The sequence below is a fragment of the Perognathus longimembris genome, chromosome 16 (genome assembly GCF_023159225.1).
Source record: "Perognathus longimembris pacificus isolate PPM17 chromosome 16, ASM2315922v1, whole genome shotgun sequence".
Taxonomy (NCBI): domain Eukaryota; kingdom Metazoa; phylum Chordata; class Mammalia; order Rodentia; family Heteromyidae; genus Perognathus; species Perognathus longimembris.
The window spans coordinates 36465508-36537440 of NC_063176.1; the positions used below are offsets into that span (position 1 = coordinate 36465508).

Sequence of the window (71933 nt, forward strand, 5' to 3'; positions counted from 1 at the left end):
AGTAACTGGAGATTATTTATGGGGCTAGAACATGCTTTGCTGCCAATGCAAGGATTTTCTGCTCAGATAGTCTAGGCTCTTACTGTATAGATCTGAAAAATTATTTGTGTAAATTAAATAAATCCTGTACTATATCACTGTACTATTCAACAGTCTCTTATCCAATGATCCTTTATGATGATTACATTAGAGGCCATAACATTGTTAAAGGACATCATTTCATTACATAATCCAATACTGACTGCTTGAATTCTTCCTGTACATCTCAACCTGGTGTTCAGTTTCTTGAAATTATATACCCAATTCTTCATTGTATTAAGAAAGAGGTAACATAACACAGGTAAGTTAAATCCTAAACAAATAAGTACCATGTAGTAAAGATTTTTCTTGCTGTGGTCCACTTGTAAGATCTCTGGTTCTGTAGCTGCTGAAGAATTTAAAGCAGAAGCTGTACATGATGGCTCATGCCCTTGACTACCAGAAAGCTCCCAGAGGGTCCAGAATTCAAGGATGGCTTAGGTCAGGTAGTGAGTTCCAGACACTATCCATAGAGCCTCTACTCCTCCAGAGGAGGGAGGAGAAAAGAATTCTTTACAGTAGAACACTGGAATGGATTATATGGAGCTAAATCCTTATAGTATTCCTTTTCCTGCCCTCCTCCTTGAACTTGGAAATTTGTGCACATATCGTGATAGCCTGCTGTCTACCCAGGTCGAACACCAATCCCTGGCAGAGATACCCATGTATGTACTGCATCTGTGCTCACAAATAATGGAGAATTGGCATTTTCTGAAGAAGGGATGAGACTGAGGATATGGCTCATTGCTAGATCACTTGCTTGTTGAAAAAAAAGGAGAAAGAAAAGAAAGGACTATATTCTGGCCATAGACTATCTAGTCTTAGAGACCTGAAAATTCCTATTCTTATGTCTTGTTCTTCATTTTTGTTTTTCTTTTGAGACAGAATCTCACTACTAGCCCAGGCTAGCCTCAAACTTTTTTTTTTTTTTTTTTTAATTTTTTTTTTTTTTTTGGCCAGTCCTGGGCCTTGGACTCAGGGCCTGAGCACTGTCCCTGGCTTCTTTTTGCTCAAGGCTAGCACTCTGCCACTTGAGCCATAGCGCCGCTTCTGGCCGTTTTCTGTATATGTGGTGCTGGGGAATCGAACCTAGGGCCTCGTGTATCCGAGGCAGGCACTCTTGCCACTAGGCTATATCCCCAGCCCCTAGCCTCAAACTTTTGATCCTCCTGTCTTAGCCCCTCTAGTGCTACAATTATGTGCATGTGCCACCACACTGACCTAGTTCATTTCTGTCACATATTTGACATTAATATTTGACATCTAAATATATTAGCCTTATATGAAACTTCTACAGTGAAGTACTGACCCTTTTTGGGGGGTTTGAGTCTTGGGGCTTGAGCTCAGCCTCCATGTCCCTGAGCTTTTTAAAAAGGTCAAAGTTGGCACTCTACCACTTGAGCTACAGATTCACTTGTGTTATTTTTTCTTTTTTGGTAGTTAATAAAAGAAGAGTCTCAAGGATTTACCTGCCCAAGCTGGCTTCAAACCTCGATCCTCAAATCTTAAGCCTCCTGAGTAGGATTATAGGCCTGAGCCACCAGTGCCCAGCTCTTCTTTTTGTTGTTGGTTATAGGGCTTGAACTCAGGGCCTTGGTACTGTCCCTGAGCTCTTTCCCTCAAGGCTAGCAATCTACCACTTTGATCCACGGTGCCATTTACGGTTTACTGGTGGTTAATTGGAGATAGGAGTCTCATAGACTTTACTGCCCTGGCTGGCTTCAATCCATGATCCTCAGATCTCAGCCTTTTGAGTAGCTAGAAATAAAAGTGTGAGCCACTGACACCCAGCTTACTCTCGGTTTTCTTGCTTATAAAATTTCCCTCCATTTCTGAAAGTATAAGTGTACTGCACAAAAAATTCCTATTAATGTAACTAGTAATTTATATTCTATTCTTCAAGCATCTACATGTGGCCTTTTAACTGAGCACATTCTTAAAGTGTTACTTGGCTTGTAAAACATTCACTTGAACTGTGGCTTTGATCCTTTTTAAATATTATAGGTAAAAGTGAGCTTATGTTTTTATCATTTTAGGGTATTAAGCATTCCATAAATGCTATTGAATTTGTTTTAGTCACTTAATGTTCTTTTATACAGAGTAATGGTAGTTTCATTTTATATGGAAAAGGTTAACGTGGGAATTGTTTATAATAAAAGATTTAATGATGTATCTAAGCACTGTTGGATGGTCAGCAAGTTCGGTATAGATGTTCTATGGTTACATTCAGTGTTTTATGATATGTGATATGATTGGTGTTTATTAATTTCCTAATATTTTAAAGAACCTTGGAAATTCTAAATGAAAATCCAATACTCTAAATAAGCAAATTTTGGCCCACTCAGTTAAAGACACAGAACAATGACTTTGAAGGAAGAGAAACGAGTTTGCAGGTCATGGGTAAATTTTGGTTGCTGTAATAGTAGGGTTAGTTTAATATTTCCCAGTGAAAAAATCCTTATGTATTTGTTATGTCTGAAGATTACTTTGTTAAAAGCAAAAGTGGTCATGTGATGTAGTAAATGTAAATTGCTGTTTTTAAATGTTTAAATCATGCCAAACAAATCATGTCTGTGCCATCCAAAGTTAATTGTTAATCTTTTACTGAGTGATTGGATTGGGATAAAGGGCTTGTACTATGCACTTTTTATTAATAAATAGAAAACGTTAGTAACACTTTTGCTTTCTACTTGGCTTTTGTGGGGAAAGAAGCAAATAAGCATCTTTTACCTAATAAAATGTTAAGGTTCCCTGTTAAAATTTCTATGTAAGACATCTTACCCCTAACCAAAGGCATTCCCTAAGAGAGACAGTTAAATAAGAAAAAAATTTTTTTTTGCCACTCCTGGTGCTTGAACTCAGGGCCTGAGCACTGTCCCTGGCTTCTTTTTGCTCAAGGCTAGCACTCTACCTCTTGAGCCACAGCACCACTTCCAGCTTTTTCTATATGTGTGGTGCTGAGGAATCGAACCCAGGGCTTCATGTATACGATGGGAGCACTTTATCACTAGGCCATATTTCTAGCTCAAGAAAAATATTTTTATGATAGCAGTTAGGGGGCCAGTATATGGAAGGAAATACCCTGAAGACCTTTAGGAAACTCGGTTGAAATTGCATGTCTTCTTAGAGGCCAAGTAAGACATTGCCCGATAGTGTTTACTTGAGCAGTTATGTCACCCCAAAGCAGCTGAATGTGTAACTGACCCAAGAGCACACAAAAATGAACACATTTGCTTTTGCTCTGACATAGAGCATATCCAGTCACTAAAGATTATTAATAGTCAGAATTGATACAAATACCTGAGTTAAAAGCAAAACTTTGGGCTGGGATTGTGGTTTAGTGGTAGAGTGCTTGCCTAACTTGCATGAAGCCCTGGCTTCGATTCTTCATCACCACATAAACAGAAAAAGCCGGAAGTGGGGCTGTGGCTCAAGAGGTAGAGTGCTAGCCTTGAGCAAAAAAGAAGCCAGGGACAGCACTCAGGCCCTGAGTCCAAGCCCCAGGACTAGTAAAAAAAAAAAAAAAAAAAAAAAAAAAGCAAAACTTCAAGGAGGATTGTGTCACATTCCTGTTAAATCATTAGGACAAAGAATCTAGCATTTTGGTCAGAAAGATACATTGAAAATCATGGATTAGTGCAGATGAAAATCCACTGAAATAGGAATTGTTAGTCTTGAGAATAAGGAAAGAGAAACAGTACAAGTAACTATGGAAGAATTTTATGATTATGAGCAGAGAATCACAAGTAGGATATGAATTAGGGGAGCAAGGACTTCACTATACTAATCCGCCTTAGAAATATTATGACTAAGCCTGCCATATCCCATATCCATTTATATCAACATCCATGAGAAGCCCCAAATTCAGTATTCCTACAAGATCCTCTACATCCCCTAAGATGAGTGATAGTCAAACCCTTCCCCATGTCCCACATCTCTTAAATTCAAGGTCATCTTCGGTAAAACCTCTATATCAACTCGATTTTTTTGTTGTTTTGTTTTTGTGGGTGTGAGTGGGTGTCAGTCCTGGGCATTGAACTCAAGACTTGAGGACTATCATGAACTTTTAGTGTTCAAGCCTAGGGTTCTACCAGTTGAGCCACAGCTCCACATCCAGCTTTTTCTGGTAGTTAATTGAAAACAAGCATCTCATGGACTTTCTTGTCCTGTCTGGCTTCTAACTGCCATCCTCAGTTCTCAGCCTCCCAAGTAGCTAGGATTAGAGGGCAAGCCAGCAGCACTGTTTAAATTCCCTTCAATGAAACCTGGCATTTCATGCATTGCATGCTCACATGGAACACACAGAGAGATGGAGTGTGAATAGAGTGGAAGCTGGTAGTTCATTGGCTACTTCTTGCTGACCTAAGATGTTCAGGTCCTCTAAAATGTGGATAGTAGGTGATGGTAGAGACCAGGTAGAGAAAGGATTGAGCTGATGTGCTTTTGGGTAGTATGTCCATGTACCTAAAGAATTAACAGTCTAGCCAGCTCTGGTGGCCAGATCTCAGAAGGCTGAGATTTGAGGATTATGGTTGGAAGCCAGCCTGGGCAAGAAAGCTCATGAGAGACTCTCATCTCCAATTAACCACCAGAAGTGGCCTTGTGATACAAAGTGGTAAAGCATTAGCCTTGAGCAAAAGAGCTCAGAGACCAGTGTCCAGGTCCGGAGTTCAAGCCCCACCACCAACAAAAAACAGTTGAAGGGAAGGTAATAGGGCAAGTTCCTGTCTAATTGGACGATACACAGGCATGAACATAAGGTAGTCATGTTTATGGCATGTGTGCTGGTATTGGAACTTGAATTCAGGGTTTAGTACTCGTTTGGCTTTTTCTGCTTGAGGCTGGAGCTCTACCATTTGAGCCACACCCCTACTTCCAGCTTTTTGTTTCTTTCTTTTTTTTTTTTTTGGCCAGTCCTGGGCCTTGGACTCAGGGCCTGAGCACTGTCCCTGGCTTCTTCCCACTCAAGGCCAGCACTCTGCCACCTGAGCCACAGCGCCTCTTCTGGCCGTTTTCCATATATGTGGTGCTGGGGAATCGAACCTAGAGCTTCATGTGTAGGAGGCAAGCACTCTTGCCACTAGGCCATATTCCCAGCCCAGCTTTTTGTTTCTTAACTGGAGCTCATCACTTCGTCTGCCTGGGCTGGCTTCAAATTTGGACTTTCAGATCTCAGCCTCTTGAATAGCTAGGATCATGGGCCTAAGCCACTTACCCTGGTGTATCACATTTTCTACAATCCTCAGCAAAGTCTATTAAATTATTCAAATTTTCCTAAGGTTGAATTATGATCTTATTAGGAAAGTAATATTCCATATGGTATTTTAATATGCCTTTGCAAATTCCTAATCACTTTACTAATAATGTATAGTCTTGAACCACATAATGTCATTTTGGTTGGGGGACTGACCTCACATCAAATGGTGGTCCTATGGTACATTGTCTACTGACGTTTTAGGCAGCTTAGGATAATTAAGCTCCATGATGTTCACACACATTTCTCAAAACACATTCCCATCGTTAAGGAACGAACGCATGACGCTATAAAAATGACCTAATTTCAAATACAGATTATGCCACTTGATGTAATTCATTTAATGGGGGAAGTAAAAAAGCTGTGACTGTGCCTGGCTTGTTCCCTCCTAAGATTGGAGACCCATGATGATCTCAAAAGAAACACAACTGTTATTCACGCTAAAAGTGGTCAGGCGCCACATCCTCATCACATTTATAGGCGCATACTCCCTGCACAGATATTCTATATCCCGACAATTTGGCGGGGGGAGATCTGGAAAATACACCCAGGGGATGCAGATGCTCCCGAAGTGCGGGAGGGGCCTTCGGTCAGGGCCCCACGGGACTTGACTAACGCAGGACCGCAGGGCGTGGCGGGCGGGGCCAGCCGACTAGGAGCGGAGCGGGCCCACCGCCAGGACCAACCCGCCGCCGCCGTAGAGTGCACGGCGCTCCAGGCTGCTGGAGGACCGGAATGGGGGCGGGACCTTCCGGTCCTCTCGGCCCGCAGCCCGCCCAGCACACCGCACCCCACCCAGCACACCGCACCCTAACTCCAGCACAGACGACCTGCCGGGATAACGTGGCAGGGAAGGAGCCACAGTTACGCGACGAGAGCAGGCCACGCCGCAGACCACGCACACTGGAAGCGGCCTCGATCCACTCCACGCACTGCCTCGGGGACCTAGCGGACCCACTCGGCACCGCCCCGCGCCGCTCGCGGAAGGGGCGGGGCCTCCTAGGTGGCTGCAGCGGATTGGTCCCTCTCGGTCATGGGCGTGGCCCCACCTCTAGGCCTTGCCCTGGGAGGCCACGCCCCTCCCGAGTCCTGCAGCCGACGGGCCTGCCCCGGGCCTTGCACGGCGGGAGGTGGGGCTGGGGGCCGAGTCCGGGGGGGCCTGGTTGCGGGGGAATGAAGCCTCCGCCTTCTGGGGCAAAAGCCTTTAAATACGAGCGCGGGCTGGGGGCTCGTGGTGCGGCCTTGGGCAGCCTGAGCGAGGTACGTGCTTCCCGTTCCCCTCCTGCGGAGCCCGGTGGTTGTGGGTGCAGAAACTGCTGCAGCGGAGTCAGGAGGGAAACGCTGTCTGGGATCGAGGTTGCCCCCGCGTCGGGACTGAAGAGCGGGTAAGCGCCGCACCCCGGCCGGCCCTGGGGCTGCGAAGCGGGGAAGCGCCACGGGGTCGGGATGCTCGGGCCGCGGCGACGTGGACGCGGCGGGCGGGGAGCGCGCGCCTCACGGAGGGTCTCTTCGGGGCATCGGGGCGCGAATCGCGTTTGCTGTCCTGCTGATGGGGTGGTCTTGGCTTCTAAATCAAGCCTCACGAAGCCCTTTCCAGTCAGCTTTCGCCCCAGCATTTTGTGGGATAAATGTCATTCTCCTCTGCTTCCGAAAGCGAATGCCTGCCCACCGAAGGAAGCGATCCTTTCCACGCGACCTCACTGAAGTCTCGGGGCCCGGGTCTTTTGTTTGGGGTTAGAGCCTGCCTGGGGGAGGGGGGGCGGCGCTTTTCTCTGACCTATCCCCTCCTAGCAAATCCCCTTTGAGGACGAAATCCTAACTCTTGTGTATGTGCTGCCCAGCAATCCTTTTCGGGGGACTGCCCCATAGATCTGTTCACTTCAGGGCTGGAAAAGACTTACTTGGAGGCTTGTGTGAGGTCTTGAAAAATTGTACTTTCTACTCAGATAATTTAGGGTTAGGCATTCTGGTATGTAGAATAGGGGTTTAGTGGGATTCAAATATGTAGAATAGGGGTTCAGTGGCAGGGAGCTGTTCATGGATATAGAGGAGTGGCTGCCAGTCCACTACCTTCAGAGACACAGGGAGTCTTTGAATTTCTTCAAATCCCCTATGAAATGGAGAACAGTAGTGTGGTGTTTCTTCAGAAGGGTTCTGGAGAGGTAAAATGAAAGAGTTGACTGTCCGCTCTGAGGTGTGCTTTCTACTACCTAGCATCTGGTCTTAAGTGCTAGACAACCTAACCTTGGTTTTCTCTCACTGTGCATTTGTGCAAGCTCTCTCCCCTCCTCCCCCCTTCCCCCTCTTTCACTCTGCTAGGGACTCAACCCAAAGTTTTGCACTGGAGCTCTACACACTGAGCTGTATCTCCAGCTGTGTATTTCTTTCTCCCCTCTTGATATTTCATTGCTTTATTTATTTAATTTATTCTGGGGGCAGGTACTGGGGCTTGAACTCAGAGCCTGGGCATTGTTCCTTAGCTTTTTGCCCAAGGCTTGCACTTTACCCCTTGACCCACACCTTCATTTCTGGCTTTTTCCTGGTTAATTGGAGATAAGAGTCTCATGGACTTTTCCTGCCCAGACTGGCTTCAGACAACAATGTTCAGGGCTGGGAATGTGGCTTAGTGGTAGAGTGCTTGCCTAGCATGCATGAAGCCCTGGGTTCAATACCTCAGTGCCACAGAAAAAGGCCAGAAGTGGCACTGTGGCTCAAGTGGTAGCATGATAGCCTTGAGCAAAAGAAGCTCAAGGACAGTGCCCAGGCCTTGAGTTCAAGCCCCAGGACTAGCACACACACACACACACACACTGAGCTCAGATCTTACTCTCCTGAATAGTGAAGATTACAGGTGTGAGTCACTGGTGCCTGTTTTCACAGCTTTATGTTATGGTCTTTGGATGTAAAGCTAACACACCCTTTCTCAGGAATTTGATACTGTCCTTGGAATATTTACTTTGTAGAAATGGCCAAAATCATGTATGAACTTGATGGGTAAAGTTCCTGGGTACTTAAGAAGAGTATGCTGAAGAGATTGTTGTACAGGGTACTTGTCATTTGTTAGTGACATCTTCTAAACTGAAATGTTTTTCTGAGTTTATAACATTTTACATGAAGAGTACTTTTAGAATGGCTTGGTTTGTGCTGATTCCAAATGCCCCCTTGGTAATCCAACACTTCCATTTTTCTGACAGAACTGTGGACAGTCAGGAATACCTAAAAGAAATAGAAGCTGGGTGTCCATGGCCCATGCCTGTAATCCTAATCACTTAGGAGCTGAGATCTGAGGATCGCAGTTCAAAGCCAGCCTGGGCAGGAATGTCTAGGAGACTCTTATCCCCAGCAGACTACCAAAAAGGCCAAAAGTGGAGCTGTGGCTCAGGTGGTAGAGTGCTAGCCTTGAGCAAAAGAAACTCAAGAACATTGCCTAGGTCCTGTGTTCAAGCCCCAGGACAGGTACCAAAACAAGAAACAACAAAAAGCCCCCCAAAATGAAAGTAGAAATAGAAAATGGAATCAGAAAACATCTGTTGTGTATGTTTCATCTTCATCTTCAAGTTTCTTGTTGAAACTTCCACATGACTGCTTATTTGGCTTTGCACAGAAGGGTTACGTTAGCTAAGTCAGGTAAAGCGTACATTCCTTTTTAAACAATATCACCCCTCCCCTGGCTCTCTCCACTGTAGTCTTTTTCTACCTGTATAGTTTTCTCTTTCTCCATGTGTAGGCACCTGAAGTCTGGAAGTGGTAAGGGGTAAAATGGAAAACTAGAAGATAACAGAAGTAAAGCTGAATGGTTGCCACAAGTAAAGTTGTTCACAAGTGATTTTGGAGAACTTAAAATGAAAACCTATGTGAAATCTTTGGTAACTACAGAAACCCTTTCCCCTTTTTTTTAAAAAAAATAGTGTTGGGGTGGAGTTTAAGATTGCCCTATACCTAAAAGAAATCTGCTGAAGCAAAATTAAGCATGTAGGGAGCATTTAAGTGTGTCTTCTATTGTATAACAATTCCTGAGACATAACAAACTGCTTGGCTCATGGTTCTAGACATTGGCAAATCCAAGACAGAAGGGCTGACATTGGCAAGGGCCTTTTTGCTATGTCATTCCCTAGAGGGAGGGCAAAGAGAAATAGAGCAAACGAATCTGTAAGCTCTTTTTTTTTTTTTTTTTTTTTTGGCCAGTCCTGGGCCTTGGACTCAGGGCCTGAGCACCTTGGCCCTGGCTTCTTCCAGCTCAAGGCTAGCACTCTGCCACCTGAGCCACAGCTCCCCTTCTGGCCGTTTCCCATATATGTGGTGCTGGGGAATCAAACCTAGAGCTTCCTGTGTAGGAGGCAAGCACTCTTGCCACTAGGCCATATTCCCAGCCCCCTGTAAGCTCTTTTTTAACTTGAACATTTGAGCTCTATATACATGGGTAGTTTGGGTAGGCCCCAAACTCCCAACAATTTACATTAGGAATTAAGTTTCTAAACACATTCTTTGGGGTAAACATTCTTTTTTGGAGGGAAGAGTATTGGGGTTTGAACTCAAGGCCTTGAGCTCCCTAGGCAGGCACTTTACCACTTGAGCTGTGCTCTGCCTCTTGCTCTTAGAGTATACATTCAAACCATACCAGACAGTCCAATCTCAAGAGACCAGTTCTGGACTATGGAATTACTCACCCCCTTGTCCCCCAGTCCTGGGGCTTGAACTGAGGGCCTGGGCCCTGCCCCTGAGCTCTTTTGCTGAAGGCTAGTGCTCTACCACTTTGACCCATAGCTCCACTTCTGGTTTTCTGGTGGTTAATTGGAAATAAAAGTCTCACAGACTTTCCTTTGTGAGCTGGCTTCGAACCATGATCCTCAGATCTCAGCCTCCTGAATAGCTAGAATTACATAAACCACCAGTGCCCAGTTACTTCTGCTGCTCCTTCTCCCTTCCCTCTCTCCCTCCCTCCCTTCCTCTCTCCTGCCTTCCCTCCCTCCCTCTTTCTTTCTTTCTTTCTTTCTTTCTTTCTTTCTCTCTCTCTTTTTCATATTCTCTCTCTCTCTCTCTCTCTTCTACTTCTTCTTCCTTCTTCTGTGCCAGCACTGGCACTTGAACTCAGGGCCTGAGCACTGCTCCTGAGCTCTTTTTCTCAAGGCTAGCAGTCTACTTGTGGCTTTTTTTGTCGTTAATTGGAGGTGAGAGTCTCATGGACTTTTCCGCTCCAGCATAGCTTCAAATCACGATTCTCAGATCTCAGCCTTTTGAGCAGCTAGGATTATAGGCATGAGCCACTCGTGCCTGGCTCAGGGAACTACTCTTAGTAGTTATCACAGTTAAAACGGGATGGAAAACTGACCTTTATACCTTTAAACAAGACTTATACTGGACCTTTCCCTCAGAGATTGAAGTTGTCCTAGTTTATTAGATTAGAACTGTAGTTTGCTTCTTGACTTTCTAAGTATTAAGTCATTCTAATTCTTGGGGTTCTCTGCCAGTGGCTATAATTTTTTCCATCTGTTTCATGCTAGTGCAGCAGAGAACAAGTTAGGCCATCCCATTGGAATGTTGTTTTTTAATCACTATTTCAATACTTTTGAGGTGAGCATTCTACCACTAGGCCATATTCCCAGCCCCTATTTACGTAATTTCTATGAGTGACTGTAAGGAATCTTCCCAGATATACTGTCACTTTGGCAACATTTGTAAAGTATGATGAATGTGTTATGTGATTTCTTCAACTTTGTGTTTTAATACTGATACTTTATTCTTACTGTCTCCCCTTTAGTCATGTTTGAAATTAAGAAGATCTGTTGCATTGGTGCGGGCTATGTTGGAGGACCCACATGCAGTGTCATTGCGCACATGTGCCCTGAAATCAGGGTCACAGTTGTTGATGTTAATGAATCAAGAATCAATGCATGGAATTCTCCAACCCTCCCTATTTATGAGGTAACTACATCAGGCCACTGTTGTTGTTATTCTTTATTTTGTCTTTGTTAAATGTTATATGTACTATTACCGTGAAGGCTACAACTGATAAGAAATTTGATTTAAAAAAAAAGTCTAGATAAAAAATGTTGTTGACATTGGTTGAGGATGTAGCTCAATGATAGAACACATGACTAGGCCCTCCCCTGCATTACAGATGTAAATGAAGTTAGAGACTAAAATGAACATTTAAAAAATATCAAGGGGCTGGGGATGTGGCTTAAAAATAGAGTGCATGCCTAGCATGCATGAAGCCCTGGGTTCAATTCCTCAGCACTATATAAACAGAAAATAAACCTCGAAGTGTCCCTGTGGCTCAAGAGGTAGAGTGCTAGCCTTGAGTAAAAAGAAGCTCAGGGACAGTGTTCAGGCCCTGAGTCCCAAGTTACAGGACTGGCCAAAAAAAAAAAAAAGTCAAGTATGTGCACAAATAAATGATTCTCAACATCAGAAAATTAATAACCAGGCACCGGTGGCTCATGCTCGTCTTCTCAAGAGGGTGAGATCTGAGGACTGAGGTTTGAAGACAGCCTAACAGACATCTCTGAAGGATTCTTTTTTTTTTTTTTGGCCAGTCCTGGGCCTTGGACTCAGGGCTTGAGCACTGTCCCTGGCTTCTTTTTGCTCAAGGCTAGCACTCTGCCACTTGAGCCACAGCGCCACTTCTGGCTGTTTTCTGTATATGTGGTGCTGGGGAATCGAACCCAGGGCCTCATGTATACGAGGCAAGCTCTCTTGCCACTAGGCCATATCCCCAGCCCCATCTGAAGGATTCTTATCTCTAGTTAAACATTAAAAATTAGAAGTAGATTGGGTGCTGGTGGCTCATGCCTGTAATCCTAGCTACTCTTGAGGCTGAGATCTGAGGATCACAATTCAAAGCCAGCCAAGGCACGAAAAGCTGTGAAAATCATCTCCAGTTAACCGCCAGAAAACTGGAAGTGGCGCAATGGCTCAAAGTAGTAGAGTGCTAGCCTTTCGTAGAAGAGCTCAAGGACAGCACTGGGGCCCTGAGTTCAAGCTCTACCACTTTAAGCCACTGCTCCACTCTGGTTTCTTTGGTGGTTCATTGAGATGGTCTCAAGGACTTTCTTGCCCTGGCTATCTTGGAAATGAGATCCTCAGATCTCAGCCTCCTGATTAGTTAGGATTACAGGCGTGAGTCACTGGTGTCTGGCCAACATTTACTCAATATCTCAATTAGATTTACATTTAAAAACAATCCTTTATGTACATACTTTTACCCTTTTATCTTTATCTGTTTCTTTGTACTTTGCCCCTTGTTCTACCAGATGACCGGGTTGTAATAGTTCTTTAATCCCTCTCTGTGAAGCCATTCTTTCCCTGTTCTGAGTACAGCATGGCCATTATATTATAAAAGACTCCCACCAAAGTGGTTTACATTAACAGTATTGACTATACCAAGTAGTGACAAGGACTTATAGTAATTGGAATTTTGTACCCACCTGGTGAAAATTTACATAATTGCATCAACTTTCTAAAACTTTTTTTTTTTTTTTCAAGTCTGTTGTAGGGATTGAACTCTGGGCCTGGGCCCTGTCTATGAGCCTCAGCATCACGTCCGGTTTTCTGGTGCTTAATTGAAGAGTCTCAAGGACTTTCCTGCCCAGGCTTGCTTTGAACCACGATCCTCAGATCTCAGCCTCCTGAGTAGCTAGGATTACAGGTGTGAGCCACTGGCACCTGGCTACTTTGTAAAACTAATGATCTACCAAAGTAGACACATTGTATATGATGACATGTTTCACTCCTTAGTGTATATCCAACATATATCAAGAGATGTGAGAAACAACCTATCAATTTGCAGTACAGTATGTACATAAATTATGGTATAATCCTGTAATGAAATAATTATACAGAGTTCTAATGATCTGGGTGTTTGTGAGTCGTGTTTGCAGTCTTTAGCTTGTCTCAGGAGGCTGAGGTCTGAGGATGGTGGTCTGAAGTCAGCCCCAACAGAAAAGTTTGTGAGACTTTTTTGTATCCTCTAACAAGCAAAAAGCTGGACATAGAGGTGTGGCTCAAGTGATAAAGCACCAGCCTTAAGCAAAAAAGCCAAGTGAAGGTGCAAGGCCCAGAATTCAAACCCCAGTGGCTAGGACCAAAGAGGGTGTATAGGGGTAAATATTGTTAAGGTAGTTTATTTAAACGTATGGAGGGGGAGGGAAAATGGGAGAAAACTGTTACAGGATTAGAAATGTTATAGGGTTTGAGGGAGGGGATTCACTGTCTCTCCAAGAGTCCCCCACTCAGACAGTCTCAGGCAAAAAGATGGATTTATTAGGGAAGCAAAAAGTGAACTGACCAGCCAGGAATGCAACACAGACTTGGGAACTGAAACTGGGACAGTGAAAAGCGGGCTGACTGGCCAGGGACACAGTGCAGACTCGGGTGCTGCCACCGTGACCCCCAGCAGTCCTCAAATTGGGGTTTATAAAAGTAAAAGCATAGCACGGATGTCGGGGCTTGACACAGGGAGTGGAGCAAATAACAATTGTTAAGTATTTACAGAAGCAGAATTTTGGGGTCATGTTGACCTAATCTGCTCTCCCCAGCATTTCCTACGATGTTGCCCTAGTCAAGATGGAGTCAGCTGTACTCCCTACAACAAAAACAAGGGGGATGGTAACACTGTTCAACAAGAAATGTACTCATTACCTTACTTAGGTAACTCTAACCCCTCTGTACATTACCTTTATTACAATAAAATAAAATATTATAAAAAATAAATGTATGGAAATAAAACAATAACTTTTTTCTTTGCCAGTCCTGGGGCTTGGACTCAGGGCCTGAGCACTGTCCGTGGCTTCTTTTTGCTCAAGGCTAGCACTCTACCACTTGAGCCTCAGTGCCACTTCTGGCTTTTTCGATATATGTGGTGCTGAGGAATTGAACCCAGGGCTTCATGCTTGCTAGGCAAGCATTCCCAGCCCAGAACAATCAATAACTTTTGATTTTTGTTGTTGTTGTTCATTGTTTCTTTTTTTTTTTTTCTTTCTTACTTCCTTTTTTTTTTTTTTGTGCCCATCCTGTGGCTTGAACTCAGGGCTTGGGTGCTGTCCTTGAGCCTCTTTGTGTTCAAGACTAGCACTACCAGTTGAGCTACAGCTCCACTTCCAGCTTTTTCTGAGTAGTTTTCTGGAGATAAGAGTCTCACGAGTCGGTGCTGGTTCCTCACACCTGTAATCCTAACTACTTAGAAGACTCAGGAGACTGAGATCTGAGGATCCCAGTTCAAAGCGGATTCAAAACCAGCCTGGGCAGAAAAGTACGTGAGACTCTTATCTTCAAGTAACTACCAGAAAAGCAGAAGTGATGCTGGGGCTCAAGTGGTAGAGTGCCAGCCTTGAGCTGAAGAGCTCAGGGACAGCGTCCAGGCCCAGTGTTCAAGCCCCATGATCAACAAGAAAAAAATGAACTTTCCTGCCCAGGCTGGCTTTGAGCCACGATTCTTAGATCTCAGCTTCCTGAGTAGCTAGGATTACAGGTGTCAGCCACTGGTGCCCAGTTTGTTTCTTTCTTTTTTATTTTTATTATACAATTTTTATTAATTTTATTTAAAAAAATTTTCATAGAATACATTTCCCATTAGCATTCTCCGCAGTAGAAAACTATTTTGCTCCTTATTTTTGAAGATGAGATGTGTTTGGAATCTGAAATATTTTAGTACATCTACAGGGGAAATCTTGTTCCTAAATTTTAGTACATCTGTTGGGGAAGCTCTCAGTTTCCCTTCTAGGATCTAGAAATCTGTACTGTGAGATAAAGCACCTTCAAATTTTAAAGTTCCCATAGGACTGTGACCATCAATTCCAGTATCAACAGAACTGAGGGATACTTCCAAAACTGAAATACCGACCAATTTTCTGCAGTCTTTACTCACAATTGAATAAGCTTTTCCTCTATCCATTAGTTCCAGGACAAAAACATAAGTATTATCCTGTATTGATAGCAATAAAGCTGAATTTTTTTAAAGAGATTGATAAGTTAAAAGGCAAAGAAACTAAAACAATAACACAAAAACAAACCAACCGTATATACTGTTGACACCACTGGTTTGGTGAGGTGGGAAGACAATGATTCACTCACCACAACACAGAACTCAGTCTCAGTAGATCTATTAATTCCTCTCAAATTTTCCCTCCACATTACATTCTGAAAATAACCATGTAATCAGGAGAAGGTTTCAGTGTACTCATCTGTTAAATCTTTTTTTTACTATAAGCTGAATGGCATGACAGAGCAGAGACAAAGGTGCATACAATCAATTCTTAATGGGTGAAGTCAGAGCTTCCACAACATGGCCACGGCCCTGCAGATGCCCACATCGTGATAGCTGAAATAACAAAGCCCAGCAAAGGTTACAGATGAGAAGAGCACCAGGGCTGCTCTGGCAACCTTTGGCAACGTGTCCCTGTGAACATAATCAATAACAACTTGTCCAAGGCCCCAGTAACTATGGAGTTTGAGGGCTGCAGCCAGACAGTAGTCCACTGCAGTGCAAAGATTCAAATATGCAGTTGGAAGCAGGCCCAAGAGGCCAACAGCGAGAACCTTCTCAGAAGTCCAGTGGAGAGATGCCGCTGTGGATCCGGCATGTTGGCTTGGTGACAGGTGAATATGCTGTGTTCCACACCAGCCTGGGGTACGTGAATCCTGGAGAAATGCTGAGACACAAGTAGGTCTCACCCTGGGGGTTCCGAGGAACAGAGCTCAGCCTCCTCACGCACTGCGGACGACACTCGGCCTTATCAGAGCGGCCATCTTCCTTCTAAGGAATCCCCAGCTTGTTTCTTGCACTGGGGCTTGCTGGTGCTCTATCATTTGATCCATGCCTCGATTTCTGCCTCTTTTGCTGGCTAATGAGAGATAATTCTAGAATTTGTCAGTATAGGCTGGCTCTGAACCTTGATCCTTCAATCTCAGCTTCCAGTGTATCTAAGATTATAGGTGTGAGTCACTGGAATCTGGCTTGAAAGTGTTTTAAATTGGGTGCCAGTGGCTTACACCTATAATCCTAGCTACTCAGGAGGCTGGGATCTGAGGATTGCCATTAGAAGCCAGCTGAGCAACAGTCTGTGAGACTCATCTCTGGCTTTTTCTATATATGTGGTGTTGAGGAATCAAACTCAGGCCTTCAAGTATACAGAAAAAGCACTTTACCACTAGGCCATATCCCCAGCCCCGTGACTCTATTTTTATAAAGTTCAAAAATAGGCCAGCTCGTGGCTGGGGATATGGCCTAGTGGCAAGAGTGCTTGCCTCATATACATGAGGCCCTGGGTTCAATTCCCCAGCATCACATATACAGAAAACGGCCACAAGTGGCGCTGTGGCTCAAGTGGCAGAGTGCTATGCTAGCCTTGAGCAAAAAGAAGCCAGGGACAGTATTCAGGCCCTGAGTCCAATGCCCAGGACTGGCCAAAAACAAAAAACAAACAAACAAAAAATAGGCCAGCTAATGCATGATGAGTAGGATCAACAGGATGGCAATTTGGACAAGAAATGAGTAAGAAAGCTCTGATTTAATGTGGTGTTCAGTCACATTACAGGAAATAGTATAGTAATATGGTCAATATTTAACAATTAAATTCTTCATTGGTCTACTGCCAGGCCCATCTACCAGGCTCTGGACATGATCCCCAGCACTGCAAACAGAACTCTACCTTAAAACTCTTACTTGGATATTGCCATATTTTTTGAATAATCACATCCAAGCACTAGTGGCTCACATCTGTAATCCTAGCTATGCAGGAGGTGAAGGTCTGAGGTTTACAGTTTGAAGCCAGGAAAGTCCATAAGACTCTCCATTAACCACTAAAACAAAGCTGGAAGTGGAGCTGTCACTCAAGTGGTAGAGTGCTAACCTTGAGCTAAAAAACTTAGGGACAGCATCCAGGCTCTGAGTTCAACCTCTCCATCACCCCCACCTGTTTTTTTTTTTACTGCACATATTCCAAAGTTTATTAGAAGAAATGACAGGTAAACAGTACAAAACAGGCCACAGAGAACCCCAGCTCGGGTTGCTCTAGAGTCTTTAGCCACAATTTCCACAAAAGGTTCTCTTGACAAATGCAACAGCACTATGAAGACATAATTACTAAGCTTATAGTCAGTAAGCCAATTATAATCCTTCAAAATAGGGCCAGGTACAGTAGAGATACATATCTGTAATTCTGGCCACTCAGGAGATACAAGTAGGAAGCTCTTGATTCGAGGACAGCCCAAGCAAAGTTATTTACAAACCTTATCTCAAGTAAGACAAGATGGTGGTATGTGTTTATAGGCCCAGGTAGCTGGGTAAAAGAGAAGAGAATCAAGGTTTGATGCTGGCCCAGGCAAAACCAAAATGCCTTGGTATATGGTTACATGATGGAGAACCAGCCTAACAAGCCTGAGTTCAAATCTCAGTGCCACCAAAGAAAAAAAATCTCCAAAATAAATTTCAGACCTGATTCTAGCCCTAAGAGCCATTCTGACAGGTATGGCCACCCCCCTTTTTTTGAAGAAAGGCCTCACTACTCAGCTTGGCTTTCAATACGTAATACTCTTGCCTCTGCCTTCTACGTGCTGTGTTATAGGTATGTATGTGCCACAACACTTGAGATGATTCTTAGCTCTTCTGTGAACATATTCTTTATCTTTAACAAACATTAATTCTAAACTTTTAGATTATCTTATAGGACTGGTAAACTGTATGAGTAAATCCTTTTCTTTTTTCTTTCTAGCCAGGATTAAAAGAAGTAGTAGAATCCTGTCGAGGAAAAAATCTATTCTTTTCTACGAATATTGATGAAGCCATCAAAGAAGCTGATCTCGTATTTATTTCTGTAAGTAGTTTCTTTTACTGTTGGAATTTTAATGTATTTGTATCTATATAAAACATTACTGGACAGGCATGGGTGGCTCACACTTGTAATCTAGCTACTCAGGTGAGATCTAAGTAAGGATCATGGTTTAAAACCAGCCTAGGCAGTAAGTCTGGGAGACTCTTGTCTCCAATAAACTACCAAAAAGGCGGGAAGTGGAGCTGTGGCTCAAGTGGTAGAGCACTAGCCTTGGGCAAAAGAAGCTCAGGGACAACAGCTGGGTCCTGAGTTCAAGCCCTAAGACTGGCACCCAAAAAATAAACCAAACCAAATGTACTATTAAGCTACAAGATTGTTTGGTAAGGAGAAGTCCAGCTGAACTTTTTCTTTCTTTTTTTTTTTTTGCCAGTCCTGGGGCTTGGGCTCAGGGCCTGAGCACTGTCCCTGGCTTCTTTTTTTTTATTTTTTTATTTTTATTTTTTTGCCAGTCCTGGGCCTTGGACTCAGGGCCTAAGCACTGTCCCTGGCTTCTTCCCGCTCAAGGCTAGCACTCTGCCACTTGAGCCACAGCGCCGCTTCTGGCCGTTTTCTGTATATGTGGTGCTGGGGAATCGAACCTAGGGCCTCGTGTATCCGAGGCAGGCACTCTTGCCACTAGGCCATATCCCCAGCCCCCCTGGCTTCTTTTTGCTCAAGGCTAGCACTCTGCCGCTTGAGCCACAGTGCCATTTCTGGCCATTTTCTGTATATGTGGTGCTGGGGAATTGAACCCAGGGCCTCATGTATACGAGGCAAGCACTCTTGCCACTGGGCTATATCCCCAGCCCCCAGCTGAACTTTTTCACCTTGCCCACCTTGTCATCATGCATATCATTTCAAATCACTAAATATATAAATTCAAAGAAAGTCCTAATTATCCAGAAGCTCATGGCACATGCCCTATAATCATAGCTCAGCAAGCTGAGATCTAAGGATCGAAGTTCAAAGCCAGCACAGCAGGAAAAGTCCATGAGACTCTTATTTCCAATTTATTGCCAAAAAAGCTAGACAAGGAACTGTAGATCAAGTGGTAAATTGGTAGCTCACAGCTGAGAACCAGAACCAAGAAATCCTGGAACAGGGTGAGTATGTGTGATAATGGTATATATTTATCATTATTTCTTCTCTTCATTAGTTGGCAGAAGTGAAGTAAAGAGAATCAGTTTACAAACTTAACAGACATGTCTTACCTGAGTGAATTCTGTTCCTGTACTCATTTTGAATTGATTAGTATTTATTGGCTGTTATCAACTAGCCACAGATACCTTTATCTTATAATATGGCTCAGCAATTTATTTCTTATTGCCCCTGGTAGCCATCTACTGAAATGTTCTTTCTGTGATGGCATCACCAATTAGCATCTGAGCTGTGGGTGGTTTCTGACCTTAGGAATAAAGAGAATGTTAGGCTTGTGTGAGAAAGGAAAGAAGCATCATGGTGTCTATAAATGTGGAGGAAAGAACTAGTTTCTGACTGGTGAGGTGAGTGCGATACTGGCAGAATAAGTGAAGGACTGGTCAGTTGCCCGGTGTCTACACTATTATCCTGGATGACCAACGTGTCATCTAGGAACGCTTCAGGCACTTTGGGCACAGGCTAAAATCCTGGAGGAGGAGGAACTGTCCCTGTGTAAGCTTGATCTGGTGCCTGGTTGAATCTGTGTGGAGTCACTGCAGACTTGGCCCAAAGCTGAGGAAAATGAGCCAGAGCCTTCATGCAGTGATAAGTGACCACACCTCTATCAGGAGGTATCCTCAAAGAAAATCCACCGTCTCTTGTAGTGTTACCTTTGTGTACTAGGTCAAAGGCTTTGTCTCTGCCATCGATGGCTTTTCTGAGGGAATAATCTAGAAGCAAAATTTCACCCTAAGCAGACACGTGTGCCTCCAGCTCTAGCTTTTAGTAGATCTATGGCCCTCCTGCAGTGAATCTTCCTGTTGGGTGAGTGATGGAGTCTGCTAGATAGTTCCCTTGAGGGCCTTGGTGAGTTGTACTGACATACACCAAAATGTTTCCCATAGTTGAGCCAGCCACTCCCAGATCCCAGTAGCTAAGGGTAGGAGCACCTACACTGTCATCCTCTGCCATCGTCTTTTGTCTGTTACAGATACTCCAGATTATTTTAAGAAAATTACAGACACAAACCATTTTTATCTCAGAGCTCCTTTACTAGGGAAAATTGTCTGATCATCTCTCATCTCCAGCCAGTTTTATATTTTCCTCTGCCCCCTAGTCCCCTGTCTTATATGTATACGGATGTCCTATCATTCCATGCATATAAATAACTTTGTCCCCCTCCTTTTCAGTTTCATATTCAACTTCTGATTTGCTTTGCTTGGTTCCTTTACTAAACCTCTCATTAGAGAAGAGAATTAGTGCTATTTAATAGTAGTTCAAAAATCATTTCTGTCTGGCATTTCTGTGGTCTTAGGACACTCCTAAGATCACAGCTCTTAGGAGGTTGAAGGTCATAACTTCTAGGCCGTCCTGGCCTATGTAGCAAGACCTTGTCTTAAGACAACAATATGAACAATAAAAAAAATTCTGGTGACTGGGAATGTGGCTTAGTAGTAGAGTGCTAGTCTAGCATGCATGAACTCCTGGGTTCAATTCCTCAGTACTACATGAACAGAAAAAGCCAGAAGTGGCACTGTGGCTCAAGTGGTAGAGTGAGCACAGAGAGGCTCAGGGACAGAGCCCAGGCCCTGAGTTCAAGCCCCAGGATTGACAAAAAAGCTATATATTTTCATTAAGTTGTAGACTTTTTAGAGTACTTCAAAAGCATTTTAACACTTGAGCTATTGTTTTTAGAGCAGGTGATTTTCATTTTTCAATAGTCACTGAATCAGAGGAAGCCTGCCTCCAGTATTATATGCTACTGCTAAGCCAAAAAATAAATGCTTAGAGCTGGGCTGCTGGTGGCTCAGGCGTAGCTACTCAGAAGGCTGAGATCTGAAGATCAAGGTTCAAAGCCAGCACAGGTAGCTTAATCCATATGACTCATCTCCAATTTTAACTGGCACAAAACCAAAAGTGGAGGTATGGCTCAAGTGGTAGAGCACCAGCCTTGAGAGAAAAAGCCAAGCAAAAGTTTGAGGCTTTGAGTTCAAGCCTCAGTACCAGCACAAAACAATAAAATAAACAAATAAAAAAGTCATGTCATGCCTATCATAATAGCTAGTCAGGAAGCTGAGGATTACAATTCAAGGCCAGCCTGAGCAGAAAAATCCTTGAGACTGTTTCCTAGTAATAAGTGCTGGACTGTAGGTATGACTCAGGTGCTAGAGTGCTAGCCAGCACGTGGAGGGAAAAGGGAGGGAGGGAGGGAGGGAGGGAGGGAGGGAGGGAGGAAACAGGGCAGGGGGCAGGGGGGACAGTAGAGACCAGGTCTGTGAAACAAAAAACTTCTTGTCAAATGGTATTTCCCACAGGTGTGGGTCAGCGACCTTACATTATGTAACTAAAACCAAACAACTACTAAACATAAAAAGGTCTAAAATAGACCTCTCAGTGGATCACAATAGCTCAAAAGCTATATATATATGATCATATAAGACAAGGATAAGCAAACTCTATTGTTGACGTTATATTTAAAGTTCTAGGTGAATTTCCTTCAGCGTATGCCACGTGGCTACTGTATATGTTTTTGGTACACTGGGTATTGAATACACCTACCTGATCTAGGGATGGGAAAGAAAAATGAGCGTGTAAGATATCACAAGAAATGTACTCACTGCCCTATTATGTAACTGTACCCCTTTTGCATAACACCTTGTCAACAAAAGTTAATTAATTAAAAAAAGAGAAAACCATGAGTCCTTTAATGAATTAAGAAAGCCATGTGGCCAGGTGCTAGTAGCTCACGTCTGTAATCCTAACCACTGAGGAAGCTGAGATCTAGGGTCATGGATCAAAGCCAGCCCAGGCAGGAAAGCCCATGAGACTCTTACCTCCAGTTAATCATCAGAAAACCGCAAGTGCAGCTGTAGCTGGTAGAGTGCTAGCCTTGGGTGAAAAAGCTCAGGGGCAGCACCCAGGCCTTGTGTTCAAGCCTCATGACCACCACCACCAACAACAACAAATCGTTTATTTTAATTTAATTTTATTTTTTTGCCAGTCCTGGGCCTTGAACTCAGGGCCTGTCCCTGGTTTCCTTTTGCTCAAGGCTAGCACTCTGCCACTTGAGCCACAGCGCCACCTCTGGCCATTTTCTATATATGTGGTGCTGGGGAATTGAACCCAGGGCTTCATGTATACAAGGCAAGCTCTCTTGTCACTAGGTCATATTCCCAGCTGCAAATGTTTATTTTAAAGGACCATGATAGTATATTCCAAAAATAAAGGAAAGAGGAGAAAACTTACATTTCATTTCTGTGCACTCCTTAGCTGAGAATTGTCTCATTCCTTTTTTCTCAAGGGTTTAGCTTGTACCTGCCTACTCTAGTATCTGTCACCAGTATAGTAGCTACTCAACAAAAATGTGTTGAATGATTTCTCCAGATGTCTAAAGATGTTTATTGGGGCTGGGAATATGGCCTAGTGGCAAGAGCGCTTGTCTCCTACACATGAAGCTCTTGGTTCGATTCCCCAGCACCACATAAATGGAAAAGGGCCAGAAGGGGCGCTGTGGCTCAGGTGGCAGAGTGCTAGCCTTGAGCGGGAAGAAGCCAGGGAAGGTGCTCAGGCCCTGAGTCCAAGGCCCAGGACTGGCAAAAAAAAAAAAAAATAAAAAAATAAAAAAAAAATAAAGATGTTTATTGTAGTGATTATATTTATAAAATGTATTATTTCCACGCACATAATAGAGGGTGAAGAGCATACATGTGGATGGTGTCTGACTTCACACTAACTGGTGATAATGTTGGCTAGTTCAAGGAAATACTCTGGAAACCACTGAATATCTCACAGGTACTCTTCTTCGTCAGGTGAATACGCCAACGAAAACCTATGGTATGGGAAAAGGCCGGGCAGCAGACCTGAAGTACATTGAGGCCTGTGCTAGACGCATTGTGAAGAACTCCAATGGATACAAGATCGTGACTGAGAAAAGCACAGTTCCAGTGCGGGCTGCAGAAAGTATTCGCCGCATATTTGATGCCAATACAAAACCTGATTTGAATTTACAGGTGTGTGTGTGTGTGTGTGTGTGTGTGTGTGTGTGTGTGTACACGTGTGCATTAGAGTCTGGTTCGTCTATAAATACTGTTGCTTTCCAGTTGCCTGTGATTAATTCTAGCCGAAAACATTCCTTTGCACTGGGGTTCTAGGTGCTGTCCAACCCTGAGTTCTTGGCAGAGGGAACAGCCATCAAGGACCTTAAGAACCCAGACCGAGTACTGATCGGAGGGGATGAAACCCCAGAGGGCCGGAAAGCAGTGCAGGCGCTATGTGCTGTATATGAGCATTGGGTTCCCAAAGAGAAAATCCTCACCACCAATACTTGGTCGTCGGAGCTTTCCAAACTGGTGAGTGTGTGGCTCTCGTCTGGGCTTTAAACTCGTTGTTCTAGGACAAAGTCTTGTGTAGTTCAGGCTGATCTCAAACTTGTGATTTTCCTGTTTCTGCTTCCTGAGCACTGGGATAGCAGTTGTGCACCACCACACCTAGCTTTTTTATTTTATTTACTTTTTTTTTTTTTATCAGTTGTGAGGTTTGAACTCTGGGCCTGGGCACTATTCCTGAGCTCTTCAGTTCAAGGCTAGTGCTTTACCACGCTGAGCCACAGCACCACTTCCAGTTTTTAAGTGGTTAATTGGAGATGAGAGTCTCAGGGACTTTCCTACCCAAGCCAGCTTGGATCCTCGATCCTCAGCTCTCACCCACCTGAGTAGCTAGTATTATAGGCATCAGCCACCAGTATCTGGCCCACATCTAGCTTAAAAAATTTTTTTTTTCGTCAGTTGTGGGGCTTGAACTCGGGGCCTGGGCATTGTCCCTGAGCTTCTTGGTACTCAAGGCTAGAGTTCTGTCATTTGAGCCACAGTGCCACTTCCAGCTTTTTTTGGTAGCTTATTGGAGTTAAGAGTCGCATGGCCTTTCTTGCCTAGGCTGGCTTTGAACCCCTGTCCTCAGCTAGGATTAAAGACGTGAGCCACTGGCACCTGACCACAGCGTTTAAATATTGACAAAAATTTATACTTTCGAAGGCAATTTTTGCACATTTGAATTATGTATATAATAACTGTCAGAAAAGGGATTCTAGAATAGAAGGTGATCTGGAAAATACTCAACTTTGAGTGAAATGTCAGCTGACACAGATGATACACAACTAGTGAGAACAGTGTTTATCCCTCATTCCTGCTTTCACTCCGTGGTAATCATCTGTCCTTCCTGATTTATGAGCACGTCCTGTCTAGAGTCAAGTACCTCCTCAGTAATTTGGTTTGTTTTTTTGTTTTTTGCCAGTCCTGGGGCTTGGGACTCAGGGCCTGAGCACTGTCCCTGGCTTCTTTTACTCAAGGCTAGCACTCTACCACTTGAGCCCAAGCGCCATTTCTGGCTTTTTCTATATATGTGGTGCTGAGGAATCGAACCTAGGGCTTCATGTATACGAGGCGAGCACTTTACCACTAGGCCATATTCCCAGCCCATCCCTCAGTAATTTAGGTCAATTTGATGACCCATCAAATTTGATGACCCATGGCTAATTCTGCTTCTTCCCCTCCCTTATTAAAGGCAGCAAACGCGTTTCTCGCTCAGAGAATCAGCAGCATCAACTCCATCAGTGCTCTGTGCGAAGCAACGGGAGCCGACGTGGAGGAGGTGGCCACGGCCATCGGCATGGACCAGAGGATCGGAAATAAGTTTCTGAAAGCCAGTGTGGGTAGGTTGCAATTTTTCTCTACCTAAAGAGGCTTCATGTAGCTGGATTTCTAACTTTAGGGAAGTCTTTTTTTTTTTAACTTCCTTAAAACAAAAAAGGTTATTGTACATTGGCTTTCTTCAATTACTGATCAGTGATCAGTAATAACTGATACTATTAAGTAAAGATTGAGCCAGGCATTGGCTCACACTATCATTCTGACTACTCAGGAAGTTGAGATCTGAGGATCAAAGTTCAAATCCAGCCCAATCTTGGAGACACTCATCTCCAGTTAGCCACCAAAAAGCTGGGAGTGGAGCTGTGGCTCAAGGGGTAGAGTGCCAGCCTTGAGGAACAGCACCCGGGCTCTGAGTTCCAGCTTCAGTATTGGCACAAGACTAAAAAAACTAATTAGAGGTTCAGTGTTTTAAGAGAAAAATATTAGTAGTTTGGGAGTCCACATAGAAAATAAGTAACAGCTTATTGAAGCCAGTAGGATATAAATGTCCCTATTATTTATCTTTCTTTCTTATATATTTCTGGAAACATGTGTGATGAAGTACAGCCAGTCCTCCTGACTCCTGAGCCGGGGCTGAACACACAATGCTTTCGCTCTGGGCATCAGTTCTGATTTTTGCAATGATTTAGTGCCATGTTTCTCATATTGTGCTGTGTGCGTGTGCGTGTGCATGTGCGTGTGTGTGTGCGTGTGTGTGTGTGTGTGTGTTGATACTGAAGCTTGAACTCAGGACCTGGGCGCTGTCTCTGGCCTTTTTCTGTTCAAGGGTAGCACTCTACCATTCAAACCACATTTCTACTTCCAGCTTGTTTGGTCATTTTTAGTGGAGATAAGAGTCTCACAGACTTTCCTGCCCAGGCTGGCTTCAAACCTTGGTCCTCAGATATCAGCCTCTTGAGTAGCTAGGATTACAGCTTTGAGCCTTCAGCATAGGCTCTTTGTGAAGAACGTGTAAATGAGGTTATGTATTAGTGTGCAAAAAGCTTGTAGGAACCTGCCACTGTATTTTATACTTAAGTAATCTCCAGGTCAGTGTGTCTGGGGACTATGTACAACATACCTCACAAATAATAGAATATTTTACACATCAGGCCACAGACCTTCTAGTGTTTCTGGGGCTCTATGTCGTTTCCCAGTACTGGCTTCCTTGGCTGTTTATACCTTATTTATTTATTTTTGGTGCTGGTCCCTAGACTTAAACTCAGGGCCTGGATGCTGTCCCTGAGCTTTTTTTGCTCTAGGGTAGTGCTCTGCCACTTGAGCCATAGCTCCACTTCTGGCTTTTTTTGGTGGTTAGTGGAGATAAGACTCTCAAAGACTTTCTTGCCCAGGCTGGCTTCAAACCGCAATCCTCAAATCTCAGTCTCCTGAGTAGCTAGGATTACAGGCCTGAGCTACCAGAGCATGATAAATATACTAATTTTTTAATATCTGAATTTTGTTATTTAAAAAAACCCACAAAAATCTTGGGCTGGGAATGTGGGTTCATGGTAGAGTGCTTGCCTAGCATGCATGAAGCCCTGGGTTTGATTCCTCAGCACCACATAAACAGAAAAAGCCAGAAGTGGCACTGTATCTCAAGTGGTAGAGCACTAGCCTTGAGCAAAAGAAGGTCAGGGACAGTGCCCAGGCCACCCCATGATGTAGTGTAAAGTGTGTCACATGGTTCAGTTATGGACTCATGAAAATACCATGTTTCTCTCCTCAGGATTTGGTGGGAGCTGCTTCCAAAAAGATGTTCTAAATTTGGTTTATCTCTGCGAGGCTCTGAATTTGCCTGAAGTAGCTCGCTATTGGCAACAGGTATTATTTATTTATTTTCTGCTAGTCCTGGGGCTTAAACTCAGGGCCTAGGGACTGTCTCTGGGCTTTTGTGCTCAAGGCTAATGCTACCACTTGAGCCATAGCTTTACTTCTGGCTTTTTAGTGGTCAATTGATAATAAGAGTCTCATGGACTTTCCTGCCCAGACTGGCTTCAAATCGTGATCCTCACATCTCTGCCTCCTCAGTAGCTAGGATTATAGGCATGAGCCACTGTTTTTTTTTCAAGCTGAATGTTTTTCCTCTTGGTCAGTGCTGGGGTTTGAACTCAGGGAGCTATGCCCTCAGTGCTGTTTGTTTTAGTTATTTTTCAGATTGGATCTTGCATGTTTGACTAGGACTAATCTCAGACTGTAAGCCTACTTCAGTCTCCTATATGCTTGTTGTTTTGTTTTGTTTTGTTTTTTGGCCAGTCCTGGGCTTGGACTCAGGGCCTGAGCACTGTCCCTGGCTTCTTTTTGCTCAAGGCTAGCACTCTGCCCCTTGAGCCACAGCGCCACTTCTGGCCGTTTTCTATATATGTGGTGCTGGGGAATCGAACCCAGGGCTTCATGTATATGAGGCAAGCACTCTTGCCACTAGGCCATATTCCCAGCCCTCTCCTATATGCTTGTAATTACTAGCTTTTCTAAAAAAATGTAAATAGGAGTTTACTTATGGGACTAATTGATACCTAAAAATATTTAGTGAATACATTAACTTGTAATGACATGAAAAATCATGATGACATTTGTTTCCAATTGAAAACAGAATATAAATTGTACTTAAAGTTGATAGCAGCTGGCCTTCAAGCCCAATCTACCCTTCCTGGCTAGCACTACTTAGGAGACTGAGATCTGAGGATAGCGGTTTGACGTCATCTTAGGCAGGAAAATCATTCAAACGCTTATCTCCAATTAATCACCAAAATGCCAAAAATGGAACTGAGGCTGTAGTGGTAAAGCATCAGCCTTGAGCAAAAAAGCTCAAGGATAGTGCCGGGGCCCTGAGTATAAGTCACACTACCAGCACACACATACACACGTATAAAAATAATAATGCTACAACATTGTCAAAGTACTTTATGTGCACATGTGAAACATAGCAGAATGAATCCCAGTGTGTTGAAATTATTTTAAGAGGTAGAGCTTGCGAGGGAGTGATGGAGGGGTATGGGTGATGGAACACATCGTATGCACCTAGGGAACATCACAGTGAACTGCCATGTACAATTCATACATGCTAATAAAAAAAAAGAACCTCAAGATAATAAACACAGTCTAGTAGCATGCAATTGTCCATGTTGTTTCAGGTCATAGACATGAACGATTACCAGAGGAGAAGGTTTGCTTCCCGGATCATAGACTGTCTGTTTAATACAGTGACTGATAAGAAGATAGCTATTTTGGGATTTGCATTCAAAAAGGACACTGGTGATACGAGGTATTAGCCCTTTAACACAGTTCAAACCTTGGTAGAGAGTTAGCTCCTCTTATCCTGGTCCAGTTTGGATGTGAGTATGGAAATACATGTGAATATGGGAACCTCTGTACGTATTTACACTGAGTGGGTCGTGTTTAAGGTAAAGCACTAGAAATGGTAGTAATCGCACTGGTGGCTCAGGCCTAGAAGCCCAGCTACTTAGGAGGCTGAGATCTGAGGATCACAGTTCAGAGCCAGCCTATGCAGGAAAGTCCTAAAGTGGAGTTGTAGCTCAAGTGATCAAGTGCTACCCTTGAGCACAGAAAAGCTCGGGAACAGCACCAGGAAAGGCACACACACACAAAAAAATGATAATAAGAAAAAAAATCTAGAGGCTTAGAACATTTTATATTAATAAGATATATTTGTATAGAATCAGTACATACTATTAATACCAATTACATAGTTGCCATTGATATGTTCATTATGTTATACTGGATATATTTTCTTTATATGATGTTTATAATAAAAAATATTCCTAATTTCACTAGCCAGCTTAAGAAATAGAATCTTATCTCTATCTTGAATTACCCGGAACTAGGATATAATGCCGTAGCCAGACAAACATGGCAGTGATGTCTGTAATCACACCACTAGGAGGATAGAGAGTTCAAGACCAGCCTGGGTTTCATAGTAAGAGCCTTTTTCAACCCCCAATCAAAAGAAAAGGAAGAAGTGGTGAAGTAGAGCATGTGGCCGATTCAGGCAGTACTGGTTTATTCCTGCAGAGAGTCCTCCAGCATCTACATCAGCAAGTACTTGATGGATGAGGGCGCCCACCTCCATATCTATGACCCAAAAGTGCCTCGCGAGCAAATCGTCGTGGATCTTTCCCATCCTGGTGTTTCCCAGGATGACCAAGGTGAGGCTTGAGAATCATTTTGTGTACAGACCTGCCCAGTTCTCAAGAAAGGTCTGGCTGTTCCATCTCCATCATTTCTATCATTGCAATGGCCTCTGCTCAACTGCATTTCTCTAAAATTCAACTCTGAGACATTTTGTCCTCAACTTTAATTTGAAGAGATCAGCTGTGGGTTAGTCCAGCCTCTTTTTTTTTTTTTTGCCAGTATTGGAGACTGTCCCTAAGCTTTTTTTTTTTTTTTTTTTGGCCAGTCCTGGGCCTTGGACTCAGGGGCCTGAGCACCGTCCCTGGCTTCTTCCCGCTCAAGGCTAGCACTCTGCCACTTGAGCCACAGCGCCGCTTCTGGCCGTTTTCCGTATATGTGGTGCTGGGGAATCGAACCTAGGGCCTCGTGTATCCGAGGCAGGCACTCTTGCCACTAGGCTATATCCCCAGCCCTCCCTAAGCTTTTTTTTTGCTCATGCTTGTAGTGTTCTACCACTTGAGCCACGCCTCCACTTCCAGCTTTTTGGTGCTTAATTAGAGATAAGAGTCTTACAGATTTTCTTGCCTGGGCTGGCTTCCAAGTGCAATCCTCAGATCTCAGCCTCCTAAGTAGCTAGGATTACAGGTGTGAGCCCCCAGCACCTGGCAAATCTAGTCATTTTGGGGGGACTGGGGATATAGTTCCTGGTGCCCCTTTCCTCATTAACTTCACACACATGGCTCCACCTGTCTGGCACTCTGGACTTCACAGCCCTGCTGCTGAATCCCTAATACAAGTAAACCCCTTTCCTGTTGCTGTTGTTCCAGTGGCCCAACTTGTGACAATTTCTAAGGATCCATATGAAGCGTGTGATGGCGCCCATGCTGTTGTCATTTGCACTGAGTGGGACATGTTTAAGGTGAGGTGACAGAGATGACAGTTATTTTCTAGAGGCATTCTAGTATTTGTGGGGGTCGTCTTCATGTGTTTGTTTAATTGTTCCTTTGGTGTCTTTATAGGAACTGGATTATGAACGGATTCATAAAAGGATGCTGAAGCCAGCCTTCATCTTTGATGGACGGCGTGTGCTGGATGGGCTGCACAGTGAACTGCAAACCATTGGCTTCCAGGTAATCAGCATCCTCAAGTGTGCTTTTTTGAAATACACTGGTATTATTGTTGTTTGTTTGTGTGTTGGGTTTTTTTTGTGTGTGTTCTGATCCTTGAACTCAAGGCCTGGGTGCTATCCCCAGGCTTTTATTTGCTCAAGGCCAGCACTCTACCATTTTGAACCAGAGCTTTACTTCTGGCTTTATTGGTGGTTCTGTAGAGATAAGAATCTCAAGGACTTTCTTGCCTTGGCTGTCTTGAAACTGAGATCCTCAGATCTCAGCTTCCTGAGCAGCTAAGATTATAGGCATGAGCCACCAGCACCTGACAATATTTTCTTTTATACCTATTTTGTGGGTTTTAGAATTCTCATATTTTTTTTCCATTTACCATTAATCTAACTTTGAACAAGACATAAGTTCTCTGGGAATTTCCCTTAGGATTTTTGAAACTTATTCCACCCCCTAAGCTTGTGATCTAAAGTTGGCCTTTACACAGTTGCTAGAAGAGCATGAGTTCCTACTGAGCAAGACAAAATGGATGACTCCTTACTGCTATTCATAAAGGTCAAGGAGAAAATGTGTTGGGTCATCCTGTGATGTTACTGTTGTCTGTTACTATTGCCAGCTCAGCCAAGTCATTTCCCCCAGTGTCTTCTCTTACCGGGTGAGGGTCTGGGCTAGGGGCGGGATGGCTGTGGTGATGGAGGAAGTGGGCGCCTCCCATGTGTGAAGATCTACCTTCCACATCCTGAGTGCCCAGAGAAATAACAGGACTTTAGGGGGCCTGCTGTTCACCCACACCTTTGGCATGCTCAGTGATGTGAAAAGCTGGAAAGTAGAGCTCACACCTGTAATCCTAGCTACTCAGGAGTCTGAGTTCTGCGAATCGAGGTTCAAAGCCAGCTTGGCCAGGGAAGTTCCTGTCAGACTCTAATCTTCAATAAACCAACAGAAAACCAGAAGTGGGACCGTGGCTTAAAGTAGTAGAGCACTAGCCTTGAGTGAAAGAGCTCAGGGACATTACCTTGGCCTGAGTTCAAGCCCTATGACTGACCAAAAAACAAACAAAAAAACTCCGAATCTTCAGTGAGACCAGCCTGCTCTTATTTGTCAGTTTCAGCCTAGAACAGGGCATTGGTGACTTGGAAGATTCTCAGTCCTACCAGGACTCGCACAAATATGAGTAAGCAGTTGTTTCCAGTTAGTGATGGCAGGCTGCCTGTGGGGTGGGAGAGGTGAGGCTAGGGATGAGTAAGAGTGGCAGGTGAGTGCTGTCAGCCTGGTGTAGAGAGAGGACAGTGTGCATCTCCTTGCACCATCTTACTGAAGGAGGTTTAGTTAGGCCTCATCTGCTACTCAGAAATTCCACATCTGCTTCTCCTAGCCTGGCATCACTTGTCTAAGCCCCTCCTCACTTCCGCTTCGAAGATCTCTTCTCAGTTGTGAGTCACACACATCTGCTGATTGTCCCCTGGAGGACCTCTGCTACTCACTGCATCCCACCCTCTGACTAACAGCAGGATTTTTTCCCAGTTGTGACTTAAAGTCTGGAATTTAAGTCTTTCCATGATGTAAGGTGCCTTTTCCCTGGCTGCCTGTTTGTACAAAGTAGTAGTAGTCAAGAGGATTTTGAGAAGCTGGGTGTGGTGGGCCAGGCTGGTCCTCCCAGTCACTAGTGAGGATGAAGGCAGGATGAATGGGAAAGGGAGGAGGCCCAGCCCCAGCAGAGTTAGTAAGACCCTATCTCAAAAAACAAAACAGAAGAGTTCAAATGGCCAAACACCAGGTTTAATCCCCACAAGCAAAAAGTGGCTTTTCTTTGTGATTAGTTAGAAGAGTTAATGTTCCCTAGTAGGTTTAGAAATGAGTCAGGCTAGACTCACTACAGTGTATGTCACTAAATAGGACAATGAGCTAACATAAAGCAGAAGTCCATTCTTTGAATTGGAATCAGAATTGAATATTATTTTTAGTTTAAAAAAGATCTAAAATGTAGAGTAGTATATTTAACTGTGCTTTGGAAGGGAGATAAATTCACCATTATGAAAGAAGTAGTCTTTTTAAAAAAAAATTAAGACCAAGTAGGTTTCTTTCCTCTTACTTGATTCCCCAGAGCTTTAGTTTCTTGAAAGACAAGCACCTGAAGTAGTCTTTAAAAAAAAAAAAAAAAAAGAAAAGGATAGTTGGGCATGGTGGTACATGGAGGCTGAGGTTCAACAACCCATGATTGTGGGGTTCAAGGCCAACCTAGGATCCATAGCAAGACTACTTGAAAGAAAAAACTTGATGATTTTAAATATATGGAATCTATGGTAAATATGATATACAAAATAAAAATGGACTATCATTTATGAAGGCTGACTTGTATAGTAGGCACTTTATCCTTGCATCCTCTCCATGGCTGGGTGGTAGCAGTACTGTCTGGGAGGAAAAGATCAGATAGCTTAGGTAACATAGTAGATGCCAGTCAGGACTCCCACTGAGAATCTTTCTGAAGGATGAAACTATTACAACTTATGCAAACTTCTCCTGGGCATTTTGTTTATTTGGCTGTCATTAAATATGTGAGGGAAATGAGCACAGTGAAGGAAAGAATATGAAGTTATTTGATCACTGCTTTCATACGTGCTCCTAAAAACAATGGGAGGTGATCCTTTACTTCATGTTTGAGGGTGTCAAGGGGCTGGGGCGTGGCTTGAGTGCCAGTGTGCTTCCTAGCTACCTTGAGGCCCTGAGTTCGATCTCAAGTACCACCAAAGAAAAGGAATCAGATCTCTAATCACAACTTGAGAAACTTGCTGTTTATGAAAAGGAGAATTACCTTGGTTTCTGCCCTGTATTAGAGTTGTTAAGCATGTGTACGTACGTACGTGTGTGTGTGTGTGTGTGTCTATATGTTGTGATTACTAATACTTCTCTTTTAAAAATACTTTTCTCTTCAGATTGAAACGATTGGCAAAAAGGTGTCTTCAAAAAGAATTCCATATACTCCTTCTGGTGAAATTCCAAAGTTTAGTCTTCAAGACCCGCCTAACAAGAAACCTAAAGTATAAGGCATTGCTGTTTTTTATCTGTGATTATTTTGGTACTTCATTGTTTAATGAAACAATATTTTTTTAATCATCAAATTTATACTAGTTACATGGGTATTAGCATATCTGGTAATTATGAATCAATATTTTTACATATTTTTATATTATTATTAGCTCAGTAATTTGATGAGTAGAAACTAATGTTGGTTTTAGTGGTATCAAGTTTTTGTAAAAACAAAATTAAACCTCAAATTTTTTTTGTGTGTGATCCTGGGACTTTAACTCAGGGGCTAGACACTGTGTCTGAGCTTTTGTACTCAGGCCTAGTGCTCTACCACTTGAGCCACAGTTCTACTTCTGGCTTTTTGGTGGTTAATTGAAGATAAAAGTCTCAAGGGGTTGGCTTCAAACTGCAATCCTCAAATCTCAGCCTCCTGAGCAGCTAGAATTACAGGTATGAATTACCAGCATCCAGATCAAATACTGTTAACTTAACAAATTACATAGGCAGCACTTTAATATTGCATTGTAAAGGGAAAGACTTTAGTGTCTTATTTGCTTGTTTGAAACCATGAAATTACTGTGCTAACCAGCCTTTACAAGTATGGTCTGGTAAAGTTCTTCCTTCCTTTTGGATTTGGGTGTTGCTTTTGTTTTTTGCTTTTTTTGTTTTCTGACATTGTCTTATGTAGCCCAGGCTGGCCTGGAACTTGCAATCTTCCCACCTCAGCCTTCCAAGTGCTGGGATTACAAGCGCATACTAACCATGCTCAGCAAGTTTTGTCTTAATCAATATGTCGTTGACCTTTGTTTAGCCCCAAAAGATCATCATTGTATTTTTAATCACTCTAGCTTCAAGAACTTTTTCTTTAGGAAAAAAATTATTAATAAGTAGTTATACAAGGAGGTTTCAGTTTCATAAATCAGATTGAGTACAACATATCTTGATCAGTGTCATTCCTTTAGAAAATTTTAACATGAAGGAAGAATCAATAGAATAACTGATTTCTTTATTTCTTGGCTTTCCTCATTGATCACTACTTTTATAGTCTGAGTCAAAATGTTTACCTTTATTTCGCATTTTTATTTCTATTTTTAATTCTAATTTTTCCTTTTTTTCTTAAGAAAACCAGTAAAGTCTTATATGAAATAAAAGCTTTTACATATGGCCTAATTTTAAAGTATGGATGTTGTGTGTACTCCCCTCTACTTTTTTCTGTGTCCTGTTGAGTTTTGTGTGTACAGTGGCTGTTTTCCCTTGGTTGATTGTTATTAGTCAGATCCCATTTATGCTGAGAATGTACAAAACTGGCCAAACACACACAGATCCTGGCCTTTTGGAAGCCTTGTGGGTCAGTCAAAAGAGGGAATGCAAAGCCGAAGACAGACATCTGAACAGACAACAAATCTGTAAATCACATGCCATGCCAACACTGTCTGGGTGTGATTTTCAAGTCACTAATGAGTCATCACACTCTGGAACAAAATAACTCTTTACTTGGGCAATTCTTTTTTTAAAATTTAGTTTATTTATTAATTGAACACAAATTTTTTTGACAAGGTGTTATGCAAAAAGGGTACAGTTACATAGTAGGGCAGTGTGTACATTTCTTGTGATATCTTATGCCCTGTTTTTCTTTCTCTTCTCTAGGTCAGGTAGACATATATACAATATACAATGTGTCAAGAACATATACAGTAGCCACGTGGCCAAGCCCAAGAAAATTCGCCTAGGGCTTTAAATGTAATGTCGATATTAGACAATATGTCGATAGTAGTCTTATATGAACGTACATACATAGCTTTTGAGCTTTTCCCCTGAGAGGTCGATTTTTGACCTTTATATGTTGAGTAGTTGTTTGGTTTTAGTTACATACTGTTGGGTCGCTGCCCCAATCCTGTGGGGAATACTATTTGACAAGCAGTTTTTGGTTTCACAGACCTGGTCTCTACTGTCTCTCCGTCTCCCTTTCTTAACAGTCATATATCAGGGAGATCATGCCCCTTTGTTTTCTGTGTTCTAGGCTTGTCTCGCTCAACATTATTTGTTCGAGTTCTGACCATTTCCCTGCAAATAACAATATTTCACCATTCCTAATTGCTATGTAGTATTCCATTGTGTAAAGGTACCATATTTTTTGGATCCATTCGTCTGTGGAGGGGCATCTGGGTTGTTTCCATATTTTGGCTATTGTGAATTGTGCCGCGATAAACATGGAAGTACAAATGTCTTTTTGATATCTTGGGACTTGCTGTTTAGGATAGATGCCTAGGAGTGGTATGACTGGGTCATAGGGTAGGTCTATATTGAGCTTTTTGAGAAACCTCCATACTGTTCTCCAAAGTGGTTGTACTAATTTGCACTCCCACCAACAATGGAGAAGGGTTCCTCTTTCCCCGCACCCCCTCCTGCATTTGTTGTTGCCTAAGTTCAGAGTATAGGCCATTCTAACTGGGGTGAGGTGGTATCTCAGGGTTGTTTTTATCTGCATTTCCTTTACTACCAGGGATGTTGAACATTTCCTCATATGTTTCTTTGCCATTTTTATTTCTTCTCTTGTGAAGTCTCTCTTTAGCTCCTTTTGGGCAATTCTTTTAAGTGAGGCAAAGAAAGGGAGGGAATTTAGCAAATACCTCTGCCATGGAGGGGTGGGCAGGCATGTAGGCAGGCAGGGATCTCTCACTTGAGCTGTGCCTCCATCCTCAAACATATGCCTCTGGGATTTGGATTCATCACCCTATCCCCTGAATCCTGCTACAGAGTGACAGGAGCCAAGTAGAAAGGACTAGCTGTCTGGACTGAAGTAGGAACACATAGTCGAAAGGTTGGGCCAGGCAGAGTGTCACAAGTGTGCTACCTCCCCTTCCTTCCCCAGCGGCTTTTTGGCTTTCCTGTGATTTAGTGATTGGGGTGGATCAACACCCCGACCAAGTACAGATGACTAAAGCACTCAGCCAAAAAATCAATCAGGATCCAGGGAACCTGATCCAGTGCACCGATGGTGTGTGTATGTTCAGGTCTTGCTTCAGGTGGCATCTCGGAGACCCATCTTCCCCTCCCCACCTCCCTGCAGTGATCCAAGGCAAGATACTGGGGAGAAGCCTGCTGTCCTGTCACACACACGCATCCTCCCTGCAACTTCACAGCCCTCCCCCCCCCAACAAAATAAAAGAACAAATTTGCTCGAATCTCAAAAAAGGCATTAACAAACTAGCTCCTGGGCCAAACTTACCTCATGAGCTAAGAATAGTTTTAATTGTGTGTGGTTAAGTCTTCAGTGGTTATATAAGAAATCCCTACATAATAGCTTTTTTCAGTTGTGTCTTTTGACCTTCAGATCACAAAAGTATTTCTTTTTTTTTTTTTTTTTGCCAGTCCTGGGCCTTGGACTCAGGGCCTGAGCACTGTCCCTGGCTTCTTCCCGCTCAAGGCTAGCACTCTGCCACTTGAGCCACAGCGCCACTTCTGGCCGTTTTCTGTATATGTGGTGCTGGGGAATCGAACCTAGGGCCTCGTGTATCCGAGGCAGGCACTCTTGCCACTAGGCTATATCCCCAGCCCACAAAAGTATTTCTTATGTGGCTCTTTAAGGAAAAATTTGCAGATCCCTGAGAAAAACCTCCAATGAGTCCACTTCTCGGCCCCACCAGCCTCCTGAGGAAAACTCCACCCGCTCTTTTTGCCTGGACAGCTGGTGTGGGTAAAAAGGCATCACCTTCTTGAACTGGAATCCAAGTGCAAGGGCCTTACTCCGTAGTACTAACTACTCCCTCAGCTATTAAGGTTGCAGGAAAACAGCATTGGATCCATCTCAATTGAAGCAGGCAGTGGGATGATAACCAGAGACAGCTGAACCTGGCCAGGGGAGCGGAGAGCTGAACTGGGCCAGCCTGAGGAGAGAAGCGGGGCAGAGCCGACTGGAGGAGCAGGGCGGAGAGGAGAACCAAGCCGGCCTGAGGAGAGGAGAGGAGCGGCGAGCCTTACCTGGCCGGCTGGAGAAGCGGGCAGAGCCCAAAGGAGCCTTAGGCCTGAGGGAGAGTTCGGAGCCTAGGGCCTGTGTAAGGGTCGGAGGCCTGAGGCTTGAGGGAGAGTCCGGAGCCTTAGGACTGAGGAGGAGTCTTAGGCCTGAGGCCGGCAGAGAGGCCTAAAGCCTGTGGGGAAGCTTGAGGCTTAAAGCTTTAGGATAGGTGAGGACTACAGGAAGGAAGCTTGCTCCTCTGGAGGTTTGGAGGCTGGGAGGCTGAGGTGGTTAGAAATTAAGGTGGAGGTTTGAAGTTCAGGTCAAGACAGGGCTCAGGTCTGGGTAACTAACCCAGGACAAGATAGTCGCAAACAAGCATTAGGAGGTGGAGGGTAGCTCTGGTTCCCGGTTTTAGATTGTAAATAAAATCCCTTCCCACCTTAAATGTGTCTCCGTGGATTATTCTCGCTCTCAGAACACAACATTTGAAGGCCCTCCTCGGTTTCTTCCTACTGCTACCCTGTCCTATCCTAGCTCTAGCCCCCTCATCTGAGGAATTGAACCCTGAACCTCAGGAATTCTATGCAAGTGCTCTACCCCTGAGCGAATGCCTTGCTCTGACTTTAGGCTTGGTTTTGATTCTACTTCTCCTTCCCTCCTCTCTGTGCCGCCACCACTTTCCTTCCCCTCCCATTCTCCCTCTCCTACAGCTGCTCCCTCTCTTCTGTATTGAAGAATCCAGGGCTTTGGGATTAACAGGCATTAATTCTGCCTTTACTTTACACTCCCAGCCCAGACAACTCTCTCAAACGTGATTTTACTTCAACTCAAAAGTACACTTGTGCAAAAGTGATATACATATATATATACACACACACATATTTGAGAAGTTGCCTCTGACCTTCAGAATTTGACAAGCCAAATGAAAATACAATATTTTAAAATGATATAACAACAGTAGATAGAGAAGCCTCATTAGTTCAACTCAAGTGGATAATGGTGTTTTTATTCATGTCCGTGGACCATGAAGACCCTTCTATAATGGGGCAGTTGTAAGGGTACAGGCAGCTTAGGGCCTGGTTCAAACAGTTTGCAAATCTCAGTCTTGGAATACATTTGAAATTGTACAGTGCTCCTGGCTTCAATTGTCAAAAGTCAGTCAGGCCACCTGGTTGGTTAAGAAATCAGATAACCATCTTCTTTCCCCAGCTGAAGGTATTTAAAAAGCTCTAGTAAAAGTTGGGCTACAGACTTGAGTCAAGTACTGGGTGGGCTCAATTTAGCTCCAGGGACCCCCACCCAGCTTTCTTCAGTCACAAACTATTTGGTATCCTAATGCCTTGCTACAGAAGCGAGCCCTAGTAAATGAGGCCTTAGAATGCCAAAGTCATTTGTTCAAAAGGTTTTGTCTTAAATCTTGGTGATTTTCAAGATTGGCAAAAAAAAAAAAAAAATGCCACTGGAAAACGTACGGCCCATACTTATTTTGCTTACTTTAGGATCTTTTGTGCAAATGTATATGAGTGTGTGTGAGTGTGAACAAATTCAAGATTAAAACGGTCAGTCTGATGTAAAAATAGTTGAGTTTAAGTTCAAACTCCTAAAAGGTTTCAAAGAATTTTTGCATTGCTTTAAAGAAGAATTATAGTTTAATAAAAAAAGTCTTTAATTTGCAGTTACGAAATATTGGTATCTTAATGTGTTAGTTTGTTTGCACTGTAATCAAGTTATCTGGCTTAGCAAAAGGCATCGGGAATTTGAAATTTATTTCCCTCCACTGTTTACAAATTTGAGGCTAAATGTCAGAAATTTGGATATTAATGTTTATCACTGTTAAAGAACTGCTTCGGGTTTTTCAGTCAGAGGTCCAAAGGAAAGGACAGGAAAACTTACGATGGGCCTGTCTGTCTACCTTCGGGGTTGAGGGGTGAAGTGACTAAGGTGCAGCTTAGCTGGTCCATGTATGGTGAGGCAGGCCAAAGGGGAGAGTCCACATGTGGTAGAAAAAGAGTAAGCTGACACAAAGGCAGTTCATGGAGCCCTAAGGAGTCACATGGGCCAATGGAAGCCTATCTTTGTCTGTTCCATGCTGATGGACATTGGAAACCTGAGGGTAAAAAGGGCATTGGGATGATTTGTTTGGCATTTCTAAAACTGCCCGTGGGATGTATTAAAAATTGGAAAAGTCTTAAAAAGAGGGTTAAAAAGTTTATCTGTATGATGTAATTTGATTTCTATGCTATTTTGCAATGTGAATGTATTTTTTTATTTTTTTACTTGTTTGCCAGTCCTAGGCCTTGGACTCAGGGCTGAGCACGGTCCCTGGCTTCTTTTTGCTCAAGGCTAGCACTCTGCCACTTGAGCCACAGCGCTACCTCTGGCCATTTTCTGTATATGTGGTGCTGGGGAATCGAACCCAGGGCTTCATGTATACGAGGCAAGCACTCTTGCCACTAGGCCATATTCCCAGCCCCATGAATATATATTTTTTTAAAGCAAAGATAATAAGTCTGGATCCTTGTGTTTGAATTCTGGTGCTTATAATTCTTGCATAAGGATTCTTGATAATTCTTGATAGGGATTCGTAGAAGGGAAATATGATTATAATATACTATATAATACGTGATAATACATTTGAAATAGAATTGTAGTTTGGCTTGAATTTGAAAGTATTTCCTACTAGGTGATCATTCTTTTTTTTTTTTGCCAGTCCTGGGCCTTTGACTCAGGGCCTGAGCACCACTGTCCCTGGCTTCTTTTTGCTCAAGGCTAGCACTCTACCACTTGAGCCACAGCGCCACTTGTGGCCGTTTTCTATATACGTGGTGCTGGGGAATTGAACCCAGGGCTTCATGTATACGAGGCAAGTGCTCTTACCACTAGGCCATATCCCCAGCCCCTAGGTAATCATTCTTTTTTTTTTTTTTTTTTTTTTTGGCCAGTCCTGGGTCTTGGACTCAGGGCCTGAGCACTGTCCCTGGCTTCTTCCCGCTCAAGGCTAGCACTCTGCCGCTTGAGCCACAGCGCCGCTTCTGGCCGTTTTCTGTATATGTGGTGCTGGGGAATTGAACCTAGGGCCTCGTGTTTCCGAGGCAGGCACTCTTGCCACTAGGCCATATCCCCAGCCCCTAGGTAATCATTCTTGATGGCTTACAATTTTTCTTCTCAGTCATTGAAAGTCATTCCTTGGTCTTCTCTTTTTTTTTTTTTGGCCAGTTCTGGGCCTTGGACTCAGGGCCTGAGCACTGTCCCTGGCTTCTTCCCGCTCAAGGCTAGCACTCTGCCACTTGAGCCACAGTGCCGCTTCTGGCCGTTTTCTGTATATGTGGTGCTGGGGAATCGAACCTAGGGCCTCGTGTATCCGAGGCAGGCACTCTTGCCATTAGGCTATATCCCCAGCCCCAGGTCTTCTCTTTTTAAACCTCTTTTTAACATTTTATTTTATTGAAAACATGATGTACAGAGGGATAACAGTTACAGAAGGTAATAAGCATATTTCTTGTTATGCCGCCCCTCATTTATTCCCACTTTCCCTTGCCCCTGAGTACCTTCCCCACAAATTGTACAGTTCATTTCCCACAATGTGTCTTGTGAGTATCATTGTTGCATTGGTTCACCCTTTGTCCTATGTCTCAGCATTCTTTACTTCCTCAAATTAGATCAACATATATATATATACATCACACAGTGTTATGCCAAGTCGCGAAACGACCACCAACAAGGCCACCGAGACTCAGACGTTCCTAAATGCAAAAGCAAGGCAAGACTTTATTCAAGCGAGCTGTAACTCGGGCCTCGTCCTACCCACTGACACAGCAGAGGTTAGGAGGAAGCCCCGAGCTGCGATTGCACAGGGCTTATAAAGGCGAAAAACAAAGTTACAGCCATCAGATGTTCAAGCAAGACAAAAAACAAAGTTACAGCCATCCGGTGTTCCACCAAGACAAAAAACAAAGTTATAGCAATCAGGTGTTCAAGCAAGCAAGATTAGAACATGGGTACAAATCTGATTGGCTCAGGGCTCAAGGCACAGGGCTTGAGACATTCTGGGGTGGTTAGAGTTAAGCATTCCCAGCGGTTAGAGTTCTCGACCTGCTGAGCCCTAATAAGCTTGTACTGGGTTTGGTTTGCTCACAGGGCCTGCTTATCTCAGGTTCGCATGGTAAAGTGGGGTTCGCGTGGTAAAGTGGGGCCTGACTTCAAAGTCTGGCTCTTCAACAGGGCAACAAATAAATAAATAAACAGTGACAATAAGTGACAATAGATGATAAACCAAATGGAGAAAAAAATGAAAGGAAATGGACATCACTTCACACAGCCCCTTGTTTCAAATCTTGGAGCTCATTTCAATTAGCATCATTTTATATGGTCATAGGTACATAGCTATTGAGCTATAGTGATCCTCTGCTAGGACTATCCTAGGCATATACCAATCATTACAATAGAAGGAAGCCATGGAGACTGTGTTTTTTTGGTTTTGGCCTACTTAAGATTTTTTTTTTTTTTTTTTTTTTTGGCCAGTCCTGGGCCTTGGACTCAGGGCCTGAGCACTGTCCCTGGCTTCCCGCTCAAGGCTAGCACTCTGCCACTTGAGCCACAGCGCCGCTTCTGGCCGTTTTCTGCATATGTGGTGCTGGGGAATCGAACCTAGGGCCTCGTGTATCCGAGGCAGGCATTCTTGCCACTAGGCTATATCCCCAGCCCCCTACTTAAGATTTTTTCCAAGACATTCCATTTCCTTATGAATGGGGCAACGGCATTCTTTCTGATGGAAGCATAGAATTCCATTGTATATACATGCCACAATTGCTTGATCCATTCATCATCCACGGAGGAGAATCTAGGTGGTTTCCATAACTTGGTAATGCTATGGTAAATAATGCTGCAGTGAACATAGCTGTTAGTGATCATTTGGGTAAATGCCCAGGAGTGGGGTTGCTGGGCCACAGGGGAGCTTTCTGTTTAGCTTTTTGAGGAACCTCCACAGTGCTTTCCAGAGTGGTTGAAACAGTTTGCAATCCCACCAACAGTGTAGGAGCTTTCCCTTTTGGCCACAGCCCTGCCAGCATCTGTTATTATTTGTATTTTTCATAATGGCCGCTCTAACTGGGGTAAGGTGGAATCTCAATGTAGTTTTGAGTGGCATTTGTTTTATAGCCAGAGATGTCAAACATTTCTTCATGTGTCTACTGGATACTCTTATTTTCTCTCCAGAGAAATCGCTTCTGGGGCCAGGGGAAGCAGCCCCACCACAGGGTCAGTGCTACCTCAGCTGCCTCTGCCAACTCCTCCAGAGCCAAGTAAGACTGAAGAGAGGACAGGGAGGAGCCCGGTGGAGCTGGGGCCAGACCCAGCCCCTGACCCCAGAAAGGCAGGGAGAGCCTGCTCAGGGGCCTAATCCTCTGGGGCAGGTGGGCGCCATGCCAGCGAGAGGCCGGGCACACCACAACGAGGGGAGGCATCGGGCCGCCACCAGGACCTAGAAATGCCAGACCCAGGGAGAAGTTGCCTCACTGCCCGGGCTGGTGCAGGGGGACCTAGCAGGGGAACCCTTGGGGTCGACCAAGCAGACATTTGGCGAATGAATGAGTGAGTGAGTGCCTCTCTCAAATGGCACTAGTGGAGCTTGGAAATGATGGAGGTTCAAGTGCATGGCGAAGAGGAGAGGAGAGCTGAGGCCCCCCAACCCCCTAGCAGGGAAGGGAAATGGGTGCGGCTTGAGTGCAGAGTCACCAGGCCTGACTTAACTACTTGTGAAATATTTTTACAGTTTGCAAGTTTACTAGCCATGTTGCTGTCCTGCAAAATAAACTACAGTTTAAAAAATAATCTTATGGAATGTTATGGAGTCCTCTAGGACTAGATATTTTGAAAGGACTACAGCCCTCACAATTAGGTGTTGACCCTGCCCTGCTGAGTAGGGTGAGCATGAGACTAAAGCAGCAGCAAGGAAGGGAAACACAACAGATTCCCGGCTCTGAGGCGGGCTTGGAAGCTGCTGTATGGACAGTGAGCCTCTCCACTTGAGGGAGGGGAATAGGAACAGGTGTATAAGAGAGCAAGTTGGGAAGCTCAGGGTTTCTGCACTCCCACCACCACGTATGTGCAAGCGTTAGGCCAGGGAAGCTTCTAATGAGTAATTTAACAAAAGAGGAGACGGAGGCTGCAAAGGTTGCCCCTGACCCTACTGCCTTCCACCTAAAGTTCCAAGAACCAGGCTGAGCATTCTGCCTTAATTGCCCTAGACTTGACTGTCTCTATGTGACCATCATCCCCAATTATACTCACAGGGAATCAGATCAACAGTCAATGGCAGCAGAATCTTGTTTTTTGTTTTTGTTTTCTTTTTTCTTTTGACAGTCTTCAATTTTGTTCCTGTTTTGACTGAGGAGAAATTAAAGGCATAAGACACAAATTTAGACTTTTGTGAAGCTGAGCATCACACAGTTTAACTTTGTGAGCCTGGAATGAAAAGAATGCACCCAGCAGAGCTGCGTCACCCAGTGAACAGCTCCAAAAAGTTTGCCCCACAAGAGTTTTTCAAAGGCCTGTAAGTATAGATTTCTAGGAATAGAAATTTTTTTTTGGGGGCCAGGCCTGGGGCTTGGACTCAGGGCCTGAGCACTGTCCCTGGCTTCTTTTTGCTCAAGGCTAGCTAGCACTCTGCCACTTGAGCCACAGCGCCATTTCTGGCCATTTTCTGTATATGTGGTGCTGGGGAATTGAACCCAGGGCCTCATGTATATGAGGCAGGCACTCTTGCCACTAGGCCATATCCCCAGCCCGGAATAGAAATTTTTAAAGGACTAGAATTCTCAGAACTATGTCTTGAAATTACAACCTTCAGTAGTTCCACCTTAGAACCTTAACACTGACGGACAGAATGACACTTAGGAGAGCCCTGAGACATCCACTTGTGAACTGCCAGCTGCACTAAGTTTACCTGGCAAGATCCACCTACCTCCCACCCAGCCTGCTAACTCAGGAAAACCGCTGGAACTAGCCACTGGGGAGAAGGAAGTACACAGACTTCTAACTGGTTCTACATCTTGTTAGTTCTTAATCTTACATTGCTTATAAATATAAAGGACAAATCAACTAGTAAATTCAAAGGATACTGAACTCTCAGCCAACAGTTCTTTACCTAGTTTGTCAATTTATGATAGAAAACTGCATACTATATTACATATATAAATATAAATATATATAAAACAAAAGAGTATTTGTATAGGGTTCAGCATACCTAGACTTGAAAGTGAGCAGTTATGAGAAACTAATCAGTGATTTTCCCAGACCAGTGGTTTCTAGTGTCAAAGATTACATAATTTGGCAGACTTTCTTTCCTTTCTATGTTATCTACAGTATGTCAAATTACTTTCAATATTTCATTGTCAAGTATTTTAAATGCACAAAGTGACTACAGTATTATTCAAAAAGAAACTAATAAGGTCAAAAAATAAAATAGTGCTAGTTCCCTAGAAACTCTCTAATGCCCTTGGCCTTTCCTTCTGCCCTGGAAGTAGCCATTATTCTAGCTTTCATGATAACCATTTTCTTGTTGTTCAACCACAAACAGTGTATTGCTTAGTTTCACTCTTTCTCTTCAACTGTATGTATATGTAACAGTGTAATATATAATCTATTATGTTTGCTCCATTTGCTTAACATTGTTTTAATCCATAGGCTGTTTAGGTTGTTCATATAGCTGTAATTTATACTCTTGAATTGCCATCTATTACAGTATTCCATTTAGCAATGTGTGACTATATAGGAATTCTGTTATTGATGTCTGCTTTCCAGTTTGGAGTTATAATAAATGTGTGAACATTCCTAAAATGAAAGAAATCTCTTCTTAATTCTTTAGCCTACTTATCCATGGTGTTATTGTTTTTGAGAAGTTGTTATTTAGGGCTAAGTTTTTGAGCTCTAGGTAGATTTTTGAGGCACTTGTCTGTTGTCTGGCTGGTGAAGATTTTATTCCAATCTGTGCACCTCTTATTTATCTTGCTAACTATGTCATTTGCCATGCAGAATCTTTGCAATTTAATGCAATATCCCTTATTCAACCTTTCTTTGACCAAGACAATGTGATAGTAGATTTCCTTGGAATTTCATTCATCCATGAGAAAGCATGCTATTGACCTGAAAAACTTATGTTAAGACAGGAACTGAGAGACAAGGACACACATTTTCCCCTTACATGTGGAAACTACATTTAACTCATAAAATTATAAGTAAATAAGTTGGGTGGTGTGCAGGTGTATAAAATGCACTTGTTAACTTTTAAAATGTGTTGTTTGTCATCTTATTGATTTGTCTACTGTTGATGTTCAAATTCATTCCTATTCCCTGTTCCTCCATCTGCATGTATTTTACTCATGGGGTCAACTTGGACTCACTGAGATACATAGTACCAATTAAGCTATGTGGCTGCCTGTATTTGGAGCCCCTCTTCATCTTGCCTGCCACTAAACATTCAGTCCTTAGGATCTAGGATAGGTTTTTCCCTACACTGTCTATTAAAGCACCTATTAGGGGATCTTTCTCCAAATACTTACCATTATCTATAAATAATATGGTAACAAAGATGAAATTAAAATATTTCAGAGCAAAGAAAATTACAAATATTTGGGAACTCATTAGGATTGCACTCTGGAACAATGACATTCCAAATAGTATTTTTTGAGGTTTTGCTATAGCTCTATATCAATAACTATATCTATAGATATACTATGGTTACACAGATATGTTACATGTATATCTATATTATATATAAGTATATATACTATAGATATCTATATATACACTACACATACTACATCATATATAGCTATATATGTATACTGTGGATGTAGTATATATAAAGCTACCTATAGTATGTATAGATAAATCTTTCTGTCTATGTATCTATTGATATATAGAGAGAGATATAAACATAGATGATAAGGGTTATGTCTCAAGTGATAGTTATCAAGAAAGAATACGGCCTTGACTTCAAACTCTGGTCGTGTGTGTGTGTGTTTGTGTGTGTGTGTGTGTGTGTGTGTGTGTGTACGTGCCCACACTTGGGAGCACATGGATTCTGAGGCCTAGTGAATGCTAGGCAAGTAGATTATCTCTACTACTAACCTATTGTTGCTGTTCAACAGCTCTTCCCCCCCCCCCCCCCCCCCCGCCAGACCTGGGTCTTGGACTCAGGGCCTGAGCACTGTCCCTGGCTTCTTTTTGCTCAAGGCTAGCACTCTGCCACTTGAGCCACAGCACCACTTCTGGCTGTTTTCTTTTCTTTTTTTTTTCTTACTTTCTTAAAGCCTTTACTTTTGAGACAAAATGGATTAAACTCTTACAGACATGGAAAAAGACAGACATGATCACAGCTGAGCAAAGAGAATCTACTCAGAAAACTTTAGTGCCTGTCAGCTAATGTTGGACTAAAGTTTTGGGAGCATGACATGCTGCAGGGCCAAAGGAATGAGTGATTAGTACTCCTCTCCTTCTTCCTCACCTTCTCCTTCAACAGAATCCACACCAACCTCCTCATAATCCTTCTCTAGGGCCGCCATGTCCTCACGGGCCTCAGAGAACTCTCCTTCCTCCATCCCCTCCCCCGCGTACCAGTGGACAAAGGCACGCTTGGCATACATCAGGTCAAACTTGTGGTCCAGCCGAGCCCAGGCCTCAGCAATGGCTGTGGTGTTGCTCAGCATACACACAGTTCACTGCACGTTGGCCAGGTCTCCACCAGGAACCACAGTGGGAGGCTGGTAATTGATGCCAACCTTGAAACCAGTGGGACACCAATCCACAAACTGGATGCTGCGCTTGGTCTTGATGGTGGCAATGGCAGCATTGACATCTTTGGGAACCACATCACCCCGGTACAACAGGCAGCAGGCCATGTATTTACCATGGCGAGGGTCACATTTCACCATCTGGTTGGCTGGCTCAAAGCAAGCATTGGTGATCTCTGCTACAGAAAGCTGTTCATGGTAGGCTTTCTCAGCAGAGATGACAGGGGCATAGGTGGCCAGGGGGAAGTAGATGCGGGGATAGGGCACCAGGTTGGTCTGGAATTCTGTCAGGTCAACATTCAGGGCCCCATCAAATCTCAGTGAAGCTGTGACAGAAGACACAATCTAGCTAGTAAGGCGGTTCAGGTTAGTGTAGGTTGGGTGCTCAATGTCAAGGTTTCTACGACAGATGTCATAGATGGCCTCATTGTCCACCATGAAAGCACATTCCGAGTGCTCCAGGGTGGTGTGGGTGGTGAGGATGGAGTTGTAGGGCTCAACTACAGCTGTGGCCACCTGGGGGGTGGGGTAGATGGAGAACTCCAGCTTGGACTTCTTGCCATAGTCCACAGAGAGACGCTCCATCAGTAGGGAGGTGAACTCAGAGCCGGTTCACCCACCAAAGCTGTGGAAGACCAGGAAGCCCTGAAGCCCTGTGCACTGGTCAGCCAGCTTTCTGATCCGGTCCAAGTTTATTTATCTGATGTGATTCGATTCCTACAACAGTTCTTAATATAGGACTGATGCTAATTGTTTATATTAGGAAGAAATATTTGCGTTTTATCAACATAGTTCTACATTTTTTTCCTGTAGAAGATGAACTAAAAAGAAAGTCAAGAGGGACAAAGAGGAGAAAGAAGGGGAGAGGAGAATCAGAATGTCCACAGATGTTTGAACAGCTACCTTTACACTTTTTTTTTTTGCCAGTCCTGGGCCTTAGACTCAGGGCCTGAACACTGTCCCTGGCTTCTTTTTGGTCAAGGCTAGCACTCTGCCACTTGAGCCACAGCGCCATTACATTTACACTTGAAGTAAGTATGTGGCAAGAGAATTCAAACAACATCCTAAATGTTAGGCAAGTTCAGTTTTGTTTAGAATAGAAACGGCACTTTCAGAGATGACAGTGGGTCAACTCAAAAAGAGAGGTGATTGACAATCACATCACACCTCCCCCAGGATTTTATTAAAGTTTAAGCGGCTTGAAGCACAGAGTTCAGGTTCAAGGCCAGTCTATAAGGAGTGATTGTCATGGAATTTGGGAAAGAATTGTTTCAAGAATTATTCTATTCTTTTTTTTTTTTTTGCCAGTCCTGGGCCTTGGACTCAGGGCCTGAGCACGGTCCCTGGCTTCGTTTTGCTCAAGGCTAGCACTCTGCCACTTGAGTCACAGCCACTTCTGGCCATTTTCTGTATATGTGGTGCTGGGGAACCGAACCCAGGGCTTCAAGTATAGGAGGCAAGCGCTCTTGCCACTAGGCCATATCCCCAGCCCATCAAGAATTATTCTAACATAGAGTTGAATAGAATGAATATGAGGAATCTGAAAAGTGTCGTTGTGAGTGAGCAGGGGAAATCAAGTGAAGGGAGGAGACCAATGGAGAAAGTAAGGGTGGGAGAATTGAGTCATAATAGTCAATGGTGTAGGGGAAAATGAAATGGGGATGGGTGGGGTTCAGAAAAATGGTCGAGAATGGTGAATGGTTGAAGCAAGATGCATTGTACTCAAAATCTGACTTTAGAGGCTGGGGATATGGCGTAGTGGCAAGAGTGCTTGCCCCATATACATGAGGCCCTGAGTTCAATTCCCCAGCACCACATATATAGAAAATGGCCAGAAGTGGCGATGTGACTCAAGTGGCAGAGTGCTAGCCTTACGCAAAAAGAAGCCAGGGACAGTGCTCAGGCCCTGAGTCCAAACCCCAGGAATGGCCAAAAAAAAAAAAAAAATTCTGACTTTAATTAAAATCCCTTTGTACTACCATGTAAGGATAATAAAATTTTCAAACAATGGAGGAATTCACTATGTGTATCTAATTAGACATGGACACTTAAGAATTGTCCATGAGGGTGTGAGGGAGCATTGAAGGGAATCATGTAGCCAGGGACCAGTGGCTCAAGTCTGTAATCCTAGCTATTCAGGAGGCTGAGGTCTGAGGATGACAGTTCAAAGCCATCCTGGCCAGGAAAGTCTGTAAAACCCATATCGAATTAAAGCTTGAAGTGCTGATGTGGCTTAAAGTGGTAGAGCGCTAGACTTCAGTGAAAAACTCAGGGACAGTGCCCAGGCCCTTGGTCCACATCCTTAAGACTAGTACCAAAAACAAATAAATAAATAAATAGAAAGAAAAAAGATTTTGGCATGTGAGAGAATGGGTGATAGAAAGACAGAATTAGGAAGATAAAGCAGAGTGAGAATTTCTGCCAGCCCTGTTCCAGAATGGCAACATGCAGTTGTGGTCATATTCCACGACCTTTAGCGGAGACACTGATATGTACCTGTCCATGTGTTCAGTACTTGGCCACAAAGATCATAAGATTCTCTGCTTTTTCTTCCTTCATTTCTTAGCTAGATATAGGAATGCTAAGCACTCATCTCAATAGGCTAGCTAGCTAGTACTGTGTAGGCAGATTACAATGCAACATATAGTTGCCTCTCTGTCAACAGTTTCATTTGTTTCATGTTTGAAGTTGGTCAAGGGCATAAATTGTATGGGGGGAAAAAAAACAATTGCTGGGTGATGGTGGCTCATGTCTAAGTTTAGCTATTCAGGACGTTGAGATCTGAGGATCATGGTTCAAAAAGAGCCTGGGCAGGAAAAAACCTGAGTCTTTCATCTACAATGAATTACCAAATGCCCCAAGTAGAACTGTGGCTCAAGCAATAGCATCACAGCACTGAGCAAAATATCCTCAGAGACAGTGCTCAGGCCCTGAGTTAAAGCCACAGGACTCTTATCCTACTCTGTCCTACCTCTGCCCTATCCTGCTCTACCCCGTCCTATCTCTAGCCCTACATGAGGAATGGAACCCTGGACTTTAGGAACCCTAGGCAAGCATTCTATCACTGAGCTACGTTCCTAGCCCTAGCTTCCAGTCTTCTCTTTTCCTACTTCTCCTCCTCTCTCTATGTCATCACCACTTTCCTTCTCCTTCCCTTCTCCTTCTCCTCTGGAGGCTCCCTCTCTTCAGTGTTGAAGAATCCAAGGCTTTGGGATTAACAGGCACTATATCTGCCAATGAATTTATAGTCCCAGCCAACACAGCTTCAATGAAACGCGATTTTATTTCAATTCAATTCAACTCAAAGTACACTTGTGCAAAAGTGACGTATTTTGGGGAAATTGCCTACTAACCTCCAAAATTTGACAAGCTAAATGAAAATACAATGTTTTAAAATGACATAATAACAAGAGGGAAGCTTCATTAGTCCACCTCAAGTGAATAAAGATGTATGATGAGATTTGGAGTTTTGATGTTTATAAGTAAAGCTTAAATATTACTTCTGTTTTTTAATAAAGCCAAAAAAGTTTTTTAATTAAACATTTCTATAAATACTAATGTGACCTGAGCAACATTTCCTAGGTTCCCAGATCAACCATTCTTGGTCCACTTACAAGAATGTGGTTCAACAGCAGACACCTATATTAAAAGATACCAACAAGGCTATAGCACTGGTTATTGGCGAAGTGTACTTGTACATACAAAGCTTAATTAGACTCCATAATTTATTGAAAATTACTACTGTAATTAACTTTTCATGTAATTTAGTATTTAGGGGCTCATGCCATTCATTTTAAAAATGAATTCACTGCCTCATTAATTAGGAAATATATGTAGTTGGTATGTTATAATTTATAAGGTTCAGCCTAGGAAAGTAAGAAAATAAGCACTTTTTTAAAATACATGAGAAAAAACAGAATGCCTCCTAAATGTGGTGGGCCTTATCTATGAAGTTCTGATTAAATTGGAATAAACAAATATGCCTTGGCATCAAGATTATATTTGGTACATATGAACACATGGATTCATTGTAGTTTTCCAAATGTCATTATTTTGCATTAATATCAGTCAATATTTGTTCTAAATTGGTAGTCAAATAAAAAATTGAAGCCAAATGCCCATTGCTGATGCCTATAAACATACCTACTTAAGAGGCTGAGATCTGAGCTTTGCAGTTTGAAGCCTACCTAGGCAGAATAGTCCATAAGACTCTTGTCTCCAATAAACTACTCTCAAAAAGCTGGAAGTGGCATTGTTGCTCAAGTAGAAGAGTGCTACACAAACAAGCTCAGGGGCAATACTCAGAATCTGAGTTCAAGCCCTAAGACTGCCAAAAGAAAAGTAAAAAAGAAAAATATAAACAATTGTGCATCAAAGCTTAATTGGTCTTTGAGGATTCTTGAATTCAGGTTAAAAAATGACAGAAGTATAGAGATTAGACATAGCCTTATTTTAATTAAACACTACATTTAAAATGTAGAAAGGAGTCTGGGATGTGCTCACTTGCAAAGTGCTTGAATAGCAAGTGCAATTTCACCTGCTTGATACCCAGGTCCAAAGAAGATAAATTAAAAAAAATAGCAGTGATACCAAATTCTGTACCCATATATTTACCACCAATTGCAATAGATTTACACAAGGGTTGTAGGATACAAACCTGTATTAGTCATTTTTTTCCAGGATAGACTGAACCAGTAAAACACACACACACACACACACACACACACACACACACACACACACACACACAAAACATCTTCTGTTGGTATCCATAAGCCACTTCAGATACAAAATTGTATGCATCTCAAATCTCATATAAAATGCCATCATATTTGAATGTAACCTGCATAATCCTCCTATACACTTAAAGTCATCTCTTGATAATTTGTAATACCTAATACATTCTAAATGCAAAGTGAATAGTTATTTTGTTTAGGGCAAAATGACAAAAATGTGCTTATTCAATATGACATAAATAAATGTAATGTAATATATATTTATAGAGATTTGCAGTACAGATTTAGCTCTTACAATGATAAAGGCTGATTAGTTTGAAAATCTGAAGTCAGTGAGCTGGAGATACCACGTAGTTCTAGTCAAAAAGTTAGCAGAACCAAAATTGAGGAAAAGCCAGTAATTCCATTTAAAATTCCACAGCGTCACACCTGGCACATGGCAGATCTTCCTCTAAATTCCACTGAACACGCAGACAAGCTCCACCCTCTGTCCAGAACCAAGTCTACTTCAGAGCCATCAGGATTATAAGGAATACATTTGTTTCAAAATATAGAATAGACTCTAGCAGGCCTTTGATGTAGTCACTGCTGAAGCCTTCCTGACCATGAAGGGGATTAGAACAACCCTGGTTCCTGAAATACTGCAACTGCAACACCAGAAGGCAGGCAGGGCATCATCACACTCACACATGCAGCAACACACACAGAAGCACAAGTGGGAACTGCGGAGGCTGAGAAGCTGCCTGCAGCTTCTTCCACTGCTATCAAATGGCTTGTGACTCTTCTGTTGCCAGGAGGCCAATAGGCCTCTTTCCACATAGGAAATCAAGTAACGTGTTCAAAAGAGTCCTTGCCCTAAGTGCACATGGGCTCCCGTCACCCCACTCACCACACCTGAGGGATATCACATGGACAGGGCAGACACCCCCATGTCAAGTCCTCCAGAAAACCTCAGAGCAGCTGCACTGATGACCAGCAGTGTGGAGGGAAAACTCTTGCTTCGAGTTGAATGCCAGGTGAGCCCACTGGTAAATGCAGACAGACTCAAGCCACTTGGTTCTGAATCTCAAGTGCTTCACTGGCAGCCCAGACATAGAATCCTAGACAAGATGCCAGTTCCCTGGCCCATGATGGGCCGAATAAATACCTATGTAGTCACCATCCAGAGAACATGCGTAGAGGAAATTGTATGAAACCTCACCCTGCATATTCCTGGCTGTGCACATGTCCAGCAAGAACATGTGAAACCCCTTATAGCTCACTGCTAGCTCACCTTCAGACTCATCACAGAAGGAGGGAAAGGAAGGGCCAAAATAGTTGCTACGGAATTATCAAGGTGTGACATAACTTCAGAACTATGTATAACTAGGGAAAAAATAAATCTCTGTACAGACCTAGTCAAAAGAGTGGCTATTGGTCAAATCTCCAGCATTATGAGTGAGGTCAAACATTCAACTTTAAATTTGTTAGTTCTGCAAAGAAATAGGAAATTGAGGCTCCCAAAACAAGAAGTCCACAACTCCACTCTTCAGGATTACTGAGGAGGCCTGCATGTTGTATTTACTAGTAAGAACTTCAGCCATTTTACATGCCACTGAACTAAAACACAGCTGAGAGCCTGTATCTCAGTATCAATAAGGAAATTGAAAACAGTCTTTATACACCACATAAAAACTCTAAACTTTAAAACTACAATTACCGAATTTACCAACTCCTAGAGGGGTTCAACAGCAGATTCGAACCAGGAGAGTACATCAAACAGTAAATTGTTTGTGATTATATAACCTAACAGAAATTCAACAGTCCCAGACATCTTTGGAATACCCAACATACTAACATGTGCAGAATGGTAATCTCAGAAGGATAGAATAAAGTAGAATGAATATTTGAAGTAGCAATGGCAGAAAGCTTTCTGCATTTTATAACAAACATTCCCTACGCATGCACCTCGGTCAGTGAAGACCACATGGGATAAATTCACATCCATGATACCACGCAAGCAATAAGAGGAGCGACTCATCATACAGAATGGATACTCAGCACAACTGATGGCATCTCTTCAAAACACAGGATTGAGAGCAACATGAGAATTATACTGGAGGTGGCTAAAGGGAAAAGAGTTCTTTGAATTCTATAGTCACCAATCCATCCTTCAGAATTTACCCGACATTTTGTTTACCTGGGTTCACACATCATGTCCCACTCTCTTATCCTGGAGGAACCCAGGCTAGTCAAGGTTGTAATGGTTTCTTGGTCAGACACAAAGCAGGTGGAAAGGTGGTCTCTAAATGTAGAGTACCTTAATTCATCTCTTCCTTCAGAGAAAGTTATGTGGGGGGGGGTGTAAAAAAAGGAAATGAGGGTTCCAAACCCACAAGCTTCCGTTCTTTGGGATAGCCATCCATCCTCCTGTCAGGGGAAGAGCAAACCGTCAGAGATAATCTGTCTTCAAACATCTCTGTGCTCCTTCCTGTGACAGCCACTGTTATTTCTAGAATATCAGTAAATAAACATTAGATGCTGAGCCCAACACAGTCCAAGACTTATGCAGGATTCCTTTACAAAATGTCAACCAGTACATACTTAAAATGAAATCCAAGAAGCCTTGGCTTCAATGATGCCTCTTTTTCCTTGGGCATAGGTGAACTTGACAATGAGCTCTGCAGTTTGCAGCAATGTGTGCACTGCAAGTGCATTATACCTTAGGTCCCAGGAAGCCCTAAGAAGTCAATGAACCTGGGTAGCAACTCCTCAGTCCTCAGTGACACATGGCAAGTTCTAAAGAGCTGCAAAGCTGGACCACAGATAAATTTTAAAGTGCTCAATGCAGTGTTAGGATTTGAATTCATTCACTGCTCCAAACAGTTCTTTTACTTCAGTGAAGAAACTTACACTTATTGAGTTCCTGCTGAAGTCAATACAGACCTTCATAAAATTGACCCACTACATCCATGCCTAAGTGTAGTTGTATTTTCCCAGGTTAGTGTATGTGGTAATACTTATTGAAGATGCTTTCAACTGGCCACTTTATTGTTTTTTTTTGGCCAGTCCTGGGCCTTGGACTCAGGGCCTGAGCACTATCCCTGGCTTCTTCCCGCTCAAGGCTAGCACTCTGCCACTTGAGCCACAGTGCTGCTTCTGGCCGTTTTCTGTATATGTGGTGCTGGGGAATCGAACCTAGGGCCTACGTGTATCCGAGGCAGGCACTCTTTGCCACTAGGCTATATCCCCAGCCCTCAACTGGCCACTTTAGAAAATAAGACTAGGCAAGTAACTTCAAAGTGAGAGACTACAATATAGTCTCTGCCAGATGCCAATGGTTCACACCTGTAATCCAAGCTACTCAGGGAACTGAGATCTGAGAACCACAGTTGAAAGTCAGCCCGGGCAACAAAGTCCCCGAGACTCTGATCTCCATCAACCAACGAGAAGGCCAGAGGGAGGCTGTGACTCAAGTGGCAGAGCACTATTCTTAACAAAACTCAAAGAGTGCCTGGGCCCTGACTTAAGCCCCAGGAATGGCACAAAAACTTAATCCATTGAAACTAGGCATTTCCGTGTCTTATTTTTATTTTCCTATTATGACCCTGATGAAACGATATTAAGATATACAAAGACAGTGGGCTAGTAAGGGCAAACCAATGATTTGCCATGCTCAACAGTTTGCCTTCATATAAAGTTATGCTGTGGGCATAAACATGCCTTTATAAAGTTTATGATTACATTGATTCTCATTCTCTACTCCTTTGGGTCCACAGCATTTCATAAAGACCTTACATCATTTAGCAAGACATACAAGTATTACAAGTTTGAAGACAGGTATTTCCCAAAGGTTTGGGCCTGTTGTATCAGTGGCCTGGGTGTTTGGAAACATCCTCTGAAATCAGTGGTAAGTTGCTCTATCTTGCACCTGGCACCAAGAAGCAGGACAGCCTGAAGTTTTTCAAGCGTTTTTTGGACTTTGGAGGTAACACAAACCTACATATAATTTGGTACAGCTCAAATCCATTTACCAAGGAATCCATATGCTACCAGATTGAAGTGTAATCCAGAGCAAGTGTGGACTCAACAGTAGGTATAAGATGTTTGCCCACTTGAGCCTTGTGAAATAGAAAACTCAACTCCAAGACCTGTAGATAGACTAACAGAAAAACTAGTATCCTTTTCCATTTCTGGGACTTTGGGGCACTCTTCCCTCCAGATGACCTCTTACCTACTGAAGTACATGACTTTTCCTGAGGGGAGCTACTCATTTCTTGTGAGTTGAAAAAGAAAATTCTTTTCATGACAAGGAATTCATAAGGTCAAACATGTATGGAAAGTCATACAATCATAGGTTAAGATGACCATGTCTAGATATTTAACAGTACTAGAATAATTTCCTCTTTTCCTGAATGAGAGTTTCTGGGTTACCATTAGGCTCCACTGCATACCAAGGTCAAAGCACACTATGACCAAGAGGGTTTAGGGCTCAGATAAAACCTACTTCATGGGCAGATCAGCTCACAAAGCTAGGCAAGCACCATGATAAAGCATCATAAAAGAGAAATAATGAATATCAATTCTGAATAATCCCAGGAAACAGTCATTGCATGAAGTGAAGGTAGAACCCTAAGATACCACTTTTTATTGCTTCAATTTTTGTTGAGTCACAACACTTTGAAAAAGTGTTTACTTGAAGGAACTATGCCAACCTGGGTAAGAGATACAGCTTTCAGAGTATGCCAGCAACAACAGAAAGCTGAAGTCACTGGCTCATCTTCTCACTCACTGGACATATTAAAAGAGTATGGAAGTGAAAGCACCAACATGCAGATACTACACATTGTGTCTGCTTTGCATGAAGGAGGTTCATTGACACAGCTAATCATGTTTGTGGGTAATAATGAAAGAGCTGATAGGCAGAGATGAGAATGGAGATTAGGAGGTGAGCTTGCACAGCTCAGTGCCTGCTTATAGGCCTGATCATGGTGGTAGGCATCAAGGCGATCACAGGATAGTTTCACTAAATAGCCAACTAAAAGTCACTCTACAGCATGAAGTTCATTAGGGAGTATTCTTGGAAGATCCAGAACAGAACAGAGGCAGAAGTTGAGCAGACATTCAATGTCAAGATGATTCTGCTCAGGGAAGGAGCAAGCAGATAGGTAACTGCTGCCAATAAAAGCCACAGAACAGGTCCTAACCCACTAATCTAGCCACAGGCAGAAAATTAGCATCCCTTTGCTTAGGGATTTACAGAAATTCCTTACCCATAAACACCTCCTGGTGATTGAAAAGTCAGGATTTTTGCTTAACAGAACTGCTCAATTCTTTTTTTTTTTTTCAGGCTTGAGTCACTTTACTGTTCTTGTATAAAAATCCTATGTTGTAGCCACAGCTGGAGGCTGGGTCCTCTGCACGGAGACTCTGGTGTGGGTTTTCACAAAAAGGTCAGTGAATTCCTGATAAGGAGATTTTGGTGAACACGGTCTCTTTCCAGAGATCAGGGGTCAGGTAACTGTAGGTCTTGGAGATGGCATCAAAAGTGGCCTTGGCAAAGTTGCCCAAAGTAGCAGTACAGCCCCTGGCTGAGGTGTAGCAGTCATCAACACCAGCCATCATCAACAGCTTCTTGGGGGCAGGAGCTGAAACAATCCCAGTGCCTCTGGGGGCGGGGATGATGTGCACCAGCACAGATCCACAGCGGCCTGGCACCTTGCACGGGACGCTGTGAGGCTTGCCAATCTGTTCCCCCAGTAGCCTCTCCGCACAGGGACAATGGAGAGCTTCGCCAGGATGATGGCTCCTCGGATGGCGGTGGCAACCTCCTTGGAGCACTTAACACCCAAACCCACATGGCCATTGTAGTCACCAATGGCTACAAATGCCTTGAACCTGGTGCGTTGGCCAGCTCGAGTCTGTTTCTGCACGGGCACTATCTTCAACACCTCATCCTTGAGGGACGCCCCCTGGAAAAAGTCAATAATCTAGGTTCCTTGATGGGCAGGGAGAAAAGATAGATTTCCTCCAAAGACTTGATCTTCATGTCCTTAACCAGGCGGCCTAGTTTGGTGACAGGGATCCATTCCTTGTCTTCGGCCTTGCCTCCAAGAGCCCCGCGGCCACGACCCCGGCCTCTACCACGGCCCCGACCTCGACCCTGAAGGCCACTACCGAAGCCTCCTCCGAAGCCGCCAGGGCCTCCCAAGCCTGGGCCCCCAGGGCCTCCGGGTCCTCCCGCTGCACCACCGTCATCCGCCTTTTGGTGTTTTCCCGAGAAGCAACAGCAGAACTGCTCAATTCTTGTGAACAACAAGACATTTTAGGAGCAAGGATTCCCTAAGTTCAAAACTTCCAGGCAACCTCAAGAAGTGCTGGCTCAATATGAGCCAAACCCCGATACATACTGCTAGCACAAACATGTATAGCAGGAACAAACAGCAGCAAGTCAGAAATGCAGGCCTCACACTGAGGCTGATGAGCTTAAGCTCTTCCTGCTCTGGTCTTCTCCTTGTGACTCGTGTTAAGATGATTAAGTGCAGGCTGGGGATATGGCCTAGTGGCAAGAGCGCTTGCCTCGTACACTTGAAGCCCTGGGTTCAATTCCCCAGCACCACATATACAGAAAATGGCCACTGCTGTGACTCAAGTGGCAGAGTGCTAGCCTTGAGCAAAAAGAAGCCAGGGACCATGCTAATTAAACTCTACAGTGCTTAGGACAGGTTCCAGTGGTAAAGGGACATCCAAGGGAAGAAAGCAGGAATAATGAGGTAGGTAGACACGTCCTGTCACAGCTTTCAGTTTTTGCACAGAAAGGCCAAATACTCTGAAATCTTTGCTACATAGGGCCAGAGGCAATGCTTTCAAGTTGAGATGGTATTGTAAATGGAGTCTCTGAAGAAAAGCCACATCTCTACTGAGGAACATCCAACTTAGTTAAAAGATTCCTTCACCCTGTGAAGACATCATCTGTATGTCCAATAGATTTTCTTGCCTTGTAAATACCATTATCAAAGTCTGCATCTACTTTCTTTCTTTCTTTCTTTCTTTCTTTCTTTCTTTCTTTCTTTCTTTCTTTCTTTCTTTCTTTCTTTCTTTCTTTCTTTCTTTCTTTCTTTCTTTCTTTCTTTTTACTGTAAAAGCTTAAGTAACCACCAAGGAAAACTATTGTCATTCCTAACTTGAATCTGGTGCTAGACCATGGCCATTCAGAGCAAACATCTTTTTTATTTCCTTAAAGCAGGGCTACGTTGCATCAATAGTAGGCACCAAAGGAGTTCACAAAGATCACACAGCCCCACTCAGCTTGCTGAAGCTTATTCCTCTGGGGTTGAAGATTAGGTAACGTTTGCCCATTTGCCTTGAAATGCTATTCAACAGTTCACTGAGCTATAATAGCCTGCTGTCTTCTGGACACTGCACATAATTGTGAGAGCTTAGTGTTGTTCTGTGTTCTTCCAGGGATGGGTACAATGCAGTGACCAAATGTCTTATGAGCTATAATGAGGGACCACCTTCCCCTCATACTTTGCACCTGGGCTAAATCTAAGTGTTAGGACAAGACTCAGACCCCAGGAATGCAAGTTCTGCAGTGCTCACCAAGTGCCTTTTCTATGCAAACCTGTCCATTTTGTCCACAAATCAGGAGGACATCTTGGCTCAAGAGCTTCTTAACAGTGAGAACACCCATGTGTTTAATAGTTAAAGCACTCAGGAAATTAAGGAATACTACTTCAATGGCAGCTCATAAGTGAAACTATTCTATAGCTTTATGGAGAACAATTTTAATATTCTGACATGGTCATGAGACTTACAACACATTACAGAATATACACTTGATGGAGTCCTGAAAATACAAGAGTCAGGCTGCCACCAGCAACTAGAAATCTTCATTTGAGCTGAGGTCACTAGACCCTTGAGAGCTTGTCAACCCACTGCATGGAATCAGGAAGCTGTTAGCTTTTCTAAAATTCAAACAGGATAGATTGCCAACAGCCACATCTTGGACTAAAGAGAATTAGGAGGCCTTTTATGGAAAGACGAGATGTAGAAACAAACTGGATGACTTCCACCATGTAAGTATTTCAGAGTAAAGCAAGTCAAGTATGCCAGCCAACCCCTTCTCAATTCCTTGTCTGCTCATAAGCCTTCAAGGTATTTTTTTTTTTTTTGGCCAGTCCTGGGCCTTGGACTCAGGGCCTGAGCACTGTCCCTGGCTTCTTCCCGCTCAAGGCTAGCACTCTGCCACTTGAGCCACAGCGCCGCTTCTGGCCGTTTTCTGTATATGTGGTGCTGGGGAATCGAACCTAGGGACTCGTGTATCCGAGGCAGGCACTCTTGCCACTAGGCTATATCCCCAGCCCATCAAGGTTTTAATTCAACATAAAATGAGGAATCAATTCTGTGTAAAGTAAAGAAACTGAGGGGGAAAACAGAGGAACCAAATATCCTCTGGCCTTCAAAGAACAGCATGCTTTCTTCCAAGCAGGTAAAAAAGAGTCCTCATGTCAAATCATCGAGTTCTTTCATTTGCCAAGTCTCTACACTCCTAAGTGTGACTGATGAAGACAGAATTAAGAGGATGGATCCCAAGGGACAAAGTAATGCCAATGCTCTGAGGAATCGGTTCTATGAAGCCACTGTAAGAAATATTCATTAGCCCAATATGGTCAGGATCACGTTACTAGGTAAGATTCTGGAACAGACCAATGAACCATATTCACAGTCCCTGGAATAGGAAACACACAGCCATCTCCCATTTCTTATTCAATAAGTAATCTATACTCACACGCTAATAAATCTGAGACCATTTCCAAAGGACTGGTGAAGGGTAATCGCCCTTGTTTTACAAAAAAGAACAGGATTGCTTGGTGTGCTGACGTTGTAGTCCATTACATCCATCGTGTAACTTGCTGCTAATGAGAACCTGCCCACAGAAGCCATCCTAAGTAGTTCAGCTTCAGCACATAAGGAAACTTGCAAATTCCCAGCCTTGTCCAAGTCCTTACTACCCATAAACAATCTCCCATAATGACACTCCAGGTATGTCTTTTGAGACATCTAGCACTACTATTCCTTCTTTAACCACTACCGTGCATCCAGGTATCCTGAAAATGTTGTGATCCAGCATCATTCCACAGCTCCTGGTGCCCAAATTGAACTTCACTGATCAATATGGGCTGCAGCCACTGTATCTACAGAGGAAGAAAAGCCACCTAAGCAGAATCAGATGGCAATGTCCCCTTCACATAAAGTTCAGATATAACGTCTGCTATCAAGCTAAAAGACAAGAGTTCTTTCAAAATAAGCTAGAATACATGCCGTGGGACTTAGGAAAAGTAGGTTGAGTCTTCATTATCATGACCTTCAGTTATCCAATGAGATATTTATGATTTGCATCCACACAAAATTAGAGGTTCCACTCTGGTATGCCCAGTAGTCCAGGTAGTAGATGGATACACCACCATTGGGGGGGGGGGGAAACTACTTTTTCTAGGCGATTACCAATAGTTATTGCTCTATATAAAGGAATAAAGTCAAATTAGGTAACTCCCTGGGGCATGTGGTACTCATGTGCTACATGTTAGGGGGCACTGGGTAGGTAAAGTCTCATAGGTATAACTTTGCCAAGACTATGGATGACCTCTCATAAATGTCCGTGTTACCTACCAAATAAGCAACTTAAACCAGCAGAAGTGCTGCCCAACAGAGGGACCCAAGGAATGATGGAAAGTTAGCAGATGTCCTTTGGTATGTGGTGGTCCTCACAGAGCAGGTACAAGTAGTAATGATGTGTCAAGAAGATGAGGATGGTAAGGCAAATGAGCAGTCGGCACCTCTATTATTCGTTAGTGCAGCTGAGCAGACTGCAGGTGTATACTTGGACCAATCTTCCTGAGACAGAAGAGATCTTCAGCCTTCCAGAAATACCTCCAAGCACTTGGACACAGATCTCAATGAGGCTATGCCAACTTAACATGCACTGGGCATCTCCCAGGCTGACCATTGAAAAGGAATTTTAACAGTCCAGATTTTAGCATCTACTTGACCTATGCCTGAGCTAACATCATGGCCAGCATAGACACACATCTTCCCCCCTGACACACACACACACACGTATCTTCCAGCTCCAATGATCTATTCTTCCCAGTCACAGGATAAGAACTTCATTAGAAGGTACTTCGGACAGAGGGAAGGTTTCATGATGCCAATAACAGGAAGACAAAACCTTAAGTAAAATCAGATACCACCCACATCTACAGAGACTGCCTGAATATAAATGGACCTCCCTGGTCCCATTCCTGTATGTTACCAGAGAAAGCCTTTAGCCTTCTGGGAGATGCGGCTAGTCAATGAGATCAGGCACAGGTACAGGAGAATACCAACAAAACCCACAGTAGTCAAGTAGAATTTTTAAGCCCATTGGATTTCACCAATGCTGCAAAAATGACTGCAATAGGCTTGGTGCTTAGATCTCTATGTGCACTTGCCCAGGGCTCACTCCTGGCCAGTCTTCATCTTTGAAGACAGAGGATCCCAGTACTCTTTAACAGTCTTAACTCTTCTGAACAGTCTTCCTATAGTCAACAGCCAACTTCTTCAGACCACCAGAGATGTGTGAAGGGTACAGAAATCTGGCTGAGGCCTTCAAACCAGATATGATCACCAGGGAGGCAAATAACCTTCACCATTACCTCTACCATGTGAGTAATATCAGAACCAAGGAAGTAAGTACCAGTGCCAATACCATTAACCACCTAAGAGATGGACTTAACTAGTGATCATATAAAAAAATAAAGATTCCATGCACTATGCCAGAGAAGTGAAATATCTACCACTGGACCATCATTGATTCATCCAAGTTTAGATCCACAGACACCTCTAGAACTGGCATTGGCTATAACAATACAGGATAAGCCAGAGGACTGCTGGTAGGATACACCATACACATACTTGGATACTGTCTCATACCAGAACCTAATTCATTCTGTGCAAGTTCTGTGAGATGCAGCTGTATGAGGTCAGAGTGGTGATCTACTGGGATTTTTTTTACTTCTGCTCTGCTGCTCACAGTGCTCTGGTAAATAAAATACTTGGCAAGTTAAAAATGTGGCTATACAGAAGAGTCACATAGTAAAACAGATCAGGTTTCCCACTAAAAGAGTTCACCACATTTCTAATGTGTAATGATAAACCCGGGTAGATTAGGACTTGAATTGATCAGTGTGTCAATTTGTGGAGAGATTTTAAGATTGAGGGTCCTAAAAAGCAGAGATGTGTCTCTCCTGAAGACCTGCCTGTGAACAGATTCTACATCTCCCCCAAGAGTCCCAGCCTGCCCCTTCCCAAGTAACTCTCAAACTCCATCAGAAATTCTGAATCCACTGCCAGCCCAAATCCACATGATGACAATCATAAGACCTACAATTAGGCCATGTGAGGCCTGCATTGAGTTTACTTCCTTCAGCCAACCACTCAGGACTCAAATATAGCAAGGTATTGCTGGGATATACTTTTGTCTGTCACTCAGCACACATCTGACAATACAGATGATGTCCCGCATGAGGTGATCTAGGTTATTCACATTATATCCTGAGCTGTAAGACATCCAGCTTGTGTGACAAGTATAGTAGATTCATGAAACTATTTTTCTTTTTCTTTTTTTGCCCATCCAGGGGCTTGAACTCAGGGTCTGAGCAATGTCCCTGGCTTCTTTTTGCTCAAGGCTAGCACCCTAACTCTTGAGCCACAGTGCCACTTCTGGCATTTTCTATCATATATAGCTGAGGAATTGAACCCTGAGCTTCATGTATAAGAGGCAAGCACTCTGTCAAAAGGCCATACACCGAGCCCTTGATACCAACATCAGTACTGAGCAAAGAGACGTGGAGACATGATCATTTATATGCAAACTTGTTTGACAAAACAGCTAAAGGAGCTTCTAAAACGCAATCCAAGATAATGAGAATTACTAACATTTTAAAGAAAGCATTCACCAAGTTGGAGACCCTGTTCCCTTAGGAAAACATCTATGGTTTCCAACAGAAAAAAAAAAACTATCCTATTTCTGGAATCAATAGAAAACTTATTCCATCATACAGCCCTTTGCTATTAAGCTGTCCTGTGAAAGAAATGATACAAAAACAAGAACTCTACTAGTTTCCATTGGTCTGCCACCAAACTCTGCAATATGCAGGGACGTGTCCGTGGCCACACCCTGCACAGATGGATGCTGAAAGCATTCAGTCTGGTCTCCTGGTATTTGTTTGTACACAGAACTGTACGAAGAAGTTACCCACTTTTAAATGTCAATAGTATTAACCTTACACAAGAATCTGCTTTCAGGAGAGAATCTACACATTTTACAAATCTTGCAGTTCCTCTAAGAGCTGTCTAGACTTTGAAATACACCCTGAAGAAGCAAAGATGAACAAGAACCAACCCAACTGTTGGTACCGACAAGAACAGAGATAAATCATCCATCGCTATTCTCAAAACTTCCCATTAAAAACCTTCTGTCCCATGCATTTCTGCCTTTAAAGGCATGTACCTAGGCAATTAGGAGGTCTGTACAAGGGACTCCCCCTCCACTTGTAAATGACAAGACAATTCTTTTCCTGCATTCGGGTCAACATAAAAAAATGCCACTGGGTCATAGCCTTTCTGTGTCAGGAGTTATTGCTGCTGATTCCACGTGACTGCTATCTTATCAATTCTGAACATAGGCCGCAATTCTCAACTGAAGTACTACGATGTAGCTATACTGTTGAACATGTGTGGAGGTTATGAAAACATCACTTAGGGCAACTGATCTTTCACCTCATGAAATGTTCATACCTGTGACTAATAGAAATACCCAATAGATATAAAATGTCAACAAGCACCAACTAGCATGGAAAAGCAGAGCACCTCACATCATGATGCCCAAGAAAGAGGGCCCCTCCCACCCCCTCCTAGTTACCCCTTTCCCACACCAAAAATTTCCAGAATTCCCAAGGTAGCACCACCACCTTGGAGACAAATACATAACATGTGAACCTGTGGGGAGGCATTTCACATTCAAACCTAAGAACATGTGAAGGTGCATTTGGCTTCTTCCCTTCTGACCGGCTACTTGCATCCCTGAATCATCTAACCACTGCCACCAAGGATAAACATGGAGCTATGCTGTGTCAGACACAAATTGCCCCATCAGCTCACCAGAAGCTGTGATCTGCAGTAGCAACTTCAATCCTGACAATCCCTTTTCCTCCTGAAGAAACTCATGCCCATGGGTGAACAGCACAGGAGAGAGGCTTGTGCAGCTTCTAACACCTCTGTTCCCTACTATATTATCCGCCTTCATTTAGCTGAACCACAAATTTTTTTAAATTTATTTATTAATTGAACACAAATTTTTTGACAAGGTGTTGTGCAAAAAGGGTACAGTTACCTAGTAGGGCAGTGTGTACATTTCTTGTGATATCTTAAGCCCTGGTTTTCTATCCCTTCTCTAGGTCAGGTAGACATATATGCAATGTACAATGTATCAAGAACATATACAGTAGCCACGTGGCCATGCCCAAGAAAGTTCGCCTAGTGCTTTAAATGTAATGTCGATATTAGGCCATATGTCGACAGTAGTCTTATATGAACGTACATACATAGCTTTTGAGCTATTGTATTCCCTTGAGAGGTCCATTTTTGACCTTTATATGTTGAGTAGTTGTTTGGTTTTAGTTACATACTGTTGGGTCGCTGCCCCAATCCTGTGGGAAATACCATTTGACAGGCAGTTTTTGGTTTCACAGACTTGGTCTCTACTGTCTCTCCGTCTCCCTTTGTTAACAGTCATATATCAGGGAGATCATGCCCCTTTGTTTTCTGTTGAACCACAAATTCTTAAGCGCTTCTGCCATACTCTGGAGCTCAAAGAGAGCTGAAGGTGTGAAGTGCCAAGATGACAAAAGTCAGTTTCTTATAACCAGGGAGATTGTAGGTAATGAACAAAAAGTGAGGCTAACTGAACAGATATACTGTACACCCACTGGCTTGTAGATGGCTTGATATTACATGTGGTATGAACATACCCTCTATTCCTCGCAAAATCTTATCCACATAGCCAGAAGGTGAAGGCACTATCACGGAGTTTGTCCACAAAAATGCTCTTCTCTAAGGAAAATTGTCTTCTGCTACCATCTAAGAAGTAGATTTGTTCTATAGGTCTTGTATAAAAGAAACAGATGGTTGCTGACTTTCAACACCCAGACCTCCTGCGGCTACTGGAGAACAAAAGGCCTTCTCAGAGCTCAAGGAAAACACAGTTCAAGGGTACCCTTCATGTTGTCCATAGCGATCTAGGCCAGTGCAGGTATCAACAGATTCACTACTGTCTCATGCGAGTTAAGACACAAAGTGAGTCTCAAGAGGACCAAAACATGAGTCAGATTCAGATCCAAGAGTAAGACATTCATATGGAGTTGTGCCCACATTGTTTATCATTGTGACCCTGAGCTGTGAGTTTTAGGACAAGATTCCTGTACAGTCACCACATCAATGATATCCCTGGCCTAGCACCTGAAAATTGAGGAAGGGATTCTTTCAGGAGAAATTTCTAAGAGTTGTATTCTAAAACATCCTCCTCTCAACTTTGAGAAGAATATACAAGCATCCAGTACTCCATCCATGTGGCACTGTGAGAAAGTAGCTGCAAGATTATTGGGCACCAGTGGGAGCCTAGCTCAAATCAGATCAAAATGGCTCTCAATTATGACAATGGCAGCAGACATTTCTTCTCTCACAGTCAGGGAATGTGGTCTAGTAGGAATGGTCAACAATGACAAGACAACCCTCTCCTCCCTGTCACTTCATGATCATGGGTCAATATTTACAACCTTGATGGAAATAAACAAGTTCCAAACATCCTGAAGCCTTTGTAGGATGCACGAGTGCACATGTAGTACCACCTAGTACCATCACAGTGCCTGATGCTTTCATAGTTCGAACTGTACTGGCCAGAAATTTCACCTCTGATGTTAACCCTTCTACTCCAAACTGCCCTGCTGTTGAAGTCTTTGCCATATCCAGTCACGTTAAAAGTCCAAATTTCAGGCTTAGCTTGAGCTCAGTTATTGCCTGGCTCCTAGGTTCAACTCAACTGAGCTTTAGTGTCCTGACAAGCTTTGTTGCATCTACCCAGGTCCTCATTGTAGCCAGAATGCACTGAACCTTAACTTCTCCAGCTACATGTTGCAGAGCTCCTATCTGACCTTGAAGACCAATGCTTGACCTCTGCTTGGTTCTGCCCAGACAGTTCTAACATGCTAGTTTAAAGCTAGTCTTTTGTCAAACTAGTATTTGGAACTGTTTGTCACATGTTTGTTGCTAGGACTACAGTAGCATTTTCTCAGGCCTTGACTCCAAAGCAAAAGACTGCATGTGTTCCAACACAGCACAGAGTGCTCTAGATAACTTGAACCTGCTGATGTGAATTCTTGTGAGGGAATTGGCAATGTGTTCATCCCCTAGATTTGTTTTAGATCTTCAAGTGTTTTTAAAACTCTGACACAAACAATTGAGGGTCTTTCAGGCTAGCTTTGGGTATGCTGTTTGTAGTTACCTCAATTGGGTGATCAACTTGGCTTCAGGTGTGTTAGGGAGATGGAAGCTTAAAGGTAGAAGAGGGAAGTGGGTTTCAAATGTATTCCAAGTGCACCATCAAGTAATGAAAATGAGTACTTGATGTGTGTCTCTGCAGCAACCTAAGGTGTCCTCTGATGCTGTCCATGCCAACAGGCTAGACGAGAGTTGTGTGACAGGTGTATGGTCTTGGAGGCTTTAGGTTGGACAGAAAGGAGAACTAGATGGTTCTGAATGGTTATTCAAGGTCCATTCACTCACTTCCTCACTTTCAGCCCTCCCATTATGTTCTTAAGCTTCATTGAAATAAGTTTTTCTGTTCTCTGACCTGAGCCGCTTCCTTCCCCCCATGTAAGGCCCAGTGCCAGGTGCTAGCAAGATCAACAGGGAGCTAGGTGTGGGTACTGTTCCTTGGGCGCTGCAGGCTTGCTGCGTTGACTGGTCCTTGTGGCAGGAATGCCGCTATAGTGTGGAGACCTTCTGTCACTGTCTTCTCACAGCTTTTGGAAATTCATTTCCCCTCTCCTTCCCACTTCATCCTTACTCCTTGTAGGTGAACTCAGGTGCAAATCATTCAGTCCCTATCTTCATCTCCAGATGGCCTGGTGTGGGCTGCCTCTCCACAGCCAGTCTCTTGCTATAGAGGGTGTGTAGCTTGTGGTGGAAAATGTCTCCTCACTGACCAGAATAATACATACAAGGGCTTTGTTCTTGAAGATCTGCTTGGTAGTACTCACTCTAGCCTAAATTGGATGGAGGGACAATCTAAGGTGAGACAGAGGGTAGGGTGTGGAGTTACTCGCCTAGGGCCAAATTAGGTTCAAGATGCTCACCTGAAAATGGAAACAAGGTTTTTGTCTTCTGTTTTTGTTTTCTTTGTGTTCTGTATGTTTACACGACCTTGGGATGGTGAGGGGAGGCACAGAGGGTGAACAATTGTAGCAGTGGTACTCAGTGTCCACTATCTGAAAATGAACTATACATCTTATGGGTGGGATGGGAGGGGAAAACTGGGAGAGAGGGAGGGAAGGGGTGACATTGTCCAAAAAGGAATGAACTCTTTGCCTGACTTATGTAACTGTAACCCCTCTGTACATTACCTTGATAATAAAAAAAATTAAAGGTTAAACAAAAAGATACCTGAGAATCTGGGGGGTGGGATTACCTCCTGTAAGGGCAAAACTACTGAAGAGCTGGGCTCTGCTACTTGGCTGCCTGCCTGCCCTCATTGAAGGGACTGGTTAGGAAATCTCTAACCTGTATAAATCTACCTAAAAGCATTAACCTCTGGGTTCTAAATTCTTTAGCGGAAACAATTGGTGACTTTTTGGCAAACTCAGTATATAGAATCTAAAGGGAGGGATTTCATTGTGGTATTTCTATACATATCTCCTAGCATCTGAAATTCTATTTCAAATCCCCCTTGCTAACCTGAGTACAATTCGTTTGACCTTTCTCCCTTTAATGCACCAAATTTATCATGTTCCCCCTTTCACCCTGCATTTTCTCCTACCTCCTGCTGGCTACCCTCAAATAGTCCATTTACTCTTCCGGCCCTCTTTCAGATTCTAGATTTTGCCGAAGAGAAATTAGTTGTCTGATCTCACTTCAATATGTAATCTACTTTTGGGAAATGTTCGCTAGTCCTGACAGAAGTGGTTACTGCATCCTTCCTGGGGATTCTGCATAAACTTTTCAGTTGAGCAGCCCACTGTGGAATTGGCTCATGAAAGCAAGTGAAGCTCCCACACCTGCAGACAGTGCTACACTGGCTTGTAATTTTCTGTGGGTTAAGGAGCCGCCCCCATAAGTTCCTTTTGAGTATGAGTGCACTTTGTGTAGTAAATCTACTTCTAAGAACATACTTCTGGCAATATCAAGACTGTCACACAGTGGAGGAAACACTGCCTATTGAAGTTACTTACCTATCTTTAACTTGTCACTCCATAGGCAGCTAAACATTATCTGAAGATGGACGCAGTGTGCATGATTCAGCAAAGAGCTAACCGGTTGGAGGTGACGAATCTTATTTAATAGGCTTTGAGATCTAGGCCAGTATTCTATACTGGTTCATTCAAAACCTCTTCTACTACTACTAGGGATATCTTGTTATTCTTATCCCTAGCCATTTCCTCTTGCATGTTGAGCTTCCATGAGTGGGAGGTTGCAACAGCTTTTCCTGTATTCCCATGCACTGTGAAAGACTGCATGCTAGTGTGTCACATCCAGGTAGTAGAGTCCTGCTTTGTCCACTTCTGGTGGTATTTATGCTTCATCTTGGAGAAGCTCAGAGTCTTCTTCCCTCAGACCATTGAGTACTTTGTTGGTTAGGCACTGGCTGTATGTTCTTGGTCCTCTCTACATTAGAGGCCTGGGATGGATTCAAAAGCCATTAACTACAATCAGGATTCGAGCTTGGGTCTTCCACCTTCATAGCCCAAACTGCTGTCCTTAACACACAGTAGGGATTAGAATTTACAAACCTTGGGTGTTAGTAGAATAGTAATTGCCTTCCACTGAGTAGAAGCCAGAGGATTTTTGCCTAACCCAATTCAAGCATGGGCTTAGAAGCTCTCCAATTGAAAAGCTTTGTTTGGACAAATATTCAAATAACCCTTGCTTCTTCTTCCCTTCCACAATTAAGCCAAAGACATTTATCATGTGCTATCCTATTTTGTGTGGCCAGTGTGATCTCAGCTATGGACACAGTGGGGTGACACAGTGGGGTCTGGACTATCTGTCCATTGGGTGGAGTCTTGGTTCTCTTGACACTGTCCTGTGTTGCAGCAGGCTCTGGTCTGATGTGCATGCTAGAATCCATTACTGATGACAGTCTCTAGTCAATGGGAGTTCTGCCTTTCACAGTCTCCCTGTGTATACCTCTGGTCTTTGCTCATTGTTCTCATCACCCCTTGGCTCCCTTGTCTGTCCCTGGTGCTTGAAGAGCCTCTATTCCATACCTCATGTGCTTAGGCTTAAGTCTTTAGTAGAACTAGATCCAGTCCTTATTCCCAAGTATTAAAGGGAATTATGAGGTTTCAGGGAGAAGATCCTGAAACATATAAGAATCCCTTAGCCTCTGCCAGCACCTGTCAGCATAGAACACTGCCTGGCCTCCTTAAAGCCCTTAGGGTTGCTTCAGACATACCTTTTTTCCCCCCTCTCCATAGTGTGTATCTGTGAATATGGATAGAGGCCTAGCACCTTTCTGAAGCATAGATCATGTAGATTGGCAGTGTGTGCCACTTTGTTTCCATGGAGAGGGAGGCCAAGTAGCTGAACATTTTTTTTTCTTTTCCTCCTGAGAAATTGGGTGGAATGAACTGATCCCTAGGTGGGTCTACCATGAAAGACCTCACACATTTGTGGGCTTGTCGAGTCAAGAAGACTTAAGAGACAGGGAAGTCTTTCACAACATTAACATTTCTTCAAGGAAGCCGAGAAATTTGCAAGGTTCAGGTGCCATCTTAATTTCCAGCCTTTTAAGCCTGATACAGGCCAAAGGTCTTCTAAGCTTAGTATGCCTTTAAAAAATCTTTCCTAGCAGCTTGGAGTGTGGCTTAGTACTTGCGTACTTGACTAGCATGCAGAAAGCCCTGTTCTTGATTCCCCAGTACCACATAAGTAGAAGAAGGTGGAAGTGACTCTGTGGATCAAGTAGTCGAGCACTAGCCTTGATCACAGAGGCTCAGGGACACAGCCCAGGCCCTCAGTTCCAGCCACTGTACCAGCCAAAAATTGTTCCTAGTAGTCACAAAAGTGCTAACTCGGGCCAACGCCAATATAGCTATCACAAGGACTAAGGGTGGTCCAGTGCAATCTTGGCTGCTTGAACTAAAACATTCTCTCTCGACAGAGGGTCATGATGCTCCTATCACGTGAAATTAAAACTCGGTGGAAGCTACTAAACACATGTTTTGAGAACTTTGGTTTACAAGCCCTTTTCCTATCCTGCAACTTCTAGTTATTACATTGAAGACTAGAGCTGCAGACTGGAACACAGGAAATTGAGGGGCACATTTCCCCCTTGCTAGCAGAATGGTGGCAGAGTTGTTTGTGGCCTGAACAGGGTCATCATCAAGGGACAGGTTCACAGGGAGCTTGAGAATTCAGGGAAGTGCATGATACAGCTCTAGTAACCCAATGTCCAAGTGCCTGCCACTGCCTCTAGGAATTCATAGGAGCCCATTACACAGATCTGCAGGTGGAGTTTCACCTCTAAGAGTTTTCACAGCAAGATGCCAAGATAACACCGGCTAGCCTCAGTATCCATTGTTCAAGATCAATCAGTGGGAGCCTATACTCTTGTGTTGGGCCAAAGGTTCACTAAAGGGATGATTGTGGGATGGCGCTCCATGGCGGTTCCAGACTTCAGAGAGAAACAGAAGTTTTCAGCACCCACGGTGGCCATTTGAACATGCCTACAATGCTCACACACAGCACCTCACGGTACATGGCAACCTGTAAAATAGCCACAGGAGCCTTTTGCTTCATTGCCAGTTACTTGGGCATTTTCTCTGACCTTGGACACTGGACAGACTGATGCAGTACTGTGTGGCCAGAGGATGGTATGGATTCTATGGGGTGCTGCTTTCTCCGTGCACCTT

The 71933-nt window shown here is 43.4% G+C and overlaps 1 protein-coding gene and 3 pseudogenes across 2 annotated transcripts; 1 reads left to right on the forward strand and 3 right to left on the reverse strand.

The window, feature by feature from the left end:
- Nucleotides 1-6457: 6457 nt before the first annotated feature.
- Ugdh (UDP-glucose 6-dehydrogenase) lies at nucleotides 6458-33597 on the forward strand. Of its 2 annotated transcripts, none has more exons than XM_048364301.1 (12): nucleotides 6458-6592; nucleotides 11091-11254; nucleotides 18043-18144; nucleotides 23088-23288; nucleotides 23430-23627; nucleotides 24838-24985; nucleotides 26692-26786; nucleotides 28097-28227; nucleotides 28995-29128; nucleotides 29921-30012; nucleotides 30113-30223; nucleotides 33148-33597. In XM_048364301.1, the coding sequence occupies exons 2-12, from the start codon at nucleotides 11093-11095 to the stop codon at nucleotides 33256-33258; spliced, it is 1485 nt and encodes a 494-aa protein (XP_048220258.1). In that variant the 5' UTR covers nucleotides 6458-6592; nucleotides 11091-11092; the 3' UTR covers nucleotides 33259-33597. The 2 variants fall into 2 exon arrangements, with proteins under 2 accessions (XP_048220258.1, XP_048220257.1); XM_048364300.1 differs by having other exon boundaries at nucleotides 6547-6717.
- Nucleotides 15528-16078, reverse strand: LOC125364675 (annotated as a pseudogene).
- A 12905-nt stretch (nucleotides 33598-46502) lies between the features above and the next one.
- On the reverse strand, nucleotides 46503-47675 carry LOC125364671 (annotated as a pseudogene).
- A 9414-nt stretch (nucleotides 47676-57089) lies between these two features.
- On the reverse strand, nucleotides 57090-60609 carry LOC125364520 (annotated as a pseudogene).
- Nucleotides 60610-71933: the final 11324 nt, after the last annotated feature.

Coding starts and splice junctions, on each gene's coding strand:
- Ugdh (XM_048364301.1), top strand. CDS start 11,093: ATGTTTGAAATTAAGAAGATCTGTTGCATTGGTGCGGGCTATGTTGGA. Junction 18,145..23,087: donor CTGATCTCGTATTTATTTCT/GTAAGTAGTTTC, acceptor CTTCTTCGTCAG/GTGAATACGCCAACGAAAAC. Junction 24,986..26,691: donor GTTTCTGAAAGCCAGTGTGG/GTAGGTTGCAAT, acceptor TTCTCTCCTCAG/GATTTGGTGGGAGCTGCTTC.